This window comes from Protobothrops mucrosquamatus, unplaced genomic scaffold, assembly GCF_001527695.2.
Source record: "Protobothrops mucrosquamatus isolate PMUCROS unplaced genomic scaffold, P.Mucros_1.0 scaffold2693, whole genome shotgun sequence".
NCBI lineage: Eukaryota > Metazoa > Chordata > Lepidosauria > Squamata > Viperidae > Protobothrops > Protobothrops mucrosquamatus.
In genome coordinates, this window is record NW_015388739.1 from 23,017 (window position 1) to 84,597 (window position 61,581).

At 46.9% G+C, this 61,581-nt stretch overlaps 2 protein-coding genes and 1 pseudogene across 2 annotated transcripts; all 3 read right to left on the reverse strand.

Annotated features, from left to right (window-relative positions):
• Nucleotides 1-21,101: 21,101 nt before the first annotated feature.
• LOC107296223 (ribonuclease P protein subunit p25-like protein) lies at nt 21,102-22,126 on the reverse strand. Its single transcript, XM_015825572.1, has one exon. The coding sequence runs from the start codon at nt 22,124-22,126 to the stop codon at nt 21,596-21,598; it is 531 nt and encodes a 176-aa protein (XP_015681058.1). The 3' UTR covers nt 21,102-21,595.
• A 10,592-nt stretch (nt 22,127-32,718) lies between these two features.
• On the reverse strand, nt 32,719-32,809 carry LOC114923268 (annotated as a pseudogene).
• A 9,623-nt stretch (nt 32,810-42,432) lies between these two features.
• On the reverse strand, nt 42,433-60,737 carry LOC114923267 (NACHT, LRR and PYD domains-containing protein 3-like). The gene is made up of 8 exons (XM_029286008.1): nt 60,543-60,737; nt 58,995-59,139; nt 55,896-57,579; nt 51,055-51,225; nt 48,431-48,546; nt 43,897-43,951; nt 43,411-43,474; nt 42,433-42,534 (listed from the first exon to the last, which is right to left on the reverse strand). The coding sequence occupies exons 1-8, from the start codon at nt 60,735-60,737 to the stop codon at nt 42,433-42,435; spliced, it is 2,532 nt and encodes an 843-aa protein (XP_029141841.1).
• Nucleotides 60,738-61,581: the final 844 nt, after the last annotated feature.

Consider the following 61,581-nt stretch of genomic DNA (forward strand, 5'->3'; position numbering starts at 1 on the left):
GCAAGCCGTTCCACTGGTTAATTGTTTTCACTGTCAGGAAATTTCTCCTTAATTCCAGGTTGCTTCTCTCCGTCATTAGTTTCCATCTATTGTTTCTTGCCCTGCCTCCAGGTGCTTTGGAGAATAGGTTGACCCCCCCTCTTCTTTGTAGCAGCCCCTCAAATACTGGAAGACTGCTATCATGTCACCCCTAATCCTTCTTTTCTCTAGAACTAGACATACTCAATTCCAGTAACCGTTCTTTATTTGTTTCAGCCTCCAGCCCCCTAATCATCTTTGTTGCTCTCCTCTGCAGTCTTTTTAGAGTCTCAACTTTTTTTTTATTTAGTGGCAATGACACCTGGATATAATATTCCAAGTGTGGTTTTACCATGAGGACCCAGATTGGGGGGGGGGGGGCACTACTGACACTCTAAACCACCCGGAGAGGGCTGTAAAGCACTATGGGGTGCTGTATAATTGCTATTATAAAGTGGTATTAAGACTTCACGTGATCTTGATTTCTAACCCTCTGTTAGTGCAGCCTAGGACTGCTTGACAAATGAACCCAGGACTCTCTGGCACACAGGCCACTAACCATGGCAGTGTGTGTTTTCAGGGAGGGTGAGAGCTGTTCCTGCCAAGGGCCTCTGCCATGTGACCCCCAGGGGCCCATCTGAGTCATGCCAGGCCCTCCAAATACTTGTCAAAAGAGAAGATCTCCCTGGAAACATCAACATCAATGGGGTCATTCATAAGCCACAATGCAGCCTTTGTTCCAGTAACCAAGAGGGATTCACAACACAAGGCCATCCCTTTTAACCCCCATCACCCAACACACACATATACACATTCCTTCTTTAATCCAATCCGCTCATTTGAGGAAATTATAGCCTGGACCACTGGTTCTGAATCTTGGCCACTTGAAGTTGTGTAATCTTCAAATCCCAGAATTCCCCAGCCAGCCAGAGAGGGACTCCCTCAAAGTCACCCAGCCAGCTTTCATGCCCAAGGCAGGACTAGAACTCACCGTCTCCTGGTGACTGGCTCAAAGTCTCCCAGCCAGCTTTCATGCCCAAGGCGGGACTAGAACTCACTGTCTCCTGGTGATTGGCCCAAAGTCTCCCAGCCAGCTTTCATGCCCAAGGCGGGACTAGAACTCACTGTCTCCTGGTGATTGGCCCAAAGTCACCCAGCCAGCTTTCATGCTTAAGGCGGGACTAGAACTCACCGCCTCCTGGTGATTGGCCCAAAGTCATCCAGCCAGCTTTCATGCCTAAGGCAGGACTAGAACTCACCGCCTCCTGGTGATTGGCCCAAAGTCATCCAGCCAGCTTTCATGCCTAAGGCAGGACTAGAACTCACCGCCTCCTGGTGACTGGCTCAAAGTCACCCAGCCAGCTTTCATGCCTAAGGCAGGACTAGAACTCACCGCCTCCTGGTGACTGGCTCAAAGTCACCCAGCCAGCTTTCATGCCCAAGGTGGGACTAGAACTCACTGTCTCCTGGTGATTGGCTCAAAGTCACCCAGCCAACTTTCATGCCTAAAGTGGGATTAGAACTCAGAGTTTCCTGGTGCTTGACTCAAAGTCACCCAGATGTCTTTTAAGTCCAAAGCAAGATTAGAACTCAGAGTCTCCTAGCTTCTAGCCTGCTGTCTTCACCACTAGGCCAAACTGTCTTCTACCTCACTTCCAGAGGCCTCTCTGAAGGCACCAGGAGTCAAACTGGGATGAAGGAGGCAGACAGCATTCCTGTCCTTTCCAAGCCACAAGAAGCTCACATCCCAAGGGAAGTGTGCCAGGGGCTAACCCTAAGTGCCACAGCCCTGAGAACGCCCCCTGCTTGGGCACTTTCGCCCTCGGGGCTGTCGGGAAGAGCTGCTCACAAATACAAAAAAACTAAAACACATAAGACATTTTTTATAAAAAGCGTGCAGTTTTTTATATGTTACTTATATGTAAAGGTGCAGTCTATACATACGTTGTATATAGTATGTTTTAAACGTGTGTTATGTATGTGTACACTTGGAGAGGAAGCAACTACACTTCATTTTTAATGTGTGCCATTGTGCCCACAGGAAAAAAATGACAATCTTTTTAATCTAATCTAATCAATTAAAAAAACATTATTTTGTAAAAAAATAATAATCCTTTTTGGCCTTTTCTTTGGGAGTTTTTTATTTTAACTTTTTGAATAAAAATAAAAAGTTGGGGGGGGGGGAAAGGAAAGAATTCCTGACAAGATAACGGGGTGGGCATAAGTGCCAACTCTCCAGCTCCCAAGAGCCCCTTCGGCTTGGATCGCCCGATGCCCTCCCTGGGTAACATCAGCACCGAATTCTGAGATTCTCAAGCTGAGACAATTTGGGGTGGCTGATATTTTTCCTCTCTGCATGACTTGGCCTCAGATTCAAATCCAGAGACCCAGAGATGTCACCAGACAGAAAACAGATTCCAAAAAAGGGACAGGAGGTTAATAATAATAATAATAATAATAATAATAATGATGATGATGATGATGATGATGATGATGATGATGATGATGATGATAATAATAATGATAATAATGATAATGATGATAATGATAATAATGATGATAATGATGATAATAATAATAATAATAATAATAATAATAATAATAATAATAATAATAATAATAATAATAAAGTTGGAAGGGATCTTGGAGGTCATCTAATCCAACCCCCTGCTCAGGCAGGAAACCCTATACCATTTCAGACAAATGGCTATCCAGTCTCTTCTTAAAAACTTCCAGTGTTGGAGCATTCACCGTTTAGTTCTAACTGTCAGGAAGTTTCTCCTTAGTTCTAGGTTGCTTCTCTCCTTGATTAGTTTCCACCCGCTGCTTCTTGTCCTGCCTTCAGGCGCTTTGGAGAATAGCTTGACTCCCTCTTCTTTGGGGCAGCCCCTGAGATACTGGAACACTGCTATCATGTCCCCCCTCATCCTTCTCTTCGTTAAACTAGACATACCCAATTCCAGCAGCCATTCCTTATATGTTTTAGCCTCCAGCCTCCTAATCATCTTTGTTGCTCTTCTCTGTACTCTTTCTAGAGTCAGTGCCATTATAGAGCCATGGGTTCAACGGCAGTTTGCCCGCAAAAGTTCTGTCTACAGGTGTCCTCGGTTTACCACCATTCATTTAAGGACTGTTCAAAGTTACAAGGCCACTGAAAAAAAGAGAGTTTTAGGACCGGTCCTCACACTGCAGCAACCCCCCAGTCACATGATCAAAACTGGGACACTTAGCAACTGGCACCAATGGAACAACCTGCCTCCAGAAGCGGTGAATGCTCCAACACTGGATGTTTTTAAGAAGAGACTGGACAGCCATTTGTCTGAAATGGTGTAGAGTTCCTGCCTGAGCAGGGGGTTGGACTCGATGACCTCCATGGTCCCTTCCAACTTTATTATTATTATTATTATTATTATTATTATTATTATTATTATTATTATTATTATTATTATTATTTACCACCATTGCCACGTCCCAGGTTTTCACCTTCGCCGTTGGTGACCGTCCCAGCTGTCTTCTGACAAGCAGAGTCAATGGGGGAAGCTGGATTCGTTTAATGACCGTGTGATTCACTGAACTGCATTGATCTGCTTAACAACCACGGCAAAAAGGTCGTAAAATTGGGCACGAATCTCTTCACCACCTTGCTTAGCAATGTTTTGCTGGCGGGAGAATTTTGGAAATCGAAGTTCACACCAAACGAATTTTAATGTGGAGAAAAACAAGGTTTTACACCTGGGCAGGAAAAACCAAAGGTACAAGTACAGATTAGGCGAATCCTGGTTCAAAACCAGTAACTGTGAGAGGGACCTTGGAGTCCTAGTAGACGATCACTTAAACATGAGCCAGCCATGTGCAGAAGCAGCCAAAAAAGCTAATACAATCCTGGGTTGTATAAACAGAGGCATAGAATCAATATCAGGTGAAGTATTAGTACCGCTTTATAAAGCCTTAGTAAGGCCACACCTGGAATACTGCAGCCAGTTTCGGTCGTCCCATTACAAAATAGATGTTGAGACTTTGGAAAAAGTGCAAAGAGCAACTAAGATGATTAAAGGCCTGGAGACTAAAACATACGAAGAATGATTGCAGGATTTGGGTATGGCCATTCTAGAGAAAAGAAGGACTAGGGGTGACATAACAGCAGTCTTCCAATATCTCATGGGCTGCCCCAAAGAAGAGGGAGTCAAGCTATTCTCCAAAGCACCAGAAGGCAGGACAAGAAGCAACGGATGGAAACTAATCAAAGAGAGAAGCAACCTGGAATTAAGGAGAAATTTCCTGACAGTTAGAACAATTAACCAGTGGAACAATCTGCCTCCAGAAGCAGTGAATGCTCCAGCACTGGAAGTTTTTAAGAAGAGACTGGACAACCATTTGTCTGAAATGATATAGGATCTTCTGCTTGAGCAGGGGGTTGGACTAGAAGACCTCTAAGGTCCCTTCCAACTCTCTTATTCTGTTATTCTCCAGAGGGCATTGGGTTGCAAAGCCCAGAAATAAATATATTTTTTAATTTGTTGGCTTACGGTGGCCTTTTGATGCTTGACTTTATTGCATGTGTAAGCCATCGAGAGATCCTGTATTGCAGAGGATGGGAAACCAATTTTAAAAATGCATTTTTACGTGGTTGGGTCTTGGAGTTACGATTTGCTATTTTTCAATTGCATGGACTATTGCAAGGTTGAGTGAATCTGGCTTTCCCATTGTTTGCTTGTCAGATGGGGATCACATGACCCCGGGACACTGCAACTGTCATAAGTACATGCCAGTTGCCAAGCGTCTGAATTTTGATTACGTGACCACGGTCATAAGTCACTTTCTTCAGTGCTGTTGTGACTGAATGGTCACTGAACAAATGATTGTTACGTGGAAGACTAGCTATTATTTCCAGTAAAACTGCACAGACTTTCTATTAAGCTGCTCCAGCAGGAGATCTCACAAAGACACATACACAAAGACACACACACACACAGAGTGGCACTTGTGGCATCCACCAAGGATAGTTCAGCCCCTCCCCCATCGCACGACAACCTCACCCAGGATGCAACCTGTAACTTTAAGGAAACAAAAGGTGTGTGTGTGTGGAGGGGGGGAAGATGTAGGAGGATTCCTTGTGGACTAGTAACTTCAAGAGGAGTTCTAGAAAAGCCTAAAGCCTCAAAAGGCCCCTTTGCCATCTGTGCTATACCTGCAAGTCTTCTTCTACATGTGTGAAGAAGTCCTGCCAGGGGATTCCTTCTAGGGTGCAATTTGGGGCAGAGTTTCCGAAATGTTTCTGGGGCAGGCGGGGCCCCATGGCGCCGGGATCAGAAGGGCTGTGCCACCTCCCCCCACCACCCCCGTCCTCACCTCCCAGCCTCGGGCCAGCGAGGGATGGGAGACCACGAGGAAATCCCAGCTGGAAGCCTTCTGGAAGAAGCCGCTGACCCCTCCCCTCTCCAAAGGGTCCCGAGGAAACCACCCGTTGGGAGGGGGGGGTGTCCCGAAATCCCAGAGTGGATCTTGGCGCAAAGAGGAACCGCCCCCTCTTTTCTTTCTTTCTTTCTTTCTTTCTTTCTTTCTTTCTTTCTTTCTTTCTTTCTTTCCTTTTTTTTTTTTTACAGCTGAGAAACTTGGCACAACTTTGAGCCCCGACTCGTTTTCCGGCCCGAAGCGAAGCGGCCCGGCCCGGCCCGACCTTGCAGGAGGGTCACCCCGAGGTCCAGAAGTCGTGCCCCGCCAGGGCATCGGGGGCACCGGGACCCTCCCGCAGTCGCGACTGCAATGCGAGCCCCACTCCACGCCGAGTCTTCCCAGCCAACACCTCCCCACCCCACACCTCCCCACCCCCGTCCCCGGGCAGGGGCCGAGCGAGCCTCCAGCAGCAGGGACAGTCTACCTGCGAGGCTCCCCCGGGAAAGACCGCCGCTTCGGTGCTCGCCAGGTGGGGGTTCCGGCCGAGAAAGGGCCCGATCCTCCGCCCCGCGCCCTCTGCACTGGCTCAGAGGCACGCTCGCCACTCCCCGCCCCGCCTACTTACGGGAGCCACCGGCCGCCGGCTCAGGAAGCCGCCGCCGCCGCCGTCTCGGCTCGCCTGGCCAGGCTGGGCCGGGTCGGGGGCGCCGCCGCTGATCCCCGCCCCTGCCTGCCATTGGCTGCGGGCGGGCTCGGGGAGCGCTGATTGGCCGCCCGCGCCGGCGCCTGCCCCCCCTCGGCTCCCCCTCTCTGCACGTGAGCCGCCGCTGGTCGTGTGAACGCGCCTGGGAAGCCGCCCCGCGCCGGGGATGCGATGGCAGGCGAGCCTTCCGACCCAGGCCGGCCCGAGCCGGAGGATGCGTGGCGCAGCCGTGTCCGCTTCGCCGCGCGTCTCTCCCCGGGAGCTGGCTTTGCAGGGCAGGGTGTTTTTGAGCATGTGCAGAGCTCTGGCGGGCCCGGAGGAGGAGGGAGAGAGGGAGGAGGAGGAGTAGAACTATGGGTGCTCTCTGAGTGGGTTGCAGACGTTTCGTGACCCAACTAGGTAACATCATCAACGGCAGAAGGGAGTGGGGTTTGCTGAGGAGGAGGAAGAGAGGGGGAGAAGGAGAAGAGGAGGAGGAAGAGAGGGGGAGGAGGAGAAGAAGAGGAGGAGGAGGAAAAGAGGGGGAGGAGGAGAAGAAAAAGAGAAGAAGAGGAGGAGGAGGAGGAAAAGAGGGGGAGGAGGAGAAGAAAAAGAGAAGGAGAAGAGGAGGAGGAGGGGGAGAAGAAAAAGAGAAGGAGAAGAGGAGGAGGGGAGGAGGAAAAGAGGGGGAGGAGGAGAAGAAAAAGAGAAGGAGAAGAGCAGGAGGAGGAGGAGGAAAAGAGGGGGAGGAGGAGAAGAAAAAGAGAAGGAGAAGAGCAGGAGGAGGAGGAGGAAAAGAGGGGGAGGAGGAGGAGAAGAAGAAAAAGAGATGGAGCGTCCAGGACTCTTGCCCATTTGCCTGCGAAGGGGCCCAGCTGTGGAACATGGGTTGCCTTTGCCCAGCCCTACAAAGAGGCCACTTGGCCCTGGAGGTCCCCCTTGAGCGAAGCCCCCACGGAGCCAACTCAGCCCTCTGGGGATCCGCTGTAAGGCCGGGGGAAGGGAGCGGCCATCTTGACTTCTTTGACCTCAGGAGGTAGGGGTGGGACATGCCTTGGGACAAGGGAAAAGGTGGCTGGAGGAGGAAGGCCCAGTGGGGTCAAGCAAGCCAGTTCTGAAAGCGGCTAACCCGGTTACAGAACTAACCCCTTTTCTGGGTCTGGGCCAGACCTTGAACCCCGGACTATCAATGGCTGCAGCCTTCACCCGGCAGCCAGGCTAAGCCCTGACATGAGTAGGAGGGCAAGGTAGCTGGCTGTTGGGTGAAGAAGTCTGGGGGGGGGGGGGAAGGCCAGATTTTTTGGGTGGGGGGGGGCAATGCCAGATGCTCCCTGAGGGGTCCAGCTGAAGATGGATGGCCTTTGTCTCCAGATGGAGATGCCCAAAGGCAGCCAGGAGCTGTTTACCCAGTTGAGTGCCAGGGCTGGGGTCATCCCAAGAGGGGTAGGATGGAAGGATCTCTGCTGGGAGGTGCCAGGTAGTGCCTGATAAAAGTGGGTGCCAGAAAAGATACAGACAAATTGATGCAAAAGACAGCTAAAAATGAAACTATAGATATTGGTGGTAGATCAATATATTATATATTTCCTCCAATCTCATATAGAAACGGTTGAGTAAAACTTCCCACCTCCTCCTCCTAGCACTGATATTACCTAAATGGGATATGAAATGTCTGCAAGGAAACAGCACTAAGGGTCTTCCCTTCCCTTTCCCAGTGGAACAGCTTGCCACCAGAAATTGTGGGTGCTCCATATCTGGAGGTTTTTAAGAAGAGACTAGACAGTCATTTGTCTGAAATGGTATACGTTCTCCTACTTGAGCAGGGGGCTGGACTAGAAGACCTCCAAGGTCCCTTCCAGATTCCATTCCATTTCCTCCCTTCCCTTCCCTTTTCTTTCTTTCTTTCTCTTTTCTTTCTTTCTTTCTTTCTTTCTTTCTTTCTTTCTTTCTTTTCCTTTCTTTCTTTCTTTCTTTCTTTCTTTCTTTCTTCTTTCTTTCCTTCCTTCCTTCCTTCCTTCCTTCCTTCCTTCCCCACACCACCTTCAGAGCAGATGAGAGTCCCAGACCACAGACCCAGCGAGGAGAGCCACTCTCTCTGACTCCCACCATTCTTTATAGCAAGATTCTGAAAATGTTCTGAAGTCTCTGATTCTCAGTCTCTTAGAAGGGTGTTTGTGTGAGAGGAATAGCCTTGGGTCATGTGGTGTCCTCTGTCTATCTGCAGGACGGGAGTCAGAAAGTCAAGATGGTCAAGGAGGAACCAACCTGGAACTAAGGAGAAATTTCCTGACAGTGAGAACAATTAATCAGTGAAACAACTTGCCTTCAGATTTTGTGGGTGCTCCACCACTGGAGGTTTTAAAGAAGAAATTAAGACAGCCATTTGTCTGAAATGGCATGGAGTCTCTTGCTCAAGCAGAGGGGTTGGACTAGAGGACCTCCAAGGTCCCTTCCAACTCTGTTATTCTGTTTTTCTGACATGAATACAAAATGAAATAAAATGGCATTTGTCCTCTTTCCCAAACACCTCCCTAAAATGAAAGGCTCTGCTAACCAGGAAATGTTAGAAAAACAAGGGAAAAACATGAGCAGGAGATTTTGGTCTTTTTTTCTTATTTTAAATTTATTTATCCCATTTTTAAACTGGCCATCTCCCTCCCTCCCTCCCTCTTTCTTTAAAAGCTTTGGATAACAAGATTGGACAAGGATTATCCTAACTCCACTGTCTGCCTTCGTCGCTCACCCTCCAGGAGCTGTATAAAAACGAGGAATTCAATTAATAAAGTGCAAAATAAGAGGGTTTTCCTGAAAAAACAGTCCTTGGCTTTCCAGGCCACGGGAAAAACTTTGATGGCCAAGGCATCTGGAAGACATCTCTGACTAGGGGAAAAAAAACATGGGATAAAATGCCAGCAAGTCCCCTGTCAATAATTCGATGTGACACTGGCCTGCATTTTCCCGCATGCGCATGTCGACGCAAGCATCGCTCGGTCTGGGACCGCTTGGCTCCCCCCACCCTTTGAGCTCAGCAGTCACCAGAGCTGCGAACTGCACCTTCACCCTGTCCCTCAAAAGGCAGATTTTGAAGGTTATAGGAAACATGGATAATCTGAATTAATGAAACACAATTCTTAATAAATAGACCGACGTGCCCGGGATCTCAGTCTAGATTCAGGCAAAGCAAACAAAGGCACTTTGGGTGTCTTGCATGGAAGAAATTTAGCCATTGTTTTCAGGCATTTCCTGAAGGCCAGATGGGTGGATGTGGATCCCACCTTGGGGGGGGGGGAGATATTCCAAAGGGCGGGGGGCATGGCAGAAAAGGCTCTTCTGGACCCCACCAGCAGCAATTCCTCCACTGACAGGATTTGGAACATGTTCCCTGTGTAAGTGGGGCAGGACAGTCCCACTGGGCAAAACGGGTCCTTGGGTAGCCTGGCCCCATGCTGCAAAGGGCTTTGAAGATAATCCCAAAGATGCTTTTTTTCAGGAGGCAACTGGACTTTCTTGTTTTTCTTTGAAGACGTTTCGCTTCTCATCCAAGAAGCTTCTTCAGCTCTGACTGACTCCCAGTCTGGTTTGGAAGCATCCCTAAGTAAATAAATAAGTAAGTAAGCAAGTAAGTAAATAAATAAATAACAGCAGTGCCTGCATTTTCTGCGTCGCGTGAGAAAAGCACATCTTCCTTCCCCTGTCCTGACCACTTTCTACAGGGGGACGATCGAGAACATCCTGTCATACAGCATCACAGTCTGGTTTGGAGGCATCCATGCTTCAGACAGGAAGGCGGTGCAGAGAGTGGTGAGAATGGCCAAAAAGATCATTGGCAGCTCCCTCCCTCCCATCCAGGACATAGCACAAAAGCGCTGCTTGAGCAGGGTCCGTAAGATCATCTGGGACACTACACATCCTCTTCGTGACCTGTTCTCCTTGTTACCTTCTGGGAGGAGGGGGCTTCATGGTATCCATAGCAGAACATCCAGATTCAGCCATAGTTTCATTCCATACAGCATTAACCTTGTGAACTCTCAAGCTTCCTCCTTCCGTTATATATTCAAGATGGACAGTGTTTAATATTTATTTGCTACGTATAGGTAGGGGTGTGGGTCAATGCATATGTTGTTCATAGTAAGTTTAGGGGTGTGTCATGTATGTGTTTCACTTCGAGAGCGGGCAACTAAATTTCATTTTTGATGTGTGCCGTTGTGCCCACAGTAAAAAAAATGTCAATAAAGGTTATCTTATCTTATCTATAATGGGGGAATGGAAGGATTTATACTCCTTGCAGACAGCTGGTCCTTTGCATTCTTTTAGAGAGTCATTGAGGCCACTTGGATTCTCTAAACCAGGGGTAGGCAACTTTGGCTCTTTTATGACTCATGGACTTCAACTCCCAGAATTCCTGAGCCAGCCAAGCTGGCTCAGGAATTCTGGGAGTTGAAGTCCACGAGTCATAAAAGAGCCAAGGTTGCCTACCCCTGCTCTAAACGATTGCAAATGACCAGCTGTCTGCAAGGAGTATAAATCCTTCCATTTCCCCACCATCCACTCAGAGCTGAAGAAGCTTCTTGGAGGAGAAGCGAAACGTCTTCAAAGAAAAACAAGAAAGTCCAGTTGCCTCTTGGAAAAGCACCTTTGGGACAACCGTGACCTGGATGACGGAGAATCTCCATAGGCTTTAAAGGTAAGGACCAACACTTTGAAATGAACCCGGAAGCAGATGAACCCCAGCAGCCAGGGAAGCTCACCCAACAGTGATGGGGTCTGGGTCAACCGGGGGGCCTCGAAAGCCATGATATTCCCCGCGACCCTCTGTGGAAGCCGAAGTCAGATTCTGAAGATGTAGGAGAGGAAGAGCGTCTGTGGAGATTCTCAATCGGTCCAGGTCATCATCATCCCAAAGGTGTTTTTTTTTCCCCCAAAAAAAGGCAGCTGGATTTTCTTGGCTTTTTTTCCTTGAAAACATTTCACTTCACTCCTCCAAGAAGCTGAACCGAACTGAAGAAGCTTGTTGGATGAGCAGAATGTTTTAGAGGGGAGAAAAAAAGCAAAGTAATAATAATAATAATAAAGTCGGAAGGGACCTTGGAGGTCATCTAGTCCAAATCCCTGCTCAGGCAGGAAACCCTATACCATTTCGGACAAATGGCTGTCCAGTCTCTTCTTAAAAACTTCCAGTGTTGGAGCATTCACCGCTTCTGGAGGCAGGTTGTTCCACTGGTGAATTGTTCTAACTGTCAGGAAGTTTCTCCTTAGTTCTAGGTTGCTTCTCTCCTTGATCAGTTTCCATCCGTTGCTTCTTGTCCTGCCTTCAGGCGCTTTGGAGAATAGCTTGACTCCCTCTTCTTTGGGGCAGCCCCTGAGATATTGGAACACTGCTATCATGTCCCCTCGTCCTTCTCTTCATTAAACTAGACATACCCAATTCCAGCAACCGTTCCTTATATGCTTTAGCCTCCAGACCCCTGATCATCTTTGTTGCTCTTCTCTGTACTCTTTTTAGAGTCTCAACATCTTTTTTACATCGTGGTGACCAAAACTGGATGGAGTATTCCAAGTGTGGCCTTACCAAGGCATTGTAAAGTGATATTAATACGTCACGTGATCTTGATTCTATCCCTCTGTTAATGCAGCCCAGCACTGTGTTGGCTTTTTTGGCAGCTGCAGCTTGTCTTTTGGAAAAAAGCACCTTTGGGATAGGATAGGAAAAAGTATTGATGTCCTGGACCTTTGATGTTGTAAAAAACACCTGAGAAGACTTCAGACAGCCATGAAAACAAACCGATGGATTATCGAACATATCAAACCAGAGTTCTCCCTTGAAGCACAAACGTCCAAGCCGAAATGACCCTACAGGTAGTCCTTGATTTAAAACTGTTCGTTTAATGGCCGTTTGAATTTACAGCATCACTGAAAAAAAATAACTTAGGGCTGTTTTTCGCACGACCGTTACAGCATCTCCGTGGTCACGAGATCAAAATTCAGATGCTTGGCAACTGATTCATATTTATGACGGTTGCCGTGTCCTGGGCTCCCGTGATCCTCCTTTTGTGACCAAGCTAAGTCCGTGGGGGAGCCAGATTGACTTAACAACGGTGTAGCTAACTTAACAACGGCAGTGATTCACTTAACAACTGTGGCGAGAAAGGTTGTGAAATGGGGCAAAATTCACTTAACGTCTGCCTCGCTTAGCAACAGAAATTTTGGGCTCAGTTGTGGTCGTATGTTGAGGACCATCTTTACTTCAGACACATGTGGTGAAGGTCCATTTTTGGGGAAAGGTTTTCATACCGGAAAAAGGAGAAAGAAGACAACCAGCATCAAGGACGGACTCGGTTATGGCCACGTGGATTGTTAAGAGATTAAAAGGAGCTGTAGGAAGAATGTTATGAAACAGATAAATAGGGCTAAACTTTTATCTATTTCTGAGGCTTTGGCAGTTCCTGTTTGCACAACATGTCTCAGCCGGCAGATCTGACTCTGCATCCAAAACTTGGCATTTTCCAAACTGGACCCAGAAGAAAAAACATATCAGTGAGATGTGTGGGACCAACATTTCCCGCCCCCCCCCCAAAAAAAAAACCCCTCCAAAAGAGAACCAAGGAGATTGACTGCCATCAAACTGCACCCAGCTGTGGAATAATTTGTTAAGTGGATTCCAGAACATTCTGCTTGGCTGAGATGTTTTCCCGTTTTAATTAGCCTGCAATTTTAGGAAAGTGTTTTGTGTTTAGCCATTTATCAAAAACTGCCAGGGTCTAATAACCTCTCAAGAGGAACGTGTCTAACGAAAAAAAAAAGCCGCCAATTACTTATTGTCTACTCGGGACTATCGGCAACCCACAAGGGCATCATCGGAGCACGTCCTCTTGTCGTTTTTGCGTGACGGGCAGGCAAACGAAAACAGATTTACTCAATTATTGAGTAAAAAGGGTGCAATTAATTGACTGGGCTGGCGGGCTGGACTTATCTGTATAGCAGGCTGAAATAAATTAGGGATGCTCGGCTTCCGCCTCTGAGGAATCCTTTCGGGAACCCGAAGCTCTGATTGGCCAATTGGTCAGGAGCGACGCAGCAGCCATGGATGCCTCCGAGCTATTTATGTGTCCTGCACATGGGTCTCATGACTAAGTAGTGCCACGTGGTGGATTGCGAAGTTGCTCGAAACGTTGCGTTCCTCCCCAAGATCTGGGCCTGCTATTCTGCACGGGGGGAAGAGGACCGTGACGTTCACTTCGCGCGCTTTAGAGATTTCTCCGTCACTGTCGCTGGAAGCGCCACCTGATTGGATTTTGGCAAACTCATTTTAGGAATATGGCCGTGGGGTGTGTGTTTTCCACTAAAGACAAAAATGGTGCAGCTTAAGAGGAAGCAGCCCAGAGGTCGGATGAGGAAGGATGCATGTGCCCTGTTGTTGCGGTTGTCTGGCTGATGCAGACACAACACGTTCAGGGCTCTGTATCATTTCTGCAAAATCTGGAAAAAGCATGGCTGTTTGTGAAGTCTGGGGAGACACCGAGGGGACGTGGCGGTCATCTCCCCACAGATCCACCGAATAGGCTGGAGAAGGCCAGTTGGTTTAGTTTCAGAAGCTTCCCCACCACCAACCAGATCAGGGGTCTTCAAACTTGGCCCTTTTATGACTTGTGGACTTCAACTCCCAGAATTCCTCAGCCAGGCACGCGTGCCTGGCTGAGGAATTCTGGGAGTTGAAGTCCACAAGTCATAAAAGGGCCAAGTTGGAAGACCCCCTGACCTAGATGTTCAGCCTAGACCAGTGATGGCAAACCTTTTAGAGACCGAGTGCCCAAACTGCAACCCAAAACCCACTTATTTATCGCCGGGTGCCAGGTGGGCGTGGCTGTGGTGGTCATGGCAGACTGGGTGGGTGTGGCCAAGGTGGGCGTGGTCACCTCGATGTTGCTCGTGGAGAGGGACGCCTGTGGGGGGCCGGGCAGGGTTGGGAGAGATCCAGGGGTCTCTGGCAGGTGGGGCGGTGGCCAGGAGGCTCGTCCTGCGGGGTGAGGCGAGGCGAGGTGAGGCAGGGCGGGGGTGCCACTGTCGCAGGGCAAAGTGAGGCAGGGGCCGGGGCAGCTGCTGCCTGACACCATCGGCCCCCGCACACAGAGGCCAGAGAGCGCGTGGGGGCCGACAGTGTCCGTCAGCAGCCACAGCCTGCCGGCTCCTCGACCGGCGCACTCTGGGGCTCCGCAGCCCGCCGCCAGTAGTCCAGAGAAGCCGCCTCTGAGCTGGACGGCCAGCTGACCGACAGCTGAGGAGGCGATGCAGTGGGTCGTGCCCAGGAAAAGGACAGCATGCGAGGCCAGGAGCGATGGGACGGGGGGGGAGGGAAACCAGCCGTGCTGGGATGCATCCGGCCACATGGGACCTCGGCGAGTTAGCCGGAGGCTGGTTGAAGAGGGACAGTTGCCATCTCCGGGGCATGGCGTGCATGCCCACAGAGAGGGCTCTGACTGCCGCCTCTGGCACACGTGCCACAGGTCCGCCACCACTGGCCTAGACCTTGATGGCCTCCATCCAGCGTGACCTGAGGAAGTCATAAAGAGCAGGGGCTACTTTTGGCCTGCTAAAACCTTGCTTCATGTTCAGGGGGATCCCAAGGACACCTCCCCCAGGCACACCCAGAAAGTAGCCAGTCTTAGCAAGGGCCATCAGGACTCAGGAGCCTCCCAAACGGACAATGGACCCTCAACAAGGTGCCTGATCAAGAGCCATCTTGGCACAACTGATATTGTCTGAACTCAATTGGTATTCCTGGATTTGCACAAGGCGTAGGAAAAAGGGGGACGGGAGGAAATGGCTTTGAATGGAATGCTAAAACTCCCCAAAACTATACAGCCTTGTTTTGGGTAACATGTTGAGCAAAAGTTGCTGTCAAGTTTGAAACCGACTTGTGGAGTCGGTTGGTGCTCTCTGGGTTGGTGGGTTTATTGTGGACGTTTCATAACCCAACTAGGTCACGTCCTTCGTACCCTTCAGATGCACTGATGCTGCTACGTAGTTGGGCGGCGAAATGTCTGCAGGGGAAAAAAGCCAAGCTCACAGTGCATTGAGGACCACACAGTCGTCTCTGTCTGTTCCTCACAAACTCCCTTCTAACACTGATGATGCTATCTAGTTGGGTCATGAAACATGCAAAAAAACCAACCGAGCTCAGAGAGCGCCAAGGATCCCCAGTCCTCCTCCTCTTCCTTCCCTTCCTCCTCCCCTTCTCTCTCTCTCTCCTCCTCCCTTCTCCTCTACTCTGCAAACCCCACTCCCTTCTAGCACTGATGATGTTACCTAGTTGGGTTATGAAACATCTCCAAGAAGGCAACCAAGCTCAGAGAGCACCAAGGACCCATCATTTCAACCCTGAACTACATTTTCTTCCTTTGTAACTGACTTGGTTAAATTATTGTATGGATCCTCCATTGGGAAGAAAAAGTGGGCAAAGAGGGAACCAGAGCTTGCTAGTTGCGTTCCCCTTCCCCAGGCAATTGGTAAAGCCCTTTCCACCACCACCTGCCCTGTGAGGTGGTCCAGTGGGCCGCCTTAGCTGATGCAGATTTTTTTTTTTTAAAGTTGCATCTTGATGCCAGCTGCCTTAGAAAGATTTTTATTTTGAAAGGCGGATCTAAAAATAACAGTTGAAGAACAAAATCATGCCCGCGGAACAAATATCTGAGCATTCTTCAAAGAATGAACACTGTCTGGATTTACTGGGATCCAACTGTTTCTCTTCCCCTGTTGCTTTGCCTTTTTTTTTTTTTGTGAGAGAAGCAGCCAGGAGGGAAGAGGAATAAAAAGGACCCAGAACAATGGGAATAACACACACAGACACGCAGTCCTCTGTTCTGGACCCCTTCCAAGCTCATTGTTGAAATTCAGCAGCCAATGTGTGCTTTTCCACAGTCTTTGTGTGCGAGGTGCGTGCAAGTGAGTATGTGCATGGTTTTTTAAAAAGGAGATTAAGTTGCAAAGAGGTGTCTTGAAAGCTTTGTTAGGCTTAACACCCCTATTCTGAATTTAAAAAACGTCCTGGTTCCTCTTGACACAAACAGGGTGACGATATCAGGCTCGCCCCATTTCTGTGATATTCTCTCTCTCCTTTGGAGGGCACAATTAAAAAGAATAATAAAGTTTCACCTCCTTGCCTTTCCTCAGGAACAACCTGCGTACACTCGGTCTAGTGTCGGTTTGAAACTTCTTTTATATTTTAAGTGAAAACCTGTTTGGCTAGAGAGGCGTTTTTTTGCTTCGTCTCGCTTTTATTGTTCTGTGTTGGAATTACATTGATTTTTGTAAATACCGCCTGGAGATGCCCTTTGGAACAAAAGGGCAGCTTCTAAATTCTCAAAATATAATCGTTAAATCAATGGGCAGACTGGAAATCTTTCCCAAGGGAAGTGTGGATGTTTTCAGACAGATCTATCCAGGAGGTGAATCATTGTGTGTGGCTAGTTGGCCAAAAACCTGGTTGGTCCTTGGGGTCTGAGCTGATGGACAGTAAGAAACACAGGGGTCCCTTCTACTTGTCCCTGATACTTTCCATCAGCTGTTTCACCAGAAGTGTCCCAGCAACAAAACGCAACACAACACACGAGGAAAAGCAAAGACCTTTCAGATGGAACCAAAGAACTCAGCCAGGTTGACCAAGCCTTAATGCTCTTTTGCAAACCAAACAAGGAGCCATCTTAATGTGGAGTTTCAGGTGCTCTATAGGTCAGTGGTGGCAAACCTATGGCACGCGTGCCAGAGGCGGCACACGGAGCCCTCTCTGTGGGCACGCGCCATCACCCTAGCACACGTGGTCTCTAAAAGTTCACCATCACTGGCTAAGGCCAGCCAGCCTGGAGCCACCATTGGGGAGCCCACCATCCCACCTGCCAGAGACCCCCTGGATCCCCACCAACCCTGCCCTGCCGGTATCCCTCCCTATAAGCAACATCGAGGTGGCCACGCCCACCCGTCATGCCCACCCAGTCTGCCATGACTACTGCAGCCACACCCATCCGGTGGCCACGCCCACCCAGTCTGCCACGCCCACTGTAGCTGCGTCCGCCAAGTGGACCATGCCCACCCGGCGATACATAAGTGAGTTTTGGGTTGCAGTTTGGGCACCCGGTCTCTAAAAGGTTCGCCATCACTGCTATAGGTAGTCCTTGATTTACAAGAGTTTTGTTTAGGGACCGTTTGAAGTTACAACAGCACGAAAAAAAGTGATTTATGACCACTTTTCACACTTAACAACCGTTGCAGCATCCCCAGGATCACGTGATCAAAATTCAGCCGCTTGGCAACTGGCTCATATTTATGACAGCTGCCCCATCCTGGGTAATATTGTCCTCTTTTGCAACCTTCTGACAAGCAAAGTCAATGGGGAAGCCAGATTCATTTAGCAACCATGATAGTAACTTAACACTGCAGTGGTTGACTTAACTGTGGGAAGAAAGTAAAATGGGGTAAAACTCACTGAAAAACTGTCTTGCTTAACAACGGGATTTTGGACTCAATTGTGGTCTTAAGTCAAGGACTGTCCGGTATTAAATTCCGGCATTCAGTTCCAGAGGAGGGACTGAAAGTAGCCTGAATGCTTTTTCAATTGTTTTCTGTAATAATCTGGGCTGCGACAACCTTATTTTTTTAAGAGACTTAATTCAGACCCCAGGTATGAAATTTCCCTGTATGGGCTTCCAATGAATGACATTTATTTTTATGCACTCCCCTTAATCACCTGGGAATTTTAAGATTTCAATCATGACCCCCTTTTCCCTTCTGTCCTTCAAGCTGTCCATAGTCATGTTTTATCCGACCTTGCATCATTTTTGTTGCCCGTCTCTGGATTTGCCGCTCAATCTTATCAATATCTCTTTTTAGGTGAGGTCTCCAGAACTGGACACAGTACTCCAAGTGGGGTCTGACTAAAGCCCTAGAGTCCCTTTTCCTGCTGGTGATTCTTTTAGTGATACATCCCAGGATTTTGGTTGCCTTCACAGCTGCCTGGCCATATTGATTGCTCATTTTGCAGTCATCCAGAAGGATAGAATCAAGATCACGTGAAGGGCTAATACCACTTTACAAGGCCTTGGTAAGACCACACTTGGAATACTGCATCCAGCGTTGGTCACCACGATGTAAAAAAGATGTTGAGACTCTAGAAAGAGTACAGAGAAGAGCAACAAAGATGATTAGGGAGGTGGAGGCTGAAACATATGAAGAACTGTCTAGTTTAATGAAAAGAAGGACTAGGGGGTGACATAATAGCAGTCTTCCAATATTTGAGGGGTTGCCACAAAGAAGAGGGGGTCAAGCTATTCTCCAAAGCACCTGAAGGCAGGACAAGAAGCAGTGGATGGAAACTTAACAAGGAGAGAAGCAACCTGGAATTATGGAAAAAATTTCTGAGAGTGAGAACAATTAACTGGTGCAATGGCTTCCCTCCAGTGGTGGATGCTCCACCACTGGAGGTTTTTAAGAAAAGACTGGGCAGCCATTTGTCTGGAATTGTGTAAGGTCTCCTGGGGGTTGGACTAGAAAACCTCCAAGGTCCATTCCAACTGTTATTCTGTTATCTGCAATGAGTGCTCCTAAATCTTTTTTCTTCTATTATTCTAACAACCAGCGCTTGTTTTTCCCCAAGTGTGTAATCTTACATTTAGAAACAATGAACTACAATTTCCACATTTCTGACCAATTTTTCAGCGATGCCAAATCATTTTCCATGTTATGAATACCCCATCAACTCTATTACACACCTTTGTGTCATCAGCAAAAAACAAACAAGCCAACATTACCTAGCAATCCTTCTGTTATATCACTTACAAACACACTGAACAGGACCTAGGACTGAGCCTTGTGGTACATCACTTGTGACTGATCTCTGTTCACTGACCCATTAACAACCACACGCTGGGATTTATCCCTGAGCCAATTTCTTATCGATTGAAACACACGGTGGCTAAAAGCTGGCCTGTACAACTTCTTAATGGGCTTGTTAGGTGGCACTGTATCAAATGCTTTGCTAAAATTCTTATCAAGATTTACTAAAATTCTTCATGAGTTTACTCAAGTGCCGAATGCTTTTGGCATCCGTGCATACGGTTGCAGCAAATAGCCTCGCTCTGATCTCTCCTGCACTTTCAGCCTGAATTCAAACCCAGTCTCAAACTATGATTGTAGAAGCAGAAATAAATGTTCCCAATTCTGCAATCTGACTGCACTAAATCCAAACCTACTAGATTCAAGAAAGCATCGAGTTCAGCAAGAGATAGAGCAAGCAATGAACTGGATTTTTTTTTAAAAAAATCAGATAATCCATCAGGTCATTCATAATTTCAGTGGAGAGGAAATGTTAGATGTCGGGGCGGGGGCACTGGGGGATAAAGAACAATTATTGTGGGCAAAGACCAGCTTGGCAACTGGCATGTCCTTTTGATGGTTGCAGTGTCATGTGATCAGACCTTCCAACTAGCTACGTCAACGGGGAAGCCAGATTCATTTTACAACCATGGTACTAATACCGGAGTGATTTACTTAACAACGGTAGTAAGAAAGGTTGTAAAATGAGGCAAAACTCACTTAACTGTCTTGCTTAGCAACATAAAATTTTTGGCTCAAGTGTGGTCGTTAAGTCAAGGAATACCTGTAATTCTTATTTCTCAATTCTTTCTGTTCCCTTAGTTTTTAGCTACATGTTGTCAATCTATGACTGCTAAATCTTTGGGACAGTATATTTGAAAATCCAACATCATGAACTATAGAACATTATTAAAGAAATCTAGAAAAAGAGCAAGACTGTTTCATTTAGCAGAGATTACCTATAGGCTGGATTCTAATAATTGAAGTATTTACTGTTTGGGCATTCAAGAACATTCACATTGACAGAATTTTACAACATGCTTAATTAACTAGGTCAAATCTGCAGTTCCACCACCATCCTAAGTTTGCTAAGTAGACTTACTATCATTGTTTTGTGCCACTCATAATGTTCTGGAAGCAGGCAAACTGGGTTTTTTCTTTCTTTCAGCAACAACCTCCCAACTCTTATCTGAAATTTGTTTCAGTTGTGAAATTTTATCTCAGAACCGTGAGATAAAAGTCACTTTATGAGCAGAGATGACATTACAAACTCAGCTTTCTTAGCTCAACCTGTTAGCTGCTCTGACTGATCTTGAAACAGTTAAGCAGCAAACTGTTTGGAAAGTGAATGGAAGACCGCTAGAATATTCCCAGAGGGCTGTAGTCTAAACTGGAAACTTGGAACATACATCCTACAAATTATTTTTGAGTGGTGGCCAAGAAAAGAAGATCAAATCTCCTTGTTTCAACTCAGAAAATTGTGGTTGGACACTGAGAACAGAAGGCTAGACAGCTACGGCTTTAGGCTCCGAGGTTTTTGTTATGTTGTTAATAACGAGATGCGAGCCTCGAAAGTACTAAGAATGTGATTTTTTTTAATGGTTTGATTGAATACAAATAACCCATGAGTATTGTCAACGCAGACAAACAGATAAAATTCCTGCCCCATGTAGGATCTCTGGAGCATCAGTGCTTTCAGAGGTACATGAAGTTACATCAGCTAAAAAGGGAAAATGCTCTTCATAACATCTTACATTTCCTCAGGCAACACTCAGACACCACTTATGGAGGGAAACAGATAAGTATCAGCAACAACTCTTTCATAGACCAAAGCAGCCTTTTCAAATGTTGAAAAAAAATTAACTAAAAATAAAAACAAACTAAAATAGTATTGTTGTGCAATCTTATGTTTTTTAACAATCAAATAACCTCAGCATTTTTCCAACTGACATACTAAGCTGCACACACTAAGCTGCACCCTCTGCATGTCGGGCAATCACAATAATCTTGACTATACAGGAAGGCAGGTGCTTATGTTACAACGGGGGGTCTCCAAACTTGACAACTTGTGGACTTCAACTCCCAGAATCCCCCAGCCAGCATGCGCCCTGGGAATTGAAGTCCACTAGTCTTACAGTCGCCAAGTTTGGAGAGCCCTGTGTTAAAGCCAAAGAATACCACAAAAAACAGGGCCTCCTTCCCCTGTCACCATCACCTGTCACCATCAAATTTTGGAAGCAGAAAATACCTGCCCTCTCACAGAATTAGATCCTAAGGTAACATCCAAGTCATCCACTGAGGAAATCATCAGGCAAACGTCATAGCTACCTTCTTGGTAAACAGGCACAGATTTTCCACATCTCCCCCAACCAGGAAGGCTCTTTTTAATCATTATTGTTTCGACCACTAGAACAATCCACCAGAGCATTTGTTTCGTCCTGAAAGGAAGAAAAGAGCCCTTTTGCCAGATGCCGATGATCAACCTGACCCAGCCTCTTTTCTTCCGCTTCCTTTAAATCAGCCTCTTTCCATTCCAAGATTCTCCATTTTCCTCTCTCAATATGAAAACTGTCCGGCTTTCTTTTGCTCTATAGGTAAGCAATTCAGTCCGCTCGACTGAGGCTTGTTTTGGGATTCTTATCAAAAGGCAGAGGAGGGGTGCTTTCCTGCAGGGCCTGCCCTTCTCCCGCCCCCCTTCTTCCTTTTCGGCTGACTTTGGGACTCCGAATTCAGCGTTTCCAACCAGAAAGCATCAAAGGATCCCGGAGCCTGATAACCTGGCTCCTGATGATCTAGGGGGTCTTTGCTCAGCAAAACACAAATGGCAGGGATATTTCGTTTCACAGTCAAGGGATCCAGGCCGGCCTCTGGCACAATCGGTTCCCAGATCTCCTCTATTTGCTGAAAGAACACTTTTGTGATCTGATGAAGATCTTTGAGCCGCCGCTTCATAATCTCCACGCACGTGATGGTCTTGTTGATGGCTTTGCCAACTCCGCTGAAGAGCATCTGTCTCGTCGTCTCTTGTTCCATCTTGCCAATGGCATAGCCCATCAGGTTCCGGATTTTGCTTCCGTCCTTCACTTTCATTTCAATGATGTCTGAGGGCAAGCTGGTGAAAGGGAGGGGAGAAGGCTTCTCCACTGCCTTGGACTTCTGGTAGTTCTCCATGGTTTGCTGTAAGGAACAAATAGCATTTCAGGATCTAATTATGCTGTAGGGTTACAGATGGAGAGTCTTAGAACAGGGCTTTTCAACCAGTAGTATGGGTACCACCTGTGGTACATTGGCACCTGGCAGGTGGTACGCGACCATCCTAGAATGGTAGTGGGGGAGGGGAATGAGCTGAACCGGTGGCAGCACCGCACAAGCCTGAGAGAGAGATGGCTGGAGCTGCAGGGCTGTCAGGGCTCAGCGGAAGCGCCAGGATCAGCGCTTCTTTGGGACTGTCAGGGCTCAGCGGAAGCACCAGGATCAGCGCCAGGCTCCAGCTGGAGCTCGGCGCTGATCCTGGCGCTTCTGGTGAGCACAGAAGAAGCACCAATCACCTGGAATGTTGCAGCATCTCCAGGGTCTTGTGATTTACATTCAGATGCTTGGCAACTGATTCATATTTATGACGGTCAGTGTCCCAGGATCATGTGAAGTGACCAAAACCTGCTGCAACCACCCAGCAGATGGGGGGGGGGGAATAAAAACCAAACACCCCCCCACACCACCCCCGCTGCCAATCCTCAACAGAAATGCTCACAACAATGAAAACCTTGGACAGGAGGAAGAGCGCCGCCGGGTGGGCAGGCAGGTGTCTTGCTCGGCTGTGGCTTGGGGGGCACTTTTTTCAGTGCCATTGTAACTTCGAACAATCACTAAGCGAACTGTTGTAAGTCGAGGACTACCTGTACTTTATCACTTTTTTTCTTTTTGGGGGGGGTTATCAAGTTTTTGACACCTTGCTAGGCGACTGGTGGTACTCGGATATTCCCATATCCTGAAAGTGGCACAATGGGTGAAAAGGTTGAAAAGCCCTGTCTTAGAAATCTGGGAATTTACCCTGCTGAACAGATCAAGGTCTATCCCCAGTCCCTTGTTCCATCTTCAAGGGTGATAAAAACCCTTCAGGCATGGGCCCAGGTTTGTGCTAGCAGAAAGGGGTCTGCTGCAGACCATGGTGATCAAGACATTCCAGCTGGTGGGGTCCAGGAGAAGAGCGTTTTCTGCTCTGGCTTCTGCCCTTTGAAATATCATCCACCACCCCCCAGGTGAGATTTGCACACGTCCTGAAAGGGCCTGAAGATCTGGCTCTGCCAACAGGCCTGGGGCCCCAATTGGGGCATCTCACTCTGGAGGTGGCTAATGTGCTAAGACCCCACCTTTTGTGCATCTTCTTCCCTTCCTTCCCAGCTTTCAATTTTAACTTAATTCTAGTGTTAATATTTATGGTTGTTATGCTTAAATGTTTTATCTTGTGCTTTTTTAAAATTGTAAGCTGCTTAGGGTCGGCTCTAGGCTAGAGGGGTGGCATATAAGCCCAATAAATAATAAGAATAAAAGAAAAAAAGGGAAGGAGATAACTGTGCAATGAAACAATAATTATCGAAAACACTGTTTAGCAAAGACAAGCCAGGTCAATGTTTTAACTCATTCTAAGGTGCCTTCATCACATTAAAGCATCCTTATTCCTGCCCTTATTCACACCCTTGTTAATAATGCATAAAAGGGAAAGCTTCAGTCACCCATTTATAACTAATGCTCTTGGCTTGCTTTCAAAAGTTGTGGGTGCCGCATCACTGGAGGCTTTCAAGAAGAGACTGGACAGCCATTTGTCTGATATGCTATAGGGTCCCCTGCTCGAGCAATGGGTTAGACTAGAAACAGATCATTGGGACCTTGGGAGTCCCAGTGGACGATCACTTAAACATGAGCCAGCCGTTTGCAGCAGCAGCAGCCAAAAAAGCTAATACAATCTTGGGTTGTATAAACAGAGGCATAGAATCAAAATCAGGTGAAGTATTAGTACCACTTTATAAAGCCTTAGTAAGGCCACACCTGGAATACTACAGCCAGTTTCGGTCGTCCCATTACAAAATAGATGTTGAGACTTTGGAAAAAGTGCAAAGAGCAACTAAGACGATTAAAGGCCTGGAGACTAAAACATATGAAGAATGGTTGCAGGAATTGGGTATGGCCAGTTTAGAGAAAAGAAGGACCAGGGGTAATATGAGAGCAGTATTCCAGGATTTGAGGGGCTGCCACAAAAAAGAAGGGGTGAACCTATTCTCCAAAGGAGCTGAAGGCAAGACAAGAAACAATAGATGGAAACTAATCAAGGAGCGAAGCAACCTGGAATTAAGGAGAAACTTACTAACAGTGAGAACAGTCAATCAATGGAACAACTTGCCACCAGAAGTTGTGGGTGTTCCAACACTGGAGGCTTTTAAGAAGAGACTGGACAGTCACTTGTCTGAAATGGTATAAGTCAGGGGTCCCGAACCCCCGGTCCATGGACCAGTACCGGACCACAGCATGCCAGTAACTGGTCCGCACAAACAAAGCCTCATCCGCGGGATGCAGGCAGCACACAAAACCACGCACCCTCCAGTCCGTGGAAAAACCTCTCTCCATGGAACCGGTCTCTGGTGCCCAAAAGGTGGGGACGTCTGGTATAAGTGCTAGAAGACCTCCAAAATCCCTTCCAACTCTGTGATTCTATGTAATGTTGCTTATGTGCAGCAAGTGAATTTTAATTTTAAGCCATCCAAAGACACTTTGCAGATTGAGATGGGGCAGAATATAAATGTAATAAAAATAAATGTTTTATTAAGCAGAGCAGGCAAACAAGTGTGTGCTGGTTTACCTTTAAGCCTTCTTCATTAATATCTCATGTTCAACAATCAGTGCTATGCAAATCTAGAAGAAAATGTTCTGTCATTTAAGCCATCAATTTTAATCAGTTGATGCAATCAGTATTCAATTAATCACACAACTCCATCCTGCTCTCATTTCCTTAGAAAGTAAGGACGAGTTGCCGATGTACTTTTGACTTAACCATTTATTCAGTGATCATTTGAAGTCACAAGGGCAGTGGGGGAAAAAAAATGACAAAATCATTTTTCACACTGCAGCCTCCCCAAGGTCACGTGATCAAAATCCAGGTGCTTGGCAACTGTCTCACATTGACCGCGTGATCCTTTTGTAACCTTCTGACAAGCAAAGTCAATGGGGAAGCCAGATTCACTTAACGACCGGGTGACTAATTTAACAACCCCACTGATTTGCTTAACGACGGTGGCAAGAAAGGTTGTAAAATGGGGCAAAGCTCACAACAGCTGTCATGCTTAGCAACGGGAATTTGGGGCTCAGTTGTGGTCCTAAGTCGAGGGTTACCTATATTAGTAAGTTACGATTGTAAAATATTAATTGGACTGCTACCTTTTACGCATATTATTTGGATGGCAGTGAAACAATTCACTAATTATTCCTGAATTACTGTAGTGAAATAATATTACTTAAGACTGTCACTCTGTGCATATTATCTGGATTGCAATGAGAACCATTCAGTAATATTCCTGAATATATGCGCGAATTATTGTGGTGAAGTAAACTCACCAATATTAGTCAATTGCTGATAATGAAATAATATCGCAGATATTTTGGTTCGTTTGAATTGGATCCCCATCTTTTGCAGTGTATTGTATAAATCAGTGTTTCTCAACCTTGATAATTTTAAGGCATGTGGACTTCAACTCCCAGAATTCCACAGCCAGCATTGCTGGCTGTGGAATTCTGGGAGTTGAAGTCCACATGCCTTAAAATTGTCAAGGTTGAGAAACACTGGTATAAATGGTCTTCATTGGGGGGGGGGAATTTTGGCTCGGTCTTTCTCTCAGGCCAGGCAGGCCCACCTCGCAGGGTTGTTGTGGGGGAAAATAGGATCAGGCAAATTTGCTACCTCGAGCTATCCCAAATATATAAAAAGCAGGATAAAAAATACCGTAAAGGCGAAATAAAAATTCATAAATGAAATAAAAACGCACCTCACGGCAACTCGCCGAGCCGCGGATTCCCCTCAGAACTGCTGAGGGACCAACCCGGGCTGACCCAGAAACATGTGAACGCGGCCCCGGACCTTCTTCGCCCCACCACTGGTCTCCCTAGGCCTCGGGCACCCACTCCCATCATCCCCAGCCCACACCTTCCTCCGCTCACCAATTGCCGCCGCCGCCACCGGCGCCGCCGGGCCGCAACCAAAATGGCGCCCTCCCGGCTTCCTCAGCGCGAATGAAGGACCACGCATGCGCCACAGCGCAGAGTGCGGGAAAGACTCGCGCCGGCGCAAAGCGGGAGGGCCGCCCTTTGCTTCTTATTGGCCAGAGCGGCTGTGGGTGGGACTCGCTCCTCCGGAACGCCTCTGTCACGTGGCTGTAGATGCTTGTAAAAACTATGCAAGATTTGGTTCCTCCTTAACCAAGAAACGTGGTTTATCGTGACTCAGGTTTTTCCCATAGTTCAGCTTTTTGTATAAATCTGCTTGGGGATTGCTCTTACTGCGGTGATCGCTTTCATCAATATTTTTAATTGTTTGCAGTCAAGGCTCTTGCAATTGTATTTGTGTATATTGGAGGTGGTTACCCTTTGAGAGCTGTATGCGTTTTAATGCATGCTGATTAGTGTACATTTAAAGTACACATTTAAAGTCGCGGTGGTTCGAATACGGCTTCGCGACTGACAACAACAAAAGTACAATAAAGTTATTATTCTAGCTGTACCCGGCCATGCGTTGCTGTGGCTCAGTCTGGTTAAATGGAAAAGAAAGAAATGCTTGTGGGTATACAATATTGTTTGTTGTTCCATTGTCTGTGCATCAATTCCAACGCAATGTCACACGAAATAATTAAATCAAAATGAAAATAAATCGAAATCTATGAAAGTTCAATTTAACAATGCAATCGGAAACATTGAAATGGAATCGTATAATTGGAAATTTGGAAATTGTAAATGGATTGTAAAACGAAAACATTGAAATGGAATTGTAAAATCATAGCGTGTGTCGCTTTTACGTCCAACAGATGGCGCTGTTTTTCAAAAACATGTTTTACCTGTCACAGGTGTGACATCTATATAATATAGGTATATAAAATCACGCACGTATTCGAATGCAACATTGTGTCAAAATTTCAAAGCAATCGGTGAAGAACTTTTGGAGATTTAAGATTTTGAACAAACGAACATTTACATTTTTATTTATATAGATAGATAGATTTTCTTTAAACATAAAAGGGTGCAACTTGGACTTCAGTAAGACATTTGATAAAGTAGACCACAACCTACTACTTGATAAGATAGAAAACTGTGGGCTAGGTGTTAGACAGCATCACCATCAGATGGATTCGTAGCTGGCTGACCGACCGGCTGTACTCAGCCTGTGGTCCTCAATGGAACTGCATCTACCTGGAGGGAAGTGTATAGTGGGGTGCCCCAGGGCTCTGTTCTGGGCCCAGTGCTCTTCAACATCTTCATCAATGATCTGGATGAGGGGATAGAGGGGGAACTCATCAAATTTGCAGGCGAGGGGATAGAGGAGGAACTCATCAAATTTGCAGGCGACACTAAGCCGGCAAGAATAGGCAACACTCCAGAAGATAGGTTTAAGATACGGAAGGATCTTGATAGACTTGAACATTAGGCGCTATCTAACAAAATAAAATTCAGTGATGAAAAAGTAAGGTTCTACATTTAGGCAAGAAAAACCAAATGCACAGGTATAGTATAGGTACCTTGCTCAGCAGTAGTAAGTGTGAGAGGGATCTCGGAGTCCTAGTGGACAATTAGTTAGATATGAGCCAGCCGTGTGCTGCAGCTGCCCAAAAAACCAACACAGTGCTAGGTTGCATTAACAGAGGGATAGAATCAAGATCATGTGAAGTGTTAATACCACTCTACAATGCCTTGGTAAGGCCACACTTGGAATACTGCATCCAGTTTTGGTCACCACGATGTAAAAAAAGATGTTGAGACTCTAGAAAGAGTGCCGAGAAGAGCAACAAATATGATTAGGGGACTGGAGGCTAAAGCATATAAGGAACAGTTGCTGGAATTGGGGATGTCTAATTTAATGAAAAGAAGGACGGGGGGGGGGCGGTTGTGACATGATAACCAATGTTCCAATATCTCAGGGGTTGCCACAAAGAAGAGGCAGTCAAGTTATTCTCCAAAGTATCTGAAGGCAGGATGAGAAGCAATGGATGGAAACTAATCAAAGAAAGAAGCAACCTAGATCTAAGGAGACATTTCCTGACAATTAGAACAATCAGTGGAACAACCTGCCTCGAGAAGTTGTGAATGACTCGATTTACCAGATGGAGTACTATATGATTAAACACTTGTTTGAATATGGTTAAAAGAATAGATAAATTTTGGATATAAAGGGGCCCTACAGTAAGAGGGATAAGATACACAAGTAGTATAGTATCTTTTATAATATATGAAATGTAAAAATAATTGGGATGGTGTATGTCAGTGGTGGCGAACCTATGGCACGAGTGCCAGAGGCGGCACTCAGAGCCCTCTCTGTGGGCACACGCGCTGTTGCCCCAGTCCTAGGCCTTCAGCTGGGTTTTATAAAACCTTTTCGCTTTAGGTCTCCACCACCATGTACAAAAAAAAAAAAAAGGTTCAATCAATCAGTCAATTTCAACTTCTCGCGGGAAAAAAAAGATCTTGCAAAGTTGGAATTGATTGATTGAACTTTTTACTCCCACCCAGTCTGCTGTTACCACCGCAGCCACGCCCACCCAATGGGCCACACCCACCCAATGGGCCACACCCACCCGGCACCCGACGATGCATAAGTGGGGTTTGGGTTGCAGTTTGGGCACTCGGTCTCTAAAAGGTTCGCCATCACTGGTGTATGTGAATGAAAAGTTTAGATATTTAAAGGTAATTAGCTTTGAGAAAATCATGACTGATAAAAAATGGTTTGAACACTGAGGGGAAACTAAGCTTCAATAAAAATCTCGAAAACAGGACACATAGTGACTCAATAAGATGACCTTTATAAATACAATTGAAACATAAGCCAATTAGAAAAGATGTTTTATGTTGATGTTATTGTTATTTGTACAAACACAAGAAAAATGTTTATATTCAACCTTGTAGGTATTGAAAGTATTAAGAATTGTATTTGTTTAATGTTGACAAAAGGAGAATACTACTGAAAGAAGAGAGGATCAAGGAAACATATCATTAACTAATACTGTATATTGACTATGGAATTATAGAAATTAATTATTATTGTTTTTAAATATATGAACCCAGAAAACACGCTGTTTGCTAAGCACTAAAGACTGTTATTGTTAAAAATCAATAAAATATATTAAAAAAAGAAGAAAAAGGAAGGTCAACCTACTCTCCAAGGCAGGACAAGAAGCAACAGATGTAAACTAATGAAGCAGAGAAGCAGCCTGGAATTAAGGAGAAACTTCCTAACTGTGGGAACAATTAACCAGTGGAACAGCCTGCCTCCAGAAGCAGTAGGTGCTCCAACACTGGAAGTTTTTAAGAAGAGATTGGACAACCATTTGTCTGAATTGGTATAAGATCTCCTGCTTGAGCAAGGGGTTGAACTACGAGACCTCCAAGGTCCCTTCCAGCTGTATTCTGATTTTCTAAGATGATAAACTCCAGATGATAAATGTAGAGACATGAGGGTGGAGCATCATGAATTCTAGCAAGTAGATAAGGGATTTTCTATGTGACAATTTCCATGAAGAGGATAATGAGGGACTTGTGAGATGGGACTGGCACAGTGTAGCGTGGCGACCTTTATGATGCGCTCAGAACACATCATACTAAGACCCTCTTTGTATTTAAAACCAGCCCAGGACTTTAGCTATCTGGGTTTTCTTCCAATATGGAACTGGCAGCTCCATGTGGTGGCAGTTTTGCCCTTCAGAAATTTATTCTACTTCTCGGCAAAAATGCCCCTTTGATCTTAGTGTTCTTTATTATCTGGAAAATCTTGAAAACCTTCACGGTGTGGCGTGTGGCTTTTGAGCTGCTCCAAAGAAGCTTGAAATTCCTCTTTGACCCTCGTAAATGGTTCTCCAAGGCAGAATCCGTAAGTTTTTGAGACACCTGTGCCACAGGGAAGAAGTCATAGGGAGGAAAATGTGACTTTTCTTAATAAGATGAATTCGAGGTCTGAGTCTTATGTCTGTAGTTGAGTATGCTGAAGAAACCTGGTGTACAACAGAATAACAGACTTGGAAGGGACCTTGGAGGCCATCTAGTCCAACCCTCTGTTCAGGCAGGAGACCCTATACCAGGGGTAAAAGAGCCAAGGTTGCCTACCCCTGCCCTATACATTTCAGACAAGTGGCTGTCCAATCTTGTCTTTAAAACTTCCAGTGTTGGAGCATTCACAACTTCTGGAAGCAAGTTGTTCCACTGGTTAATTGTTCTAACAGTCAGGAAATTTCTTCTTAGTTCCAGGTTGCTTCTCTCCTTGATGAGGTTCCATCCGTTGCTTCTTGTCCTGCCTTCAGGTGCTTTGGAGAATAGGTTGACCTCCTCCCTCTTCTTTGTGGCAGCCCCTCAAATGCTGGAAGACTGATCATGTTCCCCCTAGTTTTCATTAAACTAGACATACCCAATTCCAGCAACCGTTGTTTTATATATTTCAGCCTTTAATGTATGTGGCGCTCTCTCTCTCTCCATCATCTATATACATCTCTATCAATCGTCTATCATCTGTCAAACATCAATCATATATCAATCCTATCTATCCATCTACAGTATCTATCAATCATCTATCTATAATCGATATCATTTATCTGATGTGGACAGACATGGCCCACAGAATCGCCAAGAGTCGGACAGGACTGAATGGTTATCATCATTAACCATTTATCAATCAATAATCTACTGGCAGTCCTCGATTTACAGCACATTTGGGCCCAAAATTTCCACTGCTAAGCAAAACAGCTTAGTTCAGCGAGTTTTGCCCCATTTTACAACCTTTCTTGCCACAGTTGTTAAGTGAATCGCTGCCAACATTGGATAATTAGGAGAAAAATCACATTTCCAATTTGGCTTATTTGTTTTCAAAGGGAGAATTTAAAATCAAGAAAGAGAAGGGTCCTTGGTGCTGTCTGAGCTTGGTTGGTTTTTTTGCAGACGTTTCGTTATCCAACTAGGTAATACCATCAGTGCTAGAAGGGAGTGGGGTTTGCAGAGAGGAAGGGGAGGAGGAAAAGGAGGGGGAGAGAGGGAGTGGGGGGGGAGAGGAGGAGGAGGAGGAGCAGAACTTTAGGGTCCTTGATGCTCTCTGAGGTTGGTTGTTTTCTTACAGACATTTCATGACCCAACTAGGTAACACCATCAGTGCTAGAAGGGAGTGGGGTTTGCTCTCTATTTGAATTCTAGTTGCTTGCCCCATCAGTCTTGGCAGGAGGCCCTGCTGTATACTATACACTGCCTACAACAGGGGTCCCCCCCCGGCAGTGGTGGGATTCAAATATGTGAACAACCGGTTCTCTGTGTGGATGCTGCTTCCGGAAGTCCATTCTGGGCCTGGGCAACAAAAAATTAGCTACCAGTTCTACCGAACTGGTGCGAACTAGCTGAATCCCACCACTGGGTTCAATGCATTGTATGAACCAGACCATTGCTCGATCAGGAACTTGGTTAAGTTCTGCAGCATAAACACACCTGCAAAGGCCTTTGGTGGGTGGCTGTTCTGAGGGACAAGTCCAAGGGCATCAAATGACCGTTACCTCTTGGATACAAGGTTTTCTTTTTTCTGTCTCTTTGCAGGTTCAGCAGAAAAGTGAGACCAGCCTGCAGGAAACTAAAACCGTCAGAAAAGGTTTTAAGTTTTTCCAAGCATTTAATCCACCAGTTTGTTGCAGTACTTTTTCTATCTATCTATCCAACTATCTGTCTGTCTGTCTGTCTGTCTGTCTGTCTGTCTGTCTGTCTGTCTGTCTGTCTGTCTGTCTATCTATCTATCTATCTATCTATCTATCTATCTATCTATCTATCTATCATCTCTGTCTGTCTGTCTGTCTGTCTATCTATCTATCTATCTATCTATCTATCTATCTATCTATCTATCATCTCTCTCTATCCATCCATCTATCCATCCATCCATCCATCTATCCATCCATCCATCCATCCATCCATCCATCCATCCAACTTTCTGTCTATCCGTCATCTCTCTCTCTATCCATCCCTCCATCCCTCCATCCATCTATCTATCTATCTATCTATCTATCTATCTATCTATCTATCTATCTATCTATCTATCTATCTATCTATCTATCTATCTATCTGTCTATCCGTCATCTCTCTCTCTATCCATCCCTCCATCTATCTGTCTATCTGTCTATCTGTCTATCTGTCTATCTGTCTATCTGTCTATCTGTCTATCTGTCTATCTATCTATCTATCTATCTATCTATCTATCTATCTATCTATCTATCTATCTATCTATATCTCCCAGCTAGCTATCATCTTCTCCCTCTCCCTCCCTCCCCCTCTCTCTCTGTCTCTTTCTTCTGTTCCCTTGTGTCTGCTTCTGGACAAGGCCCTGTAGTTTTCTCGCCAAGGTTTTTCATAAGTGGTTTGCTATTCCCTGCTTCCAAGGGCTGAGAGGAAGTGGCTGGCCCAAGGCCACTCAGCTGCCTTTGTGCCCAAGGCAGCATTAGAACTCAGGATCCCTGATTCTAGCCTGGTGCTATCATCATGAGACCAAACTGGCTCTCAAAAATATGGACCACTTCACCAATGGGCCTGTCATCCTTGCCGAGGGGCGATCCTCTCTGTTTCGTTCCAATGTTGCTTTTCTCTAAAAACGCTACCCAGGGCAGCTTACCTGGTATTAATCAAGGCATATCCATCAAAAACAATCAACAGGACCTTACTCCAGGACTAACCATTTAAAATGGACGAGAGGCACCATTTGACTTAAAACAAAGGCAGTAGAACTGGGCATACAACTACTCCTCGAGTTATAACCATACTCAAAACTGCGATTATGGCCGTAAGAAGTCATTGTGCTTGTAAGTCCAGGCATCACAAGACTGGATATGCTTTTCTAACATTTTATGCGGCGGTTGTTAAGTGAACGCTGTGTTGGTTAAGTGGAGTCCACAATTTTAAGTGAATTAGTTTTCCTCAATGTGGAAGTCAGATTCACTTGACAAGCGTGTGACCAACTTTACAACTGCAGTGCTTCGTTTAACAACTGTAGCAAGAAAGCTCATAAAATGGGGCAAAAATCACCCAACCGATGTCTTTCTTAGCAACAGACATTTTGGACACAATCGTAGTCGTAACTTGACGACTACCTGTAATCAGTGTAAGGGTTTGGCTCCCAGAGTCATGGATGCCAGAGGTTTTCAAGAGAAGACGGGACAACCATTTGTTCAGGATGGTATAAGGTCTCCTGCCTCGAGCAGGGGCTTGGACTAGATGACCTCAAAAGGTCCCTCCCAGTCCTAAGATTCCTTGATTCAGCTGAAACATTCATCCCCTGCCCTCTTAGAGAAATAGCTTGCAAGCAGCCCTCTTCAACCGAACATGGAACAGAATAACAAAGTTGGAAGAGATCTTGGAGGTCTTCTAGTCCAACCCCCTGCTCAAGCAGGAGACTTCATCCTGGACAAATAGTTGTCCAATCTCTTCTTAAAAACCTCCAGTAATGGAGCACCCACAACTTCTGGAGGCAAGCCATTCTGCTGATTAATTAATAGAATAACAGAGCTGGAACGAACCTTGGAGGTCTTCTAGTCCAACCTCCTGCTCACGCAGGAGACCCTATACCAGACATGTCAAACACAAGGCCCGGGGGCTGGATGCGGCCTGCGAAGTGGTTTCATGGGGCCCGTGAAGCCATCCTGGAAACAGTGAGGGAATGGCCCCCGCTGCCTTGGCTCTGGCCCAGGCCGGCCGGGACCCAATGTACAATTTTGTGGTGGCCATCTATGGTGAAACGCATTCAGTCTTAGCTCCACAAGACCGTCTAGAAACAGCGAGGAACCAGACCCTGCTGCGTTGGCTGCGTTGGCCCTGCCCTCTGGGTGCATGCTGGGGAGATGTCACCCTTTGTGAGGAATGAAGAAATGCACCATCGCCTGGAAGTGGCCAGCAAATGGCCCTCACCTACTCTTCCAGTGGATCATGCCTTGGCGCTTGCCCCGGTCCCACTCCCTTCTGCCAGAGACCCTCAGATCTGTCCCACTCCTGCCCAGGCCCTCACAGGCACCCTTGACGCGAATGATGTAGAGCTGGCCATGCCCACCCAGCAGGCCACACCCACTCCACTCACGCCCACCCAGTAGGCTGCACCCACCCTGGCCACACCCACCCGGCCCACCGAGGGCAACCGCAATGCTGATGCGGCCCTCAATGAAATTGAGTTTTGACACCCCTGCTGTATACCATTCTGGACAATTGGTTGTCTTTAAAAGCCTCCAGTGATGGAGCACCCGCAACTTCCGATGGCTAGCTGTTCCACTGATTAAGTGTTCTAACTGCCAGGAGATTTCTCCTTAGTTCTAGGTTGCTTCAGGTAGCACCACCTGGGCCCTCTAGCCATTTTACGTTTAGATGGGGCAGGCAAAAGTGTTCCCCAAAGAGATCTAATGTCGGGACAATTCTTCTCCTCTGCAGGGACCACCGAAGACGGTGTCCGCCAGACGCCCTACCAGCGTCTCCGTCAATTGCTCTGCAAAGAACTGGCCTGCCAGGTGTGCCTGCAGGTAGCTCAGGAGGCATGGCAGCTCATTTATTGGCAACGGACAGAGCATTGTGGCTATGCCAAATCCAGATTCCGGCTTTCTCCCAGGCCTTGCAAGGAAGCCAAAGTTTCCACTGCCACCTCAGTAGAGGAAGAACAGGAGTCCTGCCTCTGGACCTCCAGTGTGACTTCTGCCTGTGTGGGACCTGTTTCCTTTGGCCCAGAGGGCACAGCATCCACTGATACAACCCAGCATGTGGCAAGTGTCGCGGCGGGGAAGAAGGCCTCGAAACGTAGCCTCCAGGATCGAAAGACACAGGGCAGTGTCTCTGGGGAGCTGGATATTTATATGGAGGACCTCTCGAGCTTGTCCTCCAGCACTTATGAGACCTCCTCCATCAGTAGCTGGACAGATTCTTCTGGCCACTCTACCCTCATCTTCAGCAGACTGAGGAGCTGCAGGTCCCGTAAGCACCACAAAAGTGTCCTCCAAAAGCAGAAGAGTAGCAGAAGCTCGCCCAAGCAAGCTTCTCCTGAGGCTGCCAAGGGAGAGGAGATACACTTTCCACCTGTGCCCGTCTCCTTCATGAAAGAAGCTATGATTCAGAGCTTAGAGTCTCACTGGGTAGCCAAGAGGCTCCAGCATCTGCTGGGGATGTCCTGGATTCTCCTCAGGTCCCTCAGGAGCTTCATGCCCTCGGCTCCAGCTTCCTCCTCGGGGAGGCCCCTGGGGGTCAGGGTTGTGGTGAGAAGGCCTCGGGTCCTCACCTTTGTGCCTGCCAAGACCAAAAAGAAGCTGGAGCTTCATCTCAAGAAGAGAGTCCAGCTGAAGCTTTGGCAGCTGCCCAGGAGGGTCCAAGAGGCTCTCAGGCACATGAAGCCACTTCCTCTGCCCAAGAGTGAAGCTTCTCTAGTACAGAAACCAGGCAAGAAGGCCAAAAGGTCAGTGGTCACAGGTCCACCATTGCTCCAGAGATCGTTGGATGTAATTCAGATGAAGGTGAAACTCCACCTGGCTAAGAAGTGTGTCGAAATACAAGCAGAGGTGTTTCCAGAGGTGGCCCTTCGCTCCTGGAGATGCTTGGCGTGTTTGACCGTGCAACCTCTGCCCAAGCTGGTATCTCATGCGGACAAACCCTTGCAAGCTCGCCTGGTCTTCCTCCCCTTTGTGCCCCTTCAGGATGCCAAGAAGATGGAGATGGTTGTGCAGAGATGGCGCCTGAGTTCCTGTTGGGACCTGGGAAAGCGGTACGTAGAGTCCCTGGTTGCAATGGCCCCTCCTCCATCTTCCTCCAAGCCCTTCCCATGCAGAAGGGAAGCTTCTGAATTCTTGGGGGCGCAGACCCCGTTTCTCCAGCAGTGGGGGCGAGAAACCTTGGAAGCCCACATGAGAAAAAAGAGGCTGCAGCATGAGTGGGGTCTCCCGAGTGTGATCAGGAGATCTCTGAAGGCTTTCCTGCCGTGCCTGGCCCCACGTTTTTCCGTCCTCCACAAGACCAGGAGCCGCGTCAAAATTCTGCCACGGAAACTTGCCTTTCTTCCCGAGGACACCTGCATCCTCCTGGAGTTCCATCTTCAGAGGATGAAGCTCCAGCAGAGGTGGGGCTTGCCCAGAAGAGTCCTGGAAACCTGTCGACGGCTGTTTCCAGAACTTCTTTATAAAGAGAAGAGAGTGGCACCAAAGCCCTTTTCTCAGCAGCCCAGATCGGGGATAAGAACACCGCCAGGGCACCTTGTAAGGCCCAAGAAGGAAGAGGAGAAAGTTAGAAAAAACCAGGGTCTTCCATTATGTCCAGCTCAGCCACTCCTCGTGTTAAAAACGAAAGTCTTGAAGAAACTGCAGGTCCACCTGACGAAGAAACATTTGGAGGTGCGCTTGGAAAGCTTTCCTGCTGCCCCACAAATCTCCTGGAAATATTGTTGGTGGTCTCAAAGGCAACCTCTCCCCAAGCTTATCCTTCCGGGTCTGAAGACTCCCCAAATCCGTATCTTCTGCTCCTCCTGTGGCTTGGCAGCCATGAGTCGGATTGAATCGGCGTTGCAGCGGGGTCACCTGGCCTCTCTCTGGGGGCTCGGTCTCAAGTACATGGAAGCTGTTACTGAAATGGCCACCATCATCCAGCAGGATGCAGAGAGGCCACGTCCATCTGATGGGACCAGGGAGTTTGGCTTTCAATTTGCAGAAGGGAAGACCCCGTTCTTCCAGCCATCAGCCCGGGAGGTCTTGGAGATGCACCTTAGGAAGAAAAGGATACAGCACCAGTGGGGTCTTCCTTTCCTGGTCCAGAGATCCCTGAGGAACTTCAGTGGCGACATGTCCCCACTGCGTCCTTCAAAGGCTGTCACTCAAGCCTCCGTCTTCCCTCGAGAGCTACTTTTCCTTCCTCCAAAAGTCACCAACTTCCTAGAGTTCCACCTTCAGAGGATGAAGCTCCAGCAGAGATGGGGCTTGCCCAGAAGAGTCCTTCAATCATGCAGACGCCTGTTCCCAGGACTTTTCTACAAAGAGAAGACCAAGCTGTTGGTGAAACACTGTTCACAGAAGCCCGGTCTGGGGATAAAAACATGGGCAGGGGGCCTTGTAAAATCTCGACTGGACATTCAAAAGATGCGAGGAGTTGGATTATGTCCAGCTCAGTCACTTCAGAAGTTAAGCCTTCAGGCCTTGAAGAAGCTGGAGGTCCACCTGACTAAGAAACATTTAGAGGTGCGCTTGGAAACCTTTCCTGCTCTCCCACGAATCTCATGGCGTTGTGTGTGGTTGTCTGCAAGCCAACCCCTTCCCAAGCTGATCCTTCCTGGTCTCAAGACCCCCCAGGCTCGTAGCCCCTGCCTCTTCTTTGACTTGGCAGCCATGGGTCGGATTGAAGTAGCTTTGCAACGGGGTCGCTTGGTGTCCCTCTGGGGCCTGGGGCTGAAGTACGTGGAGATATTGGCAGCTATGTGTCCTGGAGGACCTTTGTCTTCAGTCAAGTTCAAGGAGATCCCCGTTGAGTTTTCAGAAGTAAAGTCTCTGTTTTTCAAAAATGCAGTCAGAGAAAACTTAGAAATGCATGTTAAGAAGAAGAGACTACAACATGAGTGGGGATATTCTACCCTGGTCCAGAGGTCCCTTAGAAGCTTAATTGGAGAAGCACCCACCTGGCATCGTGATCTTCCAAAGGCGGTGACTCAGATCTCCTTGCTTCATCTAGAGTTGCATTTCCTTTCTGAGACGGTCAAACAAAACCTGGAGCTCCACGTTCAACGGCTAAAGTTACAGCGAAGGTGGGGCATCCCTCAGAAAGTCCATCGGTCTGCAAAGTTTTTTCATTCACTCGTTCCAGAGGAGAAACCTCAAGCCACATTTGGAGAAACTCAGGTGGACAGTGGAAGGTGGGGAGAAACCAACACTCTCCTCCCAAAGAACAAGGTATGTCTAGAAGATCTGCTTAGATATACTCTGGAGACTCACCTCAAGAAAAAATCTCTGGAGATTAAGTTCCAGTTAATAGGATATAAGAAGTTTTCTGGCCCCATCAAACATGCTTTCCTTCCTAAATGTTCCCGTGTGTCCTCAGAAATCAAACCCAGACCATCTTGCTTGTATTTTGTGGAACAGGACATTGTGGAAAAGATGAACTTGAACATAAAACGCAAGCAATTAATGCATCTTTGGGGTCTTCCCAGTATCTACACTAAATCCTTGAACAAGATGTTTTGCAATGTTATTGTAGGAAGCCCACCACTAGAGATGCCCAAGCTCAGGAGGTGCACTCTGGAGAAGAATGTTGGCCAGGAGAGTCAAACAGCCAGTGCATTGGGTTCCAGAACAAAAGAACTGAGATTCTCAAGGAAAGGTCCATGTTTTGTCCAAACAGAGATTTTGGACCTTCTGGAGATGCACGTTCGGTGCAAGAAGTTACAGCATGAATGGGGATTACCATCCATGGTTCAAAAATCTCTTCAGGCCTTTGCTGCACTCTCTTTAGAACCAGAACGGCTCTTGGAGGGATTTGGCATTGCCATCACCAGTTCGTGGGGTGTATTAAAAGTGACAATTAAAATAACCAAGAGCTTGTTCTTCGTGGCTCTTGCGACGCAGAAGTTACTGGAGGCTCACATGAAGAACCGAACTGCAGCCCATCGATGGGGTCTTCCCAAGCGGGTCCAGGAATCATTGAAAATGTTTCTGCCCCCTGCTTCTCGTTCCCAAGTTGAGGGTGACCAGGGTCAAGCCAAAACCCCATGGCATGCCTACAACCGACTCTTCCAGACTGCCTCAAAGCAACGGTACAAAGCAGAAAACATACATCATGTAACCACAGTCAAGAAGGCTCTCCCCAAAGCTGATCTTCTAGGAGAAATGTCCCAAGGAAAAAACTCAAGGTCTGGGAGAGAAAAGATGGCACCTGACAAACAGACCACCCCAATGTCCCTTAAACAGGAAGACCTGGAATTTATGGGATTACATGTACAATACAAGAGGATCCAGCATGAGTGGGGATTACCTGCTCTTGTACACAAATCTCTACAGGCTTTTGCGCCAGTCCCACCTGAGCCTCAGAAGAGGTCCTTCAGAGGTCCAGGTCTGCAGAGATTGGGAGATGGAAGAAAAACACATAGGGGGGTACAAGTGCCATCGTCTCTGAGTAAAGTGCTGGTCCCTACCCATCGTTTGCATTTTTTTAGTCAAGATGCAAAAGATCACCTGGAATCCCATGTGAGGTGTTGGACCAGGGAACATAAATGGGGCCTTCCTCAACTGATCCAAGATTCGTTGAGAGCAATGGTTCCTCCTCCACGGGTCACTGATGAAAAACCCCATTGTGAACGTCATTTGGGATTCCACCTGCGAGAGGGAGCTCATGTTTCCCATTCCAGAAGAGAAGGATCGCCATGGTGGACTTCATCCTGGAAAGAAGCCACCATAAAGCCTATGAAGGACATCCACCAGAGGAAACCAGATGCAAGAACTAGTTCCAGCTTTCCAGTGGCTGCTATCAGTTCCCCTGAGGTGAGGCTGCTTTTCTACATCCATACGTCCTGGGATCTTTTGGAGTTTCATGTCATCCACAAGAAGATCCAGCACGCATGGGGACTGCCATCCACCATCTTGAAATCTCTGCGAATATTTGCTCCTTTTCCATTTGACCTACAGAAGCACACTAGAAGGAGAACCCAGAGGAGTCTAAGAGACAAGGCAGATTTGGAAACGAAGGCCCAGAAGCTTTGGTTCCTCAACACAAATACACAAGAACATCTGGAGACCAGTGTGAGGACCATGGCCATAAAGCATAAGTGGGAGATTCCAAAACGGATTCAACATTCATTTCATCCATTCCTGCCTCCTCTCCCCTCTTCCCAGGTTCCAGCACAGCCTCTCTGGCCTTGCAGGTATAGACCATTTCAAGACACATCATCTGCTCCCCAAATTTCAGTGCCAATGCAAAAGGCAAAGCACCAGTTGGGGATGATGAAGACACCTCCAAAAGCATTACAGGTTAAGACAGGGGGGACTACTGAAGCAACAAGGTTCTTATGTCTCAAAATAGTGCTCTCTTTCCTCCCCATTGAGGAGAGGGACCTCCTGGAATTCCACATCCAACGAAAGAAAATCCAACATGCATGGGGTCTACCATTGATGGTGCTTAGATCTCTCCACGTCTTTGCCCCGTATCTTCTTCAATCAGAGAGGACTACTGGGAAGACCATATCTAGGACACCCAGAAGGGAGACAAGAGACATGCAAGTCCTTAGCCAAGATCTCAATTTCCTCAGCACTGAGGCAAAGCAACGCTTGGAGGCCCACCTGAGACATCGCACATCAGCGCATAGATGGGGCCTTCCGGAAAGGGTTCAGCAATCTCTGAGGGCATTCCTTCCACCCGGATCTCCTTCTCGTCCTGAGATGACTGGATCCCAGCCTCATTTGCCTTTAGCACCCAAATCCTTACAGACAACTGAAGACATCTACGAACTGGTGATTTTTAAGCCAGAGGCCAAGAAGAAGAGGACTCTAGAAAAGCCCAAGAGCAAAATTGGCAATAAGAGACAGAGAGCAACAGGTAGGCCTAGCCAAACTAAAGCCCAGACTTGCTTTGGCACCAAAATGGTGCTCTCTTTCCTCACAGAGAGTAGCCGGAACCTTCTGGAATTCCACATCCAACGAAAGAAAATCCAGCATGCATGGGGCCTACCATCGATGGTGCTTAGATCTCTCCATGTCTTTGCCCCATATCTTCTTCAATCAGAGAGGACTACTGGGAAAATCACATCTAGGAAACCCAGAAGGGAAAAAATAGACGTGCAGATCCTTAGTCAAGACCTTGTTTTCCTCAGCATTGAGGTGAAAGAACGCTTGGAGGCCCATCTGAGACATCGTACATCAGAGCACAGATGGGGCCTTCCAGAAAGAGTTCGGCAATCTCTGAGGGCCTTCCTACCACCCGGATCTCCTTCTCATCCTGGGATAACTGGATTCCAGCCTCTCTTGCCTTTACCACCCAAATCCTTACAGAAAAGTGGACCTGATTTGCAAACCACAGACAGCTATGAACCGGTATTGTTTAAGCCAGAGCCCAAGCAGAAGACTTTAGAAAAGCCCAAGAGCAAAGCTGGCAATAAGAGACAAAGAGCAACAGGCAAGTCTAGGCAAACTAAAGTCCAGATTTGCTCTGGTACCAAGACAGAACTCTCTTTCCTCCCAGAGAGCAGTTGGAACATTCTGGAATTCCACATCCAGTGGAAGAGAATCCAGCATGCGTGGGGCTTGCCATCAACAGTGCTAAAATCGTTGCAAGCTTTTGCCCCACATCTCTTTAAAGCAGAGAAGATCACCGCAGAAACTGTGGGCAAGATTCCCCCACGTGATAGAGGAGAAGTGCAAATCCTTAGTCAAGACCTCGATTTTCTCAGCATTGAGGAAAAGGAACTCTTGGAGGCCCACCTGAGACATCTTACGTCAGAGCACCGATGGGGACTTCCAGAAAGGGTTCAGCGATCTCTGAAGGTGTTCTTGCCACCCAGATCTCCTTCTTGCTTTGAAATGACTGGATCCCAGCCTCTCTTGCCATATCCACCCATAGCCACCTCTGTGCAGCCTTCAAGGATTTCTGAGGGGACAGAAGATCCTCAGATCCTGCCACCTTCCTCTCCTTCTGTATACACCACCCGGGATTACGTGTCCGGTGTTGAAAATATAGCCAGCTTCCAAAAAGTGAAGTTTGGAAGTGGAAGGACCACACCAAGGGTGACGAACAAGATGCTTCTTCCAGGCTTTAAGGCAAAGATGGTCACCTGGCAAATGGAAGACGGTTCTCAGAGGACAACCAAACAGAGAGGCACTCCTCTGAAACCTTCAGCTCCTAGCAGGGAACTGAAAAACTCTCCTAAGATACCCAGTTGTCTTTCCTATCACTCCTCAGCCCCCAAGAAAGCCTCAATCTCCTCGTCAAAGTCTGATAGGCAACCAAAATGGCCAGAGAAAAAGCAAGTCTTATGGAAGAGAGGGGAAGCTGTAGTAGATGATTCCTCTCTACTAGCAGAAGACAACGAAGCCCAGGATTCTCCTTGGTCCTCAGGCGACAACATGGAAGAATTGGAAGAGTCCTCAGGAGACAACATGGAAGAGTTGGAAGGGTCCTCAGGAGACAACATGAGCCATTCTTCTCTCCAAGAGCCAGAAGCTGCCAAGATGTATTACAGGCCTTGGGAGGCACATGTTCAACCGTATCATGCTCCTATTTCTCAACAAGTCTCATATTTTTTCCCACACCATGTTCATGTTCCCAATTCTTGCTACGAGGATGTTGTAGCCAGATGTTACAGGAGGGGGCATCATGCAACACAGAGCAGTAGGCTACAAAGGAGAGGAAGTAGGCTTACATGGAGAGAGCTCCTTGACCATTCTCTGGAAGAAGCAACCAGGTGCCAAACATTTTTTAGAACCCAACTGCTGGACCATTGGTTCTCCGACTGCGAGAGATTCCTCTACCTGCAACATCCTTCATCCTCTAGAGGAAAGAGGTCCTCCACAGAAGACCAAGATGTTCAACCTCCCAAGGAGAGTAGAAAGGGCCCACATCAAAATCAAGACTTTGTAAGGACAGATGTTGAACTTCAAGTCCATCATGAAAGTTGTAGCTTGACCCTGAAGACAGATAGTAAGGAAGAGGGGAGAAAGGAGAGAGTCACCTTTTCCATCGCTAAGGAGCAGAGCCTTTTGTCCCTGAAGACCCTGTCCCAAGGCAGCACAGAATGTAAAGTCATGAGGGCAGATGATTGGGACCAAGCAAGAAGGCTGGAAGTGAAGTGGGAAGATCAGAACAAGGGAGCAGAAGAGTCCTTCAGAGAAGATATGGGCAGCTGGACATGGGCTAATTCCTCAGTAGTGAGACAACCCCCTTTAGGTGAGGACTCTGCCCCTTCCTTGGTGGCCCTCTCAGAAGAAGCAAAAGTCATCACCAGCAGCAGAGTAGCAGAAGTAGTTGTGGGATCACCTAAAGATCATGGTGTCCTAAAACCAGGTGAAATTCCAGAGGGTAAGGATGTGGTCATCTGGCAGAAAAGGCAGATTCCAGTAAACCTCATGCAAGCAGGAGCAGTGGGGCAGGAGAGTGGGGTCCAACGTCCTCTCCCTAGAAGGATGAGACCTATCAGCTGTTCATCTGGAAGGCCCCCAAAAGCTGGGAAGAAGAAACAGGTGAAGGTAAGCTGGTCTTCCAAGGAAACACACCAAGAACGTCTTGTCATCAGAAGGCTGGCCTTTGACCCGAAGCTCAGCCAGACTTTGGAGGTTCCTAGGCAAGGAGTCAACAAGAGATCTCAAGAACAGAGGTCTTCGTGTAGCGAAAAGATGACCATTTTGGGTAACATCCTGGAGAAGAAATTGAACTTGCAACAGGGACTGTCCATTTGGAGGCAGAGCCCCAGACCAAAGGAAGAGGAAGGAAGAGGCCGAAAGAGAGGCAAAGGGGAAGGCAGAGGAGGACAGGGAGGGAGACCACCACAACCATCATCCACTTCTGTGGACAAGCAGAGCTCCACCCTCAGCAGCATCCTGCAGGGGAAGCTCCATCTCTGCAGGAACATCCTAAAAGGAAAACTCTGCTTCTGGAACAAAAGCCAGGAACTTTCCAAAACCAGGAGAACTGGGAAATATGGTGGGGTGCAGGGAAAAAAATCGGGGGCGGCTAAGTAGATTGGCTGTATTCTGCAGTACCTTTTCAACAATAAATCTTCATTTTTGGCAGTGTTGTGTTTAGGGTCTGCAATGCCTGAAAGAACATAGAATAACGTTGGAAGGGGCCTTGGAGGTCCTCTAGTCCAGGGCTTTTCAACCTTTTCACCCATTGTACCACTTTTAGGATATGGCAATATCCGAGTACCACCAGTCACCTAGCAAGAGGTCAAAAACTTGATGACCAAAAAAAAAAGGGGGGGGGAAGTGATAAAGTAACAGGTAGTCCTCGACTTACAACAGTTCGCTTAGTGACTGTTGAAGTTACAGTGGCACTGAAAAAAGTGCCCTGAAGCCACAGCCCAGCAAGACACCTGCCTGCTCGCCCGGCGGCGCCCTTCCTCCTGTCCGAGGTTTTCGTTGTTGTGAGCATTTCTGTTGAGGATTGGCAGTAGGGGTGGTGTGGAGGGTGTTTGTTTTTTATTTCCCCCATCTGCTGGGTGGTTGCAGCAGGTTTTGGTCACTTCACATGACCCTGGGACACTGTGACCGTCATAAATATGAATCAGTTGCCAAGCATCTGAATGTAAATCACAAGACCCTGGAGATGTTGCAACATTCCAGCTGATCGGTGCTTCTTCAGGGTTCAGCAGAAGCACCAGGATCAGCACCGAGCTCCAGCTGGAGCCTGGCGCTGATCCTGGTGCTTCCGCTGAGCCCTGACAGCCCTGCAGCTCCAGCCATCTCTCGCTCAGGCTTGTGCGATGCTGCCACTGATTCAGTTCATTCCCCTCCCCCGCTACCACTTTTCTAGGATGGTCACGTACCACCTGCCAGGTGCCAATGTACCACAGGTGGTACCCGTACCACTGGTTGAAAAGCCCTGCTCTAGTCCAACCTCCTGCTCAAGCAAGAGACTAGTATTCTGGACAAATAGCTGTCTAGTTTCTTCTTGAAAGACTCCAGGGATGGAGCACCCACAATTTCTGGAGGCAAGCTTCCCACTGATTAATTAACAGAGAAACAGAGCTGGAAGGGACCTTGGAGGTCTTCTAGTCCAACCTCCTGCTCAAGCAGAAGAACTCATACTATTCCTAATAAATGGCTGTCCAATCTTTTCTTAAAAACCTCCAGGGATGGAGCACCCACTAACTGCTGAAGGCAAGCCTTTCCACTGAATAACAGAGTTGGAAGGGACTTTGAAGATCCTCTAGTCCAGAGGTCCCCAACACCCAGACCATGGCCGACTACCAGGCCATGGCTTATTTGGAACTGAGCCATGTGAGCAGTGGGCTGGCATGCACATGCGCATGCAGCTCAACTCATGCAAGCAGCAGGCTAGCGCACACTGAGCTGTGCACATACATCAGCCCATTGCTCGTACGGCCTGGTTCCTGTCTCCCCCACCCCTAACCGTGCCACCAAGCCCCAAAGGTTGGGGACCGCTTGTCAACTGTCCAGTTGGCATTTCCAGAAAAAGAAACTCCTCAGACATGATTTTACCAAGAGTCTAATACTTTACTGAAAGTTTACATTGGCACAGAAGAAGCAAAACCAGCTCTGATTTTCCGGCTCGAAGGCTTGCTTAGTTAAACAATAAATTCCCTCATCCCCACCCACCAGGTGTTCATATTGTCCAATAGTAACATTTGTTCTTGTTATGGAAACAGTCCACTTCTCTGCCGAGCACTTGCGTTAGTGACCTGGGCTCTCAGAAGCCTCGGTTGCCTAGATACCACCCCTCCCCATTCTGCATCCCATCCCACTGTAAAGCTATGAGCGAGGGTGAAAGGGCGAATCAGTCTCGACATTACTGCTCTAGTCCAACCCCCTGCTCAAGCAGAAGACCTTATACCAGTGATGGCGAACCTTTTAGACACCGAGTGCCCCAAAACCGACCTGCCTGCCCCCGCTCTGTCCCTGCCCTGCCCGTGCCCCCGTCTGCCTGCAGGGCCACCTACCGCCTCCACGGCCTGCTGCAGATCACCCAGGCAGCCCTGCAGCGCCATGGCAGCCATGCCCTTTGCCCGCACCCTGCAGCATCATCTGCATGCAATGGGGCACGAGGGCAGAGTCTTGTCCCTGCTGCCCAGCTGCCATGTCTTTGGCTGCACTGCTCTGTATGGGCCGCGCCTGGGGGCAACTCTCCTCTGGGGGGCTGCTGGTGAAGAGGGGTCCATGGGGGAGGCGGGGCTGGGGCGACGGCGCGCGTGCCCACAGAGAGGGCTCTGCATGTCACCTCTGGCAAGCGTGCCATAGGTTCACCACCACTGCCTTATACCATTCTGGGCCACTGGCTGTCCATCTCTTCTTGAAAACCTCCAGTGATGGAAGCACCACAGACTGGTCACTCATCTGCTCCTTGAAGGGGAGGGGTCATTTTTTTTACTGCTGGTTAAGTCCTCGATTTATGACCATAATTGGGTCCAGAATTTAGCTGCTAAGCAAGTTGGCGGTTAAGGGAGTTGCACCCAATGGTTAAGTGAACCATTGCAGTTGTTAAGGGAACCATGTGGTCGTTAAACAAATCGGCTTCTCCCCGTTGACTTTGCTTGTTCGAAGCCAGCTGGGAAGGTTGCAAGTGGGGTTCTCAGTTGTAGTTGTAAGTCGAGGACTACCTACACAACAATCCTGCAAGTCATGAGTAGCACCAATTCGGTTGCTGGTCAGCATCCCTGTCCAGTTCAAAATGCTGGCCATTCCCCCTGAAGCTCTTTATGCTTGTCGAAATAATTTTACAACTCAGAGTAATTTTATTCATGCACTCCCTGTGAACTTCGTTAATCATATACGTGCCTGTAGCCAGAAGATAGTATATTAATAAATATTAATAAAGGAGAATATTTGTAGCTCAGGGTTGAAGTGTAGGGTCCTTGGTGCTATCCGAGCTTGGTGGTTTTCTTGCAGACGTTTCAGGACCCAACTAGGTAACATCATCAGTGCTAGGAGGGAGGAGGAGGAGGAGGAGGAATGTGGGGTCCTTGATGCTCTCTGAAGTGGGTTGTTTTCTTGCAGACATTTCAGGACCCAACTAGGTAACATCATCAGTGTTAGAAGAAAGGAGGAAGAGGAGGAGGAGGAATGTGGGGTCTTTGGTGCTCTTTGAAGTGGGTTGTTTTCTTGCAAATGTTTCATGACCCAACTAGGTAACATCATCAGTGGTAATCCTAGTCTGGGTTGTGAAACATCTGCAAGAAAACAATCAAGCTCAGATAACACCAACGACTCCTCAGAAACTATATTGCAAAGACAATATAAGGTTGCAAATACTCTTCAACTAGTTGTAGCCAATAATTGACAGCCAGGCTGAAATTGATTAAATCAAGCAAATAATAGCACACAGGGAAAATCCCTTATAATACAAACTTCCCTGAGCGTACAGATGTGGCATTCCAGAGTCAGCACATAGACACACACCAAAGAAAAGATCGACACACTCAGCAAAATAAGATAAGGCCATCCCTACTGGAGCTGCATGTCCACCAAATTAAACATTACAAAGGGCACATTCACACACACATCTCACAAAGGACCGTCTTTCTTATAAGCATTACCAACCTCTACAACCAAAATTGTAGCTACCTCAAGGGCTGTTTCTATGCTCTTGAAAAAGAGAATAACAGAATTAGAAGGGACCTCGGAGGTCTTCTAGTCCAACCCCCTACTCAAGCAGGAAACCCTATACTATTCAGGACAAATGGCTGTCCAATCTTTTCTTGAAAAGCTCCAGTGGTGGAGTAACCAGAACTTCTGGAGGCAAGTCGTTCCACTGATTAATTGTTCTCACTGTCAAGAAATTCCTCTTTAGTTCTAGGTTGAATCTCTCCTTGATTGGTTTCCATCCATTGGTTTTGTCTTGCCTTCTGGTGCTTTGGGGAATAGGTTGAACCTCTCATCTTTGTGGCAACCTCTGAAATACTGGAATACTGCTATCATGTTGCTCCAGGTCCTTCTTTTCATTAAACTAGGCCAGAGGTAGGCAACCTTGGCTCTTTTATGACTCGTGGACTTCAACTCCCAGAATTCCTGAGCCAGCCGTGCTGAGGGGAAAGGGAGACGTTTCCAAGCTGAGCCATGCTGGCTCAGGAATTCTGGGAGTTGAAGTCCACGAGTCATAAAAGAGCCAAGGTTGCCTACCCCTGAACTAGGCATACCCAATTCCCGCAACTGTTCTTCATATGTTTTAGCTCCAGTCCTCTAATCTTCTTTGTTGAATATACTTCTTCTTCTTCAAGCAGTGACTCCAGTATCATTCTTATGTAAATCCTGGCTCAAACCGGAGCAGGATATTCTTCTGACATGCTAGTTGGGGATTATCCCCCCTTTGGGGATCCCATTTGAAAAGATCTTCCACATGGCCAAGTCCCACTTGCTCTAAGTCCAGAGGGATACCATAAGCCTCATAGCCAGGCATGTGAATCAGATGTATGACTGCGATGCAACAGGTAATGCCAAAGCTGAGCTGAGCTGAGCTGGCCTTTGAAGGTTTCCAGATCTACTACCCATCTCACCAACCTTCCAATCCTTGAGGGGCCCAAGGAAAGCAGGTGTGAACTCCACCTTTACTCTTCATCACCTGGGAAGCGGGGAAAATCCGGAGGATAGTAGGGAGTCAGAACTAATCCAGGATGCCTCGCACAAGCTGCCTGCAATTTCCACTTCGTAGTTTGGTTTAACGATTTCATTGTAAGTCTGGAAGGAGGACAACAAAAACAAAGCAAAGCATCAGAATTGGGACACTCTCAAGAACACAAATTGGCTTGCAAATCTCTGCTCATCAGAAGCTCTGCAGGGAGTTGGGGGTGGGGGGTTTCAAGCTATTCTCCAAAGCCCCTGAAGGCAGGACAAGAAGCAACAGGATGGAAACTAATTAAGGAGAAAAGCATCCTGGAACTAAGGAGAAGTTTCCTGACAGGGAGGACAATTAATCAGTGGAACTACTTGCCTCCAGAAGTGCTCCATCACTCGAGGTTTTCAAAAAGAGATTGGACAGCCATTTGTCTGGAAAGGTATAGGGCAGTGATGGCGAACCTTTTAGAGACCGAGTGCCCAAACTGCAACCCAAAACCCACTTATGTATCGTCGGGTGCTGGGCGGGTGTGGCCCATTGGGTGGGCGTGGCCCATTGGGTGGGCGTGGCTTCGGTGTAACGGCAGACTGGGTGGGACTAAAAAGCTCAATCAATCAATTCCAACTTTGCAAGATCTTTTTTTTTCCCACGAGAAGTTGAAATTGGTTGATTGGTTGAACCTTTTTTTTTTTGCACACAGTGGCGGCGGCCTAAAGTGAAAAGGCTTTATAAAACCCAGATGAAGGCCTAGGACTGGGGCGATGGTGCACGTGCCCACAGAGAGGGCTCTGAGTGCCGCCTCTGGCACCCGTGCCATAGGTTCGCCACCACAGGTATAGGGTTTATTCCTGAAAAAGAGGGAAAAGAAAAGTGAGGGATAAGGAAGAAGGAAAAATGCATTGACTTCCAACTTTTTCAGTGCAGTAACTTCGCCATCACAGGTATAGGGTTTATTCCTGACCTGAGTGTTAGACTAGAAGAGCTGAGAGACATGTCCAAAGAGGTCAGTCTTTTGAGCAAAGATGCCAATTCTGGCATAAATTCACAAGCCACAGGGCCTTGTTTTGGAAGCTGATATGGGTGTTGCCCACGAGCCAGGTGGTTGGGAGACCGCTTGACAAAACATTACGCAGAGATTAAATCATCTTTATTTTTCATAGCAGCTTTTGGGAGACTGGGAAATTCAACGAATCAGGGCTGGAAGATGAGAGTCAACTTAAGATGGCAAGGATGTCGTCTCTGTTCCACTCAAAGCTCAAAGGACTTTATTTCGGTCGTTGACCAAGATCCGCTCAAAAAAAAAAAAAAAAGACAAGCTAAATGTACTGTTCCCAATGATAACAAGAGTTGAAAGGGACCTTGGAGCCCCTTCCAACTCTATTATTTTTTTATAATTATTTATTATTTATCATATTGATAGCAATATTCCAATATTTGAGGGGCNGGGGGGGGGGGGGGGGGGGGGGGGTCAAGCTATTCTCCAAAGCCCTTGAAGGCAGGACAAGAAGCAACAGGATGGAAACTAATTAAGGAGAAAAGCATCCTGGAACTAAGGAGAATTTTCCTGACAGGGAGGACAATTAATCAGTGGAACTACTTGCCTCCAGAAGTTGTGAGTGCTCCATCACTCAAGGTTTTCAAAAAGAGATTGGACAGCCATTTGTCTGGAAAGGTATAGGGCAGTGATGGCGAACTTTTTAGAGACCGAGTGCCCAAACTGCAACTCAAAATCCACTTATGTATCGTCGGGTGCCGGGTGGGTGTGGCCCATTGGGTGGGCGTGGCCCATTGGGTGGGCGTGGCTGCGGTGGTAATGGCAGACTGGGTGGGACTAAAAAGTTCAATCAATCAATTCCAACTTTGCGAGATCTTTTTTTTCCTGCAAGAAGTTGAAATTGGTTGATTGATTGAACCTTTTTTTTTTTTCACACGGCGGCGGCCTAAAGCGAAAAGGTTTTATAAAACCCAGCTGAAGGCCTAGGACTGGGGCAACGGTGCGCGTGCCCACAGAGAGGGCTCTGCATGCCACCTGTGGCACGCGTGCCATAGGTTCGCCACCACAGGTATATAGGGTTTATTCCTGACCTGAGTGTTAGACTAGAAGAGCTGAGAGACATGTCGAAAGAGGTCAGTCTTTTGAGCAAAGATGCCAATTCTGGCATAAATTCACGAGCCACATGGCCTTGTTTTGGAAGCTGATGTGGGTGTTGCCCACCAGCCAGGTGGTTGGGAGACCTCTTGACAAAACATTATGCAGAGATTAAATCATCTTTATTTTTCATAGCAGCTTTTGGGAGACTGGGAAATTCAACGAATCTGGGCAGGAAGATGAGAGTCAACTTAAGATGGCAAGGATGTCCCCTCTGTTCCCACTCAAAGCTCAAAGGACTTTATTTCGGTCGTTGACCAAGATCCGCTCAAAAAAAAAAAAAAAAGACAAGCTAAATGTACTGTTCCCAATGATAACAAGAGTTGAAAGGGACCTTGGAGCCCCTTCCAACTCTATTATTTTTTTATAATTATTTATTATTTATCATATTGATAGCAATATTCCAATATTTGAGGGGCTGCTACAAAGACGAGGGGGTCAAACTATTTTCCCAGGTCCCTGGAAAAACTTTTACACTTACATCAACTTTTGAACCTTGCAGCACCTTTGTCTCAACCCCTGGCACAGCTGCCTGACTCCTTCATCTCCCAGGCTGTTATCGCCCAGATTCAGCTCCAAGAGGGTCTGGCTGGTCTCCAAAACAGAGGCCAGGTCTTCACAGGCAAGGGCTGTCATGCCACAGGAGTGTAAACTGCAATAGAAGACAAGGACGTGTAAAAAAGATGTTGAGACTCTAGAAAGAGTACAGAGAAGAGCAACAAAGATGATTAGGGGACTGGAGGTTAAAACATATAAGGAACGGTTGCTGGAATTGGGTATGTCTAGTTTAACGAAGAGAAGGACGAGGGGGGACATGATAGCAGAGTTCCAATATCTCAGGGGCTGCCCCAAAGAAGACGGAGTCAAGCTATTCTCCAAAGCGCCTGAAGACAGGACAAGAAGCAACGGATGGAAACTCATCAAGGAGAGAAGCAACCTAGAACTAAGGAGAAACTTCCTGACAGTTAGAACAACTAACCAGTGGAACAACCTGCCTCCAGAAGTTGTGGGTGCTCCAACACTGGAAGTTTTTAAGAAGAGACTGGACAGCCATTTGTCCGAAATAGTATAGGGTTTCCTGCCTGAGCAGGGGGTTGGACTAGATGACCTCCAGGGGTCCCTTCCAACTTTATTATTATTATTATTATTATTATTATTATTATTATTATTATTATTATTATTATTGTTGTTGTTGTTGTTGTTGTTGTTGTTGTTGTTGTTGTTGTTGTTGATCATCGCACAGTCAGCCAGATGTTCAGACTGGATTTGGCATTTTTGTCTACCTATCGAGTCCTTACCAAGGACCTGGGATAGGCAGATGTGGATGTTTGATGGTATTACAGATATCATCGCAGGATGGAAGCAGTTCCTAGTAAGGCCGCCTTTTGCAATTGACTAATGGAGAATTTGTCAATGCCGATGGTGTTCAAGTGGTGCTCCAGTTGTTTTGGGATTGCACCCAAGGCGCCTATTACTATTGGTACTAGTCTTGCTTGCTTTTGCCACAGTCTTTCTATTTCTATTTGTAGGTCTTTGTATTTTGTTGTTGTTGTTGTTGTTGTTGTTGTTGTTATTATTATTATTATTATTATTATTATTATTATTATCACTCGAGGTTTTCAAGAAGAGACTGGACAGTCATTTGCCTGGAATGGTATAAGATCTCCTGCTGGAGGAGGGGGTTGGACTAGAAGACCTCCAAGATCCCTTCCAACTCTGTTATTCTGCTGAGTGCTTGGCAATCAGGTTGTATTTATGGCTGGTTGCCAAACACACCATGATCGCATGATCATTTTTTTGCCACTGTCCCTGCTGCAAACAGAAAGATGGGAATTGCTGGTGACATCTTAGGGCAAGGGTACCTGTTTGGATCTTATCCTATTTCCGACTCATGCAAAGGTCTCCAAGAAGCACAACTGTGACATTCACACAACCAGCTACGTGCTCTGTAGGATGGTTATTATAAGGATGGTTGGGACAGCAGTGAAGGACCAAGGATGAAGGCGTTGCCAGAGGGCGTGTGCAGGATGCAAATATTGTAAGCTGCCCAGAGTCACCTTGGACAGTGAGATGGACAGCATATAAATTGGATTTAAAAATAGTTCTTTATTTTTGCATCCCACCTTTATTAATTTTACAAATCAGGCAGTGAGCATATCCAACATACCTTCCTTCTCCTATTTTACCAAAGTCATCCAGCTGGCTCTCGTGCCCAAGGCAGGACTAGAACTCGCCATCTCCTGGTGACTGGCCCAATGTTGCCCAGCTGCCTGTCGTGCTTAAGGCGGGGCTAGAACTCTCAATCTCCTGTTGATTGGCCCAAAAATCACCCAACCGGCTTTCATGGGTAAGGTGGGACTAGAACTCACTGTCTCCTGGTGATTGGCCCAAAGTCACCCAATGGGCTTTCCTGGCTGAGGCAGGACTAGAACTCACCGCCACCTGCTTTGAAGCCAGATGCCTCCACCACTAGATCAAACAGGCTCTTTCTGGGTAGAAGACGAGAGCGTAGCCACATGTAATATGGCGCTCAGCCATTTGCTCAGGGGATCCAACCAGGAGTCAGACCTTCCTCCAACCTCTTAAACTCCTAATAAACTTCTTTTCATTTTCAGAATTAAAATTCAGAACGTTGGGGGTTTTTTTCACTTTCATTTCTGCTCTGGAATGAATCTTTTGCTTCTGAAACAAGCTTGAGAAATTTCCTGGGAGAAGAATATCCTGGTCGCTTCCCTAGTCCTTCTCATGCTCTTGGTGGTGGCTGAAGAAGAAATTTGGAGGTGTGTGTGTGTAAACTGACCTTCCCATGCCCAGCTGCCAACCGGCTCCAAATGCTGTGGGAAATCCAGGGGCTGAGATTAGGAAATCCCTCACCCCACTGTGGGAAGTCAGCCCCCCCCCCTGAGAAGGAAATATTAAAAGGGCAAAAAAATATATTTCTCAAAGGATCTTAAAGAGGCAGAAAAGCATGCCCAGTTTTCTTAATAGCCCCAAATCTCCTTCCCCCAAGCAGAAACCAGCTCTGTACAAATGCAGATGTAAATAATCCAGGAAGGTTGGAAGCCCCCAGCTAGAAGATTAAGAAGACAAAGACACCTACAATCTACATACCCTACCCAAAGTCTAAGACAGGACATAATAGGATTAACTCACAGATGCCAAAGGGCATACCCAGACTCAGGTCAGAATACATGACAGAGGAAATACAAAGCCTCAAACAGGAACAGGAAACAACTCCAAACAAAAGGCTCCAGAGGGTATAAAAACCCACTCCCTACATGTGTTCTCTCTCTTTTCTTCCAGAGCCATCTTTCTGTCTGGCTCTCCTCTTCAATAAACTGCAATCTTCTTTCTAAAGCAGTCGCCATGTTGTTTATTCCCGGCTTGGATTGAACCACGATGAAGACATTTCCTTCAACACCACTTACATGAGTCTCTGCAGCCCAGAAGAGGGGTGCTTCAGCCCTTGGCACAGCAGCTTTGCTCCCCCATCACCCAGGGGGTTCGCCCCCAGATTGAGCTCCAGAAGGGAATGGCTGGATTCCAGGACCTGTGAAAGGAGCTGGCAGATGGTGGCCGTGAGGTTGCAGGAGTACAGCCTGTAGGAGACAGAGAATGGGGGGGGGGGGAAGAGAATTTGTACTGGGGTTATAGAATCATAGAATCCTAGGGCTTGAAGGGATCCTGGAGGTCTTCTACTCCACCCTTATACCAGGGGTCTTCAAACTTGGCCCTTTTATGACTTGTGGACTTCAACTCCCAGAATTCCTCAGCCAGCAAGCCTGGCCTAGGAATTCTGGGAGTTGAAGTCCACAAGTCATAAAAGGGCCACGTTTGAAGACCCCCTGCCTTATACCATTCCAGGCTGCTCACCTGAGGCTTTGAAGTTGGCAGGTGGGCTGAAGAAGCCATTCACGCAAATGGGTGACCCCGGGATCCTCCAGGGGATTCTCACCCAGGTCCAGACTGGTCAGCCTTGTGTTGGTCATTGTGATGGGTGTCAAGTCTTTGCATGCAGTGGGGGAGAGGCCACAGCGGTTCAACCTGTGGAAATTGGGAGACACACCAACATAATTATGGAGGAAATTGGTGGACAACACAATCTGCAGGCAGAACTAGAAGCAACAGATGGAAACTAATCAAGGAGAGCAGAAAGTTAGAACTAAGGAGAAACTTCCTAGCAGTGAGAACAATTAACCAGTGGAATGACTTACCACTAGAAGTTGTGCATGCTCAATCAATGGAGGTTTTAAAAAAGAGATTGGACAACCATTTATCTGAGATGGGATAGAGTCTCCTGCCTGAGCAGGGGGTTGGACTAGAAGATCTCCAAGGTCCCTTCCAGCCCTGTGATTCTAAGTGTAGCCTTCCCTTCAAAGAAGAGGAGGGGTCACCCTATTCTCCAAAGCACCAGAAGACAAGACAAGAAGCAACAGATGGAAACTAATCAAGGAGAGAAGCAACCCAGAATTAAGAAGAAATTTCCTGACAAGAACAATCAATCAGTGGAACAACCTGCCTCCAGAAGTGGTAAATGCTCCAACACTGGAAGTTTTTAAGAAGAGACTGGACAGCCATTTGTCTGAAATGGTACAGGGTCCCCTGTTTGAGCAGGGGGTTGGACTAGAAGACCTTTAAGGTCCCTTCCAACTGGGTTATTCTGTTATTCTCCCATTCTTCATACTTTATCACCCACCGGATCAATGTTTCTTAATTTGAAGATGGGTAACCTTCAATTCCCAGAATTCCCCAGCCAGCCATGGGAAATTCTGGGAGTTGGCTGGCTGAGGAATGCTGGCCGGAGAATTCTGGGAGTTGAAGTCCACCCATCTTCAAGTGCACAAAGTTGAAAAACGCTACACCAGATATTTTTATAGGGTTTTTGTTGTATAATACAGAGAGTTCTCAACTTACAACAGTTCATTTAGTGACCATTCAAAGTTAACAACAGTGCTGAAAAAAGTGACTTATGACTGTTCTTCATAACTGCAACCTTTGTAGCATCCTCGATGATCATGTGATCAAAATTTGGGTGCTTGGCAGTTGGTATATACTTATGACCAATGCTGTGTTATGTGATCCATTTTGCGACCTTCTGACAAGCAAAGTCAGTGGGGAAACCAGATTCACTTAACAACCAGGTTGTAAGTCAAGGACTATCTGTATTGATTGTGATCCTGGACAATTACCTAGGATTAGCCTGGTTGGACTAAATATTTACACCTTAAATTACCCAATCCTAGGATCACAGCCTTAATGCTTTGACATTAAGTTTTGAACCCATTGCCAACTCAACTATTCCTTGGGTCTCTTTCTACTTACTGGATCTCTGAAGATTTCAAGAATCCTGGTAAAAGTTGTTGGAATCTTTGAGGTCCAAACTCATAGCCAGAGAGCTGAACTGAATTCAAAGATTCAGCAGCTGACAGGCAAAATGATAAAGCTTCAAAGTCCAGCTTGGTCAAAAGTTGTGTTCTGAGATCCATATTGTGGATATGCTTCATTGTTGTCTGGGCAAAGACGGTGTCCTTCATTTCATAAACACAATGACACAATTCCAGCAGATCCTCCTGTCTTCTAAAGGAGTGAGCCTTGGCTTCCTGATCCACCCACCTTAGCAATTCTGGCCAAACCTTAGTCGTGGATGTCTTGAAGGACCACGATTCTTGAAGGACACTCATCCTTTCCACGTTGGACAAGCCGTGGAGAAAATGGATCAACATGAGGTATCTGTTGCTGCTCCCTTTCTTATCACCAAATATCTCACTCAAGTCTTGGTAAGGTGTTCTGGTGGTCTCCTCAGTGTCCAGCAAGTAGAACAAGGCAGCAAAGAACTCCTGAAAACTCAAGTGGGTGAACCTGTACAAGGTTCCCACCTGAACATCTTGGAGGAAAACTTTCTTATTTGCAGAAGGAGAGTCTGAAGTCAAGTAATCCAAGCCACGTTCCTTTAGCTCTTCTTCATGGAAGACCATTGTTCCATGGATCATCCCATCTTTCGCTAAAGAGCACAGGTCTTCCAGGTGACCTTGCTTGGAAAAGGTACCCAAGAAACTCAAGAGGAGACGCAGGTGAATTTCGGTGAGTGTTGCAGTTTCTGGGATATCTTGAAGAAGTTCTATCTGTGGGTTTTGTTGAAAAATGGAGCCAATGACGCAACAGGTTGCAGGGAGAAAGCAGAGACTGAAAAGAGTTTCATTTCTTTGAACCAGTTCAAAGATCTGGTTGGCTTGTTCCATATTTTGAAAGAAGCGACGAAAATATTCCTTCCTCTTCACAGGATGAAAACCCAACACCTCTACCAAGAGTGGTGATCTCAGATACTTCAACACTGGGCTTGCACCCATGGGCCTTGTGGTCACCAGGAGATGACACTTTGGAAAGATCTTTTTCTTGAGCAGACCCATCAACAGCTTCGCCATCTCTTGCTTTCGATGGGGATCCTTGTCCAGCATATCAACTGGGACATCAGAGAGCTTCAGGTCCTCCAAACCATCAACAATGAGGAGGAGGTTGTCTTGGTTGGCCAAAACATCCTCCATGGAAACCATTCCTGAAGGACAATTGTTGAGGATCATCTCCGTTGCACTCATAAACTTGGCGCCACAGCGGAGCGCATCGCAAGAGATATAAAAGGCGTAATCAAACTTGGTCCGCCATAGTTTATCTGATGCCCAGTCCAACATGAACTTCCACGTGGCTGTGGTTTTTCCTACCCCAGAAGGTCCAAGCAACAAAAGAGTTTTGGAGTTTTCTCCTTCCGGATCGGGATGAAATAAATTCTCCAGATCAATGTTCAGGCCACCTTCTGGATGGGTCTTCATCTCCCAGTACTTTCTTTCCACAGCCATAATCTCATGACCTCTTTTGGGCAGATCTGGTCTCCTCTTCAGAAGAAGGTCTACATAGGTCTCTTGGAGGGTTACCCTTGGATTGGGGTGCGGACCCAGTTGAGGAAGATTTTGAAAAACCTGTCGGATGTGCCTCTTATATTTCTTCTTGCGATCTGAAGAAACACACCAAAAGAAAGCATTTGTAGATGAATGTGATATGTTATTTTGAATATATATTAGTAAGAAAAATGATATGTGTTGGCCAACTGATACTGTTTATGATTATCGTTTATCATATTTACTACAGCTATTTACCATTATAATAATTAGTATTAACTGAACATATGTACCCGGACAATAGTCTCTTTGCTAAAGCTTGAAAATGTCATTGGGGGGGTAACCCCAATGTTGATCCCAATCCTGTCCCAATCCCAATCCCAATCCTGATCCCAACCCTAACCTAAACCTTAAACCCTATCCCGATCCTATCTTATTCCCAACCTTATAAAACTCAATAAAACTTTTTTTTTTTTAAAAAAGAAAGCATTTGTAGTTCAGTGGCAGAAATAAAAGAGGTTCCCCTCATTTTACAACAGTTCATTTAGTGACCGCTGAAGTTACAGCAGCACTGAGAACAGTGTCTTATGACCATTTTTCACACTTACAACCATTGCAGCATCCCCATTGTCATGTGATCAAAATTCAGATGCTTGGCAGCTGACTCATACTTATGACGGTTGCACTGTCCCGGGGTCAGGTGATCCCCTTTTGTGACTTTCTGACAAAGTCAATGGGAAACCAGATTCACTTAACAACTGTGTCACTAACTTAACAACCAAAGTAATTCATCTTAACAACTGTGGCAAGGAGGGTGGTAAAATGGGGCAAAACTCACTTGACAAATGTCTCACTTAACAATAGAAATGTTGGACTCAGTTGGCCGTAAATCAAGGACTACCTGTACTTTCTAAGCTAAGGTCCAAATTGTTTTGACAGGGAATGGGCAAAGGGGAAACCAGGCCAGATGGTTGGTTGGTTGGTTTGTTTAAAAGAGACTTGTAAGTCCGACCTTGGAAAAACACAGCTAGTCCTCGACTTACGACCGTTTGTTTAGCGACCGTCCGAATTTACAACGGCACTGAAAAAAGTGATTTATGACCATTTTTCACATAACCATTGTAGCAGCCCCAGAGTTATGACGGCTGCTGTGTCCCGGGGTCATGTGATCCCCTTTTGCGAAGTTAATGGGGAAGCAGTGCTGGCTGGGGAATTCTGGGAGTTGAAGTCCAAACATCTTCAGGTTGCCAAGTTTCAGAAACATTGGCCTAGACCAGGGATAGGCAATCTTGGCTCTTTTATGACTCCCGTGGACTTCAACTCCCAGAATTCCTGACCCAGCCATGCTGAGGGGAAAGGGAGAGGTTTCCAAGCTGAGCCATGCTGGCTCAGGAATTCTGGGCGTTGAAGTCCAGGAGTCATAAAAGAGCCAAGGTTGCCTATCCCTGGCCTAGACTCACTGACAAAGGCTAATAAGGCGGCAGTGGTATTTCAGAGTATAGCGGCCATGACAGAGAACCCCCACACACACCTGTTCTCCCAAATTCTGCTAAGGATGAGACCCCAATAGGCATCTTCCACTTGGTGGAGATGATCCCTTCTAAGGTATCCTGAAGCCAAGCAATGGAGAGCTTCCTAGCTCCACACTGCCATTTTGTGATGGTGTCATCGTCCAGCTCGAGATTCCAAATAAATTTCCAGGTTCATTCCGTCTCCGAAAATCTTATTGTTTATTGAATACCCAGCACGGTAATGTCGAAGCAAAACTAACTCTGAGGTTCCCAGACACCAGTTCACAGAATTAAACAATAATTTATCTGGCCAAACCCCCACTCTCTCACATAGTCCATGTAAACAATTTCACTTTGTTAGGGGAACTGTCTGCTTACTCTCCACACCTGCTGCAGTGTCCTTGGAAAGGTTTCAAGCTCTCAGTGGAGCCATAGAGGTTTTGTTTCTCTATCTAACCTATTCTAAAGCAACACCTCCCCCCCTTTACTCTAATGGCAAGTTGAAATGAAGAGGCATGTAGCTGCCAAAGTTTCATTCTTGACAGATGGATTCAGAGGCTCCTGATGACCAGGACTTAGGGGACAGTCTCAATTGTGAATACGTACAGATGGCTCCTCTCTCTCTGGTTACTTGCAGGCCTATACATGCAGGGTCATGAAAGGACAGCAAAGGAAACACCCAAACCCATCCCAGGACAGCTGGTATCTTAGGGAAACACCTAAACCACCCAACAGTGAACATATGGTCTTGGGGGGAAACACCCAAAAGGGAACATATTAGCTACTCCTGCTTTCTGATCTACAGTGTGCCAGCCTTAAAGGGCGAAGTTTTAATCTTATGTGTGTCAGCTTTGCTGGGTGAATTGATTATGTCAGTGGTGGCGAACCTATGGCACGGGTGCCAGCAGCGGCACGCAGAGCCCTCTCTGTGGGCACGCGCACCGTCGCCCCAGTCCTAGGCCTTCAGCTGGGTTTTATAAAACCTTTTCGCTTTAGGCCTCCTCCGCCATGTGCAAAAAAAAAAAAAAAAAAGAAGTTCAATCAGTCAATTTCAACTTCTCGCTGAAAAAAAAAAAAGATCTTGCAAAGTTGGAATTGATTGATTGAACTTTTTAGTCCCACCCAGTCTGCCGTTACCATCGCAGCCACGCCCACCCAATGGGCCACACCCACCCGGCACCCGACGATGCATAAGTGGGTTTTGGGTTTCAGTTTGGGCACTCGGTCTCTAAAAGGTTCGCCATCACTGGCTTATGTAATCAAAGTAGCTATAAGAATAAGGTTTTTCTGCTATTTGGGGCTTTTGGTCTTTTTGTACAGAAGCCCGTCTCTATTCAGCTGAATAAACACATAAGCTTGAAGGCAACTTCTGGTTTCCTGTATTTTTTTTATCAAGCAAAACCTCAGAACCTGCACATCACTCCTTGGAAGTCAAAGCACCAAGCACAAGAGTGACATAACACCTGCCCACCATCTTTTACCCAGTAACAACCTGGCTGCCAGATTTTCTACTAATGGTAGTGTTTGAATCATTTTTACAGCCACTCCCAGCGGAACAATAATCTAACTGAGAGGTGATAAGGGTCTGATGTATGGTTGCCAAGGTTATTCAGGTCCAGATAAGCCATAAAAGTCACAAGAGCAGCAGGGGACAAAGGTTTCCTGGTTATTACTTCTCCTGCAAGTTCCATCTGGAGCCAGCTGTTCAGATGTTTTTCCTTTAAGAGGACAGCAGCTGTATCCAGACCTAGTTCTGGAACCATCTCAGAGCAGAATGTTTTCAGACAAACAACAACTCCATCTTGCTAGGGATCGAGTTGGTTTCTACCATCCAGACCTTCACAGTCTCAGAGACAGGGTTTCGGATGTCCATGGCATTTCCAGTTTAACAGAATAAGGACCTTGGAGGCCTTCTAGTCCAGGGGTGGGGAATCTTGGCTCTTTTATGACTTGTGGACTTCAACTCCCAGAATTCCTGAGCCAGGATATCCCTCTGCGAAAGAAAGCAATAAAACTCCCCCCCCCTCTCTCTCTCTCCCTCCCTCCCTCCAAACTCATCTTTGGCTTCAACCACCCCACCCCACTTTCTCCTTCCCTTTTTCTTTCCTTCCACCCGATCCACGCCCGCTGCGCCCAAACCGGCAGCAGCTGTTTGAGCTTCCTACTTCCCTCTCTCTGGCCAGGCTCCCTCTGGCCAGACTCCAGGGTTGTTTGATCACCATTTTTCACACTTATGACCGTTGCAGCATTCCAGGTTCAGATGATCAAAATTCAGACACTTAGCCACTGACTCATATTTATGACAGTTGCAGTGTCCCGGGGTCACGTGATCCCCCTTTTGTGACCTGACCAGCAAAGTCCACGGGGAAGCCAGATTCACTGAACAACCGTGTTACTATCTTAACAACTGCCGTGATTCACTTAAGAACAGTGGCAAGAAAAGTCGTATAAATGGGCAAAGCTCACTTAACAAATGTCTCACTTAGCAACAGAAATTTTGGGTTCAGTTGTGGTTGTAAGTCGAGGACTATAAATAAAATAAAAGGAAAACATTTGTGAACTGCTGATCAAGTTATTGGGAAACTTACTCAGAGAGTGTAACCATAG

What these genes read in the sequence shown, in the direction of transcription:
- LOC107296223 (XM_015825572.1), bottom strand. Translation starts at nt 22,126, where the DNA reads ATGGAGAACTACCAGAAGTCCAAGGCAGTGGAGAAGCCTTCTCCCCTC.
- LOC114923267 (XM_029286008.1), bottom strand. Translation starts at nt 60,737, where the DNA reads ATGGTTCCAGAACTAGGTCTGGATACAGCTGCTGTCCTCTTAAAGGAA. An exon ending in TGCAAGGTTCAAAAGTTGAT is followed by an intron (nt 48,547 to 51,054) that starts GTAAGTGTAAAA and finishes TCCTCCTTCCAG; the next exon opens with ACTTACAATGAAATCGTTAA. An exon ending in CTGATGACAAGACGTTCTTG is followed by an intron (nt 42,535 to 43,410) that starts GTGTGTTTCCTT and finishes TCTCCTTTGTAG; the next exon opens with CCTACTGCTCTGTGTTGCAT.